Genomic DNA, 64,857 nt, shown 5'->3' with positions numbered 1-64,857 from the left:
TGTAAAATACCGAATCCAATTAATAATAAAAGCCCATTTACAAGGCCCAATTAATTGATTTAATGGGTTAAAGGGTTAAGCTAATGGTTAAATGGATAATGGGCTAAGGCATAGGATCTGAACCCGTTAAGGACAGATCCGGTAAGAAAACCTTTAAGCCTCGCGACTTCTTCCCGATTCCGCGATTCCTCTCCTCTGTTTCTCCGCGATCAGCCTCTGTTCCTCTCCTTCTTCGTCTTGTGTAGAAATAGAATTTCATACTTATAATTGTGTAGGATGTGTATGTGGCCGTGTGGGTCACCTTTTATTTCTGTTTAGCATATAAATCCATATTTTGTAGTATGGATAGGCCGTGTTGGCCTTTATATATGTATGTATACAGGGAATTGTCAGGGATACTGGGGAGGTGCTGCCGAAATTTTTCGGACGTCTATCTTCCTGGTCGTGACAACAGTGACCATGCATGTTGCATTTGATGTGTGTTGCATTGGTGTATGCAGTTGCTGGTGGATTATTTTACCACACTGTTATTTACATCATCATTGCGTGTGGTTGTTGCATTTGCTTGATATAGTATTGTTGTATTGTATGACCTGACATGCATCGTTGAATACATATGACTTCTATTCACATGATTATTATTACCATGATATCTGTTCCCATGATACCTTTTACCAAGATTCCTGTTAGATTAGTATTTACCTTTTCTTTATATATCTATTGCAGAGGTTGTATACCTTCTCTTTACCTCAGTTGATATATCCTGTTATCTGTTGCTTAGTAGTGTAGAGACTGTATACCTTTCTCTTTATCTCAGTTGATATATTTACATGTTGTGCACTTATATTCTGTACTCCACTGAGTATTTTATACTCACTACCCCAGACCCTGGGGTTTCCTTGTTCCTCCCCAAGTAGAAGATAGGATTTTACTTGGAGCACATGGAGATTCTGCCAGGCTTATTCCATTTCACATCCGGAGGTTATTATGTAGTGGTTGGTATGGATTATGATTGTATTCGTATTATGCTTTGTATTTGTGGATCGGTGGACTTATAGAGTTTATGTGCGTATCCGTGTTTTGGATTTACGTTCGTAGTTGTGTGGACTCGGTTTTTATTGTATTATGTTACGGATTTCTAGTATCGTTCTGTAGTGGTTGTATAGTGGATGCATGAGTTGTATTTGTGATGTGTGTATTGTGGCCGTGTAGGCCTTATTTCATATCTATCATGTATATCTGTGTTGTTTGTTGGACGTGTTGTCCTATTTCCAGCCGCCTGTGGCTGAGTATTTTTGTATGTATTAGGGAATTGTCATAGTTACTGGGGAGATGCTGTCGAAATTTTTTGGACGGCCTTCTCGGGGCGTACACTTGTAGATTTCTGCAGTTCTTCTCCGTACCATAAGTTCTTAGTTTTAAGCCCTTCTTAGTTTTGCATAGTCTATTTTTCATAATTCTTCATGCATGCCAATTGGCGCAGCCCATAACTTCATGTAGCAAACTCAAAACAAGGGTTGCACCATATTTCTTATCTTCTCTACACTCCCCTATTCTACTATATGTTTAGGTTTCAGAATTCTAAATCATTTGAGTCCATCAATAAGTTTCAATAAAAAAATCATTGATGGTCTTAGCCAGCTTTGATCGGACACAATCTAAGTCATGTAAGTTTCTACAGTGCTCCTTAGTCATATCTAAATCCATCTCAGGGATAGGACTCAACTTAGAACTGTTGGAACGAGGTGGACCGGCAAGAGGGGGGGGGTGAATTGCTCCTGAAAATAAAACACGAATCTCTTGTGTTTCTTTACAAGGATAAAAGTTAGTAGCAATCAATTAAATAAATAAACATTAATTAAATTAAATAAATAGTAAAAGGTAAATACACAGAGATGTACTTGGTTACAACCTAGGTAGTTGTAAGCCAAGGCGATTGAAGCTTGACTATGAAAATCTCCTTCTGGCGGAGAAACCTTTTACAGAACTTTGAAGCACAAGAGAAGCTAGAAGAGAATACAATTTCAATATTATCTTTTCTTCTAACTTCTAAGCGTATTTATAGCATAAGAGAATATATCTGGATCGTTGATCGTAGATAAATTTTCTCTTGGCCGTTGATCCGTTGATATGATCTTAACTGTTGATCGGAGATAGACTTTGATCGTAGCCGTTGATTAAATAAGGATAAACTTTATCTTTAATAAAAGATAAAGAGATTTATCCTTAATAAAAACTAAGTATTTATCTTTTGTATAATAAAAGATAAATCTTATTTTTTTCTTTTTTTTTTTGCAACCGCCACATCCAAAAAGTCCAAGTCTTCTTTGTTGGTCAAAGTCAACAGTCAAGGTCAATGGTCAAGTCAATAGTTTGACTTTGTTGACTTTTTGTAAAATCTTCGGTTGGGTGATTTCTGACCAACCGGAGTTAGGCTCACCCAAATCCGACTCCGACCTTTTGCCCTCGAGCGTGCTTCCTCCCGGCTTCTCATCCCTCGGACTTCGCGCACGTCCTTCTCGCTCCACCGGCGTACTCTTCCGTAGCTTCCACATCCCTCGGATTGCACCGAGCTCGTCGGCTCACTTCCCCGCGCAACCCTTCTCGTCCGCTACGTCTTACGCTCGACTTCCTCCGTACCTAAGTTCCTGCACACTTAGCAGAGGAATTAGAACAACACAGGACCTAACCTAACTTGGTTGATCACATCAAAACTAACCAGGGCACCAACAAGAACACCCAAGTGGGTCTAAGTTGGACCGCGCCTAAAGTCCAAAATTGGACTCGTCCTCACTGGTTCGCTCCTCTAGTGACTTACCTCACTTACCTCGTGCAGCTCTACTTGACTTCTTAACCCATCAGGACTTCCTGCCAAGGCTCAACCACCTTGGTCTTTCTGCCAAGTCTCAACCAACTTGGTCTTCGGCCAGTTGTCAAGCTCCGCGGACCCAACTGGACTTCCTGTCAGGGCTCAACCACCCTGGACTTCAGCCTAGTGTCTGGTTGTTAGTCTTTCGACCCTGCACACTTAGTAAAGAGGTTAAACCCACAATAAACCCAACTTTAACTTATTTGTCATTCATCAAAACTTGAGTTTGACCGTTAGTGAAAACTATACCAACAGATATTTCTGAGTCGACTTCGACCACCTGAGATGCCATCCAAGGAGGTGAAGAATTTTAAAGAAGCAACTCAGCATAGTCATGGCTATATTATAAAGTTTCTTACCTCTCCCCGATCCATTCCATTATCGGCGTGGATTTTATTGCTGAATCGTCTACATTCGCCAGGACTCAGGGGAGTTAGTTTCAACTTTTTTTTCATTGTTAATACCATGTTTAGTCTTTATTTTGCATTTTTAGTTTAAATCAGTAATAAATTCCATTTTCATGAGCATTTTTGGTTAGTCAACTCATTGTGAATACCTTTGCATGCATGGTTTAGGGTAGGGAATAAATGTATCCCCCCTAAGACTTCTTCACATCTTGTTAGAAACTCTTGAAAGAAAATTAAATTTGATTGATTACTCAGGGGAGTTAGTTTCAACTTTTTTTTCATTGTTAATACCATGTTTAGTCTTTATTTTGCATTTTTAGTTTAAATCAGTAATAAATTCCATTTTCATGAGCATTTTTGGTTAGTCAACTCATTGTGAATACCTTTGCATGCATGGTTTAGGGTAGGGAATAAATGTATCCCCCCTAAGACTTCTTCACATCTTGTTAGAAACTCTTGAAAGAGAATTAAATTTGATTGATTATTCTAGGAATTAAGTCCATGGATGAACACTTTTGAATGCTTTCATGACCCTTAGTAATGGAACCTAGATTGATGAACTTGAGATAGCATGATTTTTATACCTAGTGAGGGTAGCCATTTTGTGTGATGCACTTAGGTGATTGCCACACTAGAACTTGCTTGTAATCTTTCAAGGCTACAATATCTATGATGGGTCCACATTTATCTAGGTTTTTAAAATTTTTCCATTACCCATACAATTCCATGTTTCATTCATACTTCACCACTTATTTTTAACCCTTTTTCACCCCCATTTTTAGCTTAACTTTTATACTCTCTTGGACATGGGTATTTTTGATTGTTATTAATGATCCTTTGCCCGAGACGGTCAAAGATTTAAGTGTGAGGGAGGAGGTGTGAAATTTTGAAGAAAATTTTTTTTTTGAAGAAAAGAATGAGAAGTGTGCCAAAAGTTGGATGTTTTGTGCCAATTTTGACTAAAAGCAATGTGAAAAGGAGGATTTCGAGTATAGTACTTGAAAGTTTCATTGTTATGATGTTATAATGATTTTTGTAATGATATACGAAGTTGAGAATGTCTTGCAAGAAAATGAGAAGATCAAGTGCCAACTTTCCTTAACAAAGGTTCACATGAGTTGTTTTAACCTCTCATTGATCTCTTTGATTTTGAATTACTGAATTGAGTGGAAATGAGTTGATATCAGAGTGCATTGAGTCATGCTTGCAATGTAATGCATTGAGGAGTCATTTGGAGGGTTTTCTATTGATGAGAGATTATGAAGATGAAAAACAAGAAGTAAATTGCTTAGTGGCCGGATTTGGGCACTAATAATTTGGTTTCATGGCTAGATTTTGGCACAAGAAGGATGTTAAAGAAATGTTCAGAAATGATGGTGAAGAAGGATGATTCAAAATGTGGGAATTGAGTTTGTAAACCAAGATAAGTACCCAATGTGTCAAGTGTGCAAGTTTTGAGCTTCAACAAACCAATTGCAAAGCTTATTTGAAGAATTAGGATTTAAGTGCAAGAACTAATGATACAAAATCAGATCAGATCCTAATCAGATCAGAGAAAATAGAATAAAAGTCAGAAAATCAGAAAGAAGAAAAAAAACTTGTAAAGAGATGTTGAAGTTGAATAAGTCTTGCCTAGATTACTTTCAACAAATCAATGGAGATTCATGTGAAGAATTAGGATTGAAGTGTAGCAAACTAAGGGCACAAATCAGATTCGAAATGCATTACATCAGAAAAAAAAAATTCAGAGAAAACAGAAAAAAAAAGAAAAAAAGAGATGAAGAGATGTATCAAGGAGTGTATCAAGATTTCGATCAGTGAATGGACCAAAGTAAAACCTACTCCATTTCAGTAGCTTTATAAACAACCAATTCAAATTTCAAACCTTTAAGATGCTGCTCCAACAGAAAAGAAGAAGCAAAAACAAAACAGAAAAAATTCAGAAACCAGAAAAAAAATAGTTTAGTTTTTCAGCCCATTCTTACAATTTTTATGGGACTAATCTGAGCTCGAATTGAACAAAACTTTGCATGGTTATTAGCATTATCAATCAAGCTTCATTATGGAAAAAGAAAGGAGGCAAAACAGAAAGAAACAAGAGAGAACAAACCAAATTTCAGATTGAATTTGATTAATTTTTGGAATTAAGCGTGCCAATGATATATTAAAATTTCAGATTCGTGTGAATTGAATTTTGGTTTTTGATGATTGGATGCTATTTCTTATCTCTTGTGAAACCTAAATGTGAAGAAATTGGTTTAAATTTCAAAGGGGAAACAAAAGTGGCACATTTGGTGAGTTTTGAGGTGATAAAGATAGAAGAAAAGCAAAAGGAAGAGAACTTTGTATCAAGAAGGAGAATTTTAGAGATTTAGATCAGAATTGCTTCATGGATTCGAAGAACACACTTAAACAAATGGAATACAAGAGAAAGAAATCAGAAAAGGGCAAGGTTCATTGATTAACATTTAACTATACCCATGTTTACCACTTGCATTTATTCTTTTTTCTTGAATTTCTTTTCTCTTGAAATTTTACTTCTAAATTCCTATTTCATTTGTCTCAGTTCATGATCTTTTTATGTCTTAAATAAGCCTAGTATATGTGGATTCTAGATTATGAATGGTGGTGGAGAGTAGAAAACAAGCAAGTCTATGGTAATGCATGAACTTGAGTTGCTTGAGTTAGCTCCATTTTCTTTTGATCATGAATTAGAATTTAGGATGAGAGCTACTGATATTATCTATTGAAAACAACCTCGAGAGATTTAGTGTGATACATTTATCTCAATTAATCATGAAGGGTGAAACTTGCAATGTGGTTAACCAAATACAAGGGCATGTCCATGGGTTTAAGCTTTTGAGACTCTACAACTTAGATAATTCTCTTTTAATTGTTTTAATCATGATTGAGAATGATCTAGTGGGGGGTACGATCTTAGTTTATTTTTTTTGGCTTGAGCGAGACGCTCAAGGATAAGTGTGGGGGAATTTGATGAGCTAGGGTTTCTTGTATTTTAATCGATTCAATTTTAGATTGTTTTTCATGAAAATAAATTGCTTAATGATTTAATTTGATTATATTTGTGATATATTGCAAAATTTGAGGCTTGATTTTAATTTTCATGATTTAATGGCAATTTTTGCATTAATTGGATTTTAATTGATTTTAGGGCTCAAATCGAATCAAACTCGAGGTCAATCGCGATCGAATCGAGCCAATTTTATAAAATACCAGAATTTGTCTTAATAGGATTTAAGGTTAAATGGGTTAAAGGGTTATTGGATCTTCATTAACCTGACTCGTTAACTAAAACCACCCTTTAAGAAAGCTACAGTAGCATTCCAAATCGCGTCAAATCCCGATCGCGAGCCCTTCTTTCTCCTCTGCTCCATCGCGAGTTCCCTATTCTCCTCCGATCGCGGCGAGCAACGGTGGAGCAGCAGCGGATCCATCTTTCCGCGAGTAGCTGAGGCCGTCAGTGAGTGGTGGGCGGTCCGAGCCAGGGTCGGCAGTGTCGGTGATCGCTTGGTGGCAACGAGCAATTGGGCGATTTCATCGGCGAATCAGAGAGGAAGAGGCCGATCGGTAAGGGTTTTGGGTTGAGTCCTTTGTGATTTTTCCGGTTCTTCTTAGATCTGATCAGTTCTTCTGTAGCTTGTGGTTGCAACTCGATTTCGGTGGGGGTTCGTTGAGTTGCGGCAGCAAGGGAGGAGGAGGACCGAAGCTGGGATCTAGGGTAAGGTTTGATTCGAGGGGAAGTTGTTTTTCTTGAATCTGATTGGTTTTAAGTTGATGAACCGTTCCTTCTCCTCAGATCTTGGCTGTACTCTTGGTGTTAGTCAAGAACGAAGAAGGAAGCTAATCCGATTTGAGTTCTTGGTTTCAGTTGTTGTAGAAGAGGAATCAATCTGAGGTGAGATTCATTCTTTGCTGTTGATGTATTCTTGTTGTGGGTTGGGTGATCTTGGCTACGGATTGGGTAAGCTTTAGTGTAAAGCTGAATTTTATAGATTGATGATACTTTGTTGGGATTAGTAGTTTAGCGTATTGTTAGTTAGTTTTGAGATTTGTTATTGATTAGTGCTTGAATCTTTGTCTACTATTGAAGTAGAGTTGTTCTGTTCTTGAGTTCCCTGTTGGATCTTAATAGAAATGAGATGGATTAGGATTGAGTGTGTAGTGAGATTTATAACCTAGAATCGGTTACTGTTGATTGGGTTGTTGGGGGACTATTAGAATAAGCTGAATGAATTCATTAAGCTTAGTTGGATGGATTGGGTTAAACTATAGAGTTTAATTCCTGTAAGTTTGATACGATGTCATTTCAGTGAATGATATATTGTTGTATAATTACAGGACTGTGATTTGATCTGTCCGGTTATCTTGGAGTTTATTTTCTGGGGGTTCTTGGTTGGCAGACTTCTGATCAGGTGGGTACCCTGTACTTGGTCAATACAGGTTTTCTACAGTGCATGTTTCTTTCTGTTGTTTCCTACCACGTTGAAACTGTTGTTGCTTAGTTTATTTACTCCGTTGACATCTGTTGATACTCGATGCTTGATACTTTTTGTTGACCTTCATGATGATCAGTATTTATACTATCTTGTTCACATGTTAGAGACATAGTTGATATCTTATACCATTGATACTTGACACATGTTGATTGACCTTAGGATTATCTACCTATTGTTAGAATAAATCCTATCTGTTGTAACCCTGACCGATGATGTCCTTTAGAGATTCATGTTGAACATGCTAAATGATTGTAGCTATTACATGTTGGGATGATCACCATTCATTCATAATAGTTGTAGTTGTTGTTGTTGGTGGATCTTACCTGCACTGTGTTGAGGTGCCACATAGGTAAGAGGATTGCACTATAGTTGGGTGCATCCAGGACTGGCTCTATAGCCCTCCTGCCACACTGCCACTCCCCACTTATTCTAGTGGTCAGTTGTTGGAGGTTGCGCAGTATGTCCTGTCGTGCGCCCCACTTCACTGCCGTGAGAGGAGTGACTGGGGACGACGAGTGCAGACAGTGACGGATATTTTGGTTGCTATGGCTGCTACGTATTTACATGCACCGTTGGTAGGTTGATATATATATTTAGTTTACTTGCATCATATGCTTACGATTGTTGCACTTGCTTGCTATGACTGTTGCACTTGTATGACATTACATACATGATACATGTAGATTTCTTTATTTGTTGCATAGTATGACCTATTCTTGATTACTATACTGATATACCCTGTTGTATAGTAGGATTTATTCCTATTCTGTTCTGTTGATATACCATTATTACTACCATGATCTATGCTGATACTTGTTAGCTGTAGTTTATTTCTTACTCAGTCTATTCTTGCTCCCTCCAGTTGATTCTTATATTATTCCTGCTGTTGTACTTTACATGCACTTCTTCCTGTACCCACTGAGTATTTAATGCTCACTACCCATACCCTGGGGTTGCATTGATTTCTCCCCAGGTAGCAGATAGGTACTTGGAGCTTGGAGAGGTTGCCTGGTCGTATCCATCTCACCTCCGGAGGTTTTCTGTTGGTTTGTGTTCAGAGTTCTCGTTATTTCGATATGATTTATAATGTATTTGGTTATGGACTTGTAGTATGGACATGGACTATATTGTGTTGGTTGGTATTCGTGGTATTCATAGTTCGGATTTACGATATTTTTCCGTTTCGTCGATTTTGCTTATCGTGGACATTTTGCATGTGATGTTAGTGGTTACGGCCGTGTAGGCCTTATTTTGCATGGATATGTGTATGTGTGATGTGTTAAGGATGTGTAGTCCTTATTCCAGCCGCCTGTGGCTGTGTATGCATATTTGTACTAGGGAATTGTCACAGTTACTGGGGAGATGCCATCGAAATTTTTCGGACGGCCTTCCCAGGGCATGACAAATTTGCCCAAATTGATCAAGCCAACATGGAGGACATGACCTAGCCCAAGCCCGATCAAGATCCATAAAATTTTTACAAGCCCTAGACTGCCCTAAAGCCCTAGATCAAGCCTTGACCATCAGATTCAAAATGGACGGTCCAGATCATCAGATTAATCAGCCGGTATATAAGCTGGGATTTAATCGATGAACAGTGGCTTCGCCACTATTCATTGTCCCCGACGCCAAACCTCTGTTCGGGAGCTTAGCAGCCCAGCAATCCCCATCCACCCAAATCTTTTCCACCGCAATCCTTGATCCTTGGAAAGGTTGAAGCCGGTTCGTTGGGTGACAATCGGCGATCGGACGGCGCGTGACAGCGGGGGTTCTTCCGGCGGCGTCGAGCTCTGTTCTTGTTTGTTACGGCGAGGTGCTGAGAAATTCAAAGCCGCAAGCTGAAGAGGGGTTCTCTGAAGGTTGCGCAACACATCCAAGGGGTCAGCAACTTCACCGGCGCAAGGAGGAGGAGCGATTTCCGGTTTTGCAGCTGAAATCAGTGCCGTGCCAAGCCCTATCTATGCAGAAGAGGGTTTCTTCGGTTTTTCATGGCTCGGGCAGCAAGTAAACCACTCCAACAACCAGATTCAAGCTTCCAAGGGATTATCAGAGCCAGCATTGGTTATCCGGCGGCTGATTGACGACCAGATGAGGAAAAACGAAGGAGAAGAAGAAGGCTGGATGAGTTTTACTTGTTTTCTGCATTTCAGTTTCTGCATTGTTTCTGAACCTTGTTTTTAAACCTTGTCAATCAGTTCTAGAATACTAAATTCAATTCGTGTGTTTAGTTCTCCTTGTTAGTTAACTTTGTTTGGATTTAATCTAGTTTCTTAGCTTCAATTCCTTGCTTGATTTTTGTTTCTGATAACTTAGTTACTGTTCGTGCCATTCTTCAGCTCCGTGCCAAATTCCAAGTATCATTTTTTGTGTTTGATAGGTCTAAGCTTAGGTTTTAGTTGTTTCTTAAGCAAATTTGGATAGATGAAGTGCAAGTTAGGCTAGCAAACTGAAACTCTGATTTCCCTCAGCACTGTTCCGTATCAGCAAATGTGTTTGATTAGTTACAATCTGTCAAAAACCTTTGAATGCAATTTTTGTTTAATGCACAATGTTAGTGTAGTGAGTTTAGTTCTGTACCAAGTTTTAGCCATTTGCCAATTTTACAATCCCGTGCCAAGTTTTGGTCATTTGCCATAAACACTGTTCCGTGTCATTTTAGCTTCAACGTATCGGTTTGCTAGGGTAGGTTAGTTTGAGTAGGGATTTCATTGCTAGCTAAGTGGAAGTGGATAGTTAAATTGCATCATAGCTTTGAGTTTTGCAAGCTAGATTAGTTTCATTAAACTCAATTTCTAGTCTTAGTTTAGCTTTTGAATTCTATTGCATTGCTAGATTAGGAGTTGATTTGATTTCAATTGCATTTCATTTTTCTTGATTCATTGCATTCTTTATTTTAATTTCATTCCAAAAATACCAAAACCCCCATTTTCATAGAAAACCCAAAAAGAACGACACGAAAGCTCAGTTTAAACAACTTTTCTACTAGCCCTTGGAAAAATATGACTCGAGGCCCCTATACTTCGTTTGCTTGAATTAATTATGGGTTTTCGATAAAAATATAAATTCTAATTTGCAATCCTACTCGTGACACATTGCAAATCTAGGGTTGTCAAAAGGACATTTCAAATCTGAGTGCTCAAATCAGAAAAAGGAACGAAGACCCAAAAAGAAAGCACTTAAGGCTACATGGGATGAATCGTTATTGGAGGATTCAGATGAAGAGCCAACGACAAGCTTCCTCGCACTTCCGGCAGGGGACGAACCAACGGAGACCGATAGCAAGTTAGACAACGACTGAAGCTCAAGCCATGAATTCGCATTCATTTTCGAAGGTTCCAACACCGCAGTAAGCACTGAAAAGTTGTATATCATTATTGTTAGTTTAATGAAGAAATTGGCTAAATCTAATACCTTAGTTGAATCGCTCCAAGAGGAGGTAGCTCTCCTCAAGGAGAAAGTCAACTCCGGATCGTCAATCGAAGTCACTCAAGTTGAGGATTCGACTCGAGTTCAACTTGAGAAAGAGAATTCTCAATTGAAGCTTCAAGTTGACGATTTAAAAAGATCTCTTGAGAAATTCACCTCGGGATCTAAATATCTTGATATAATACTTGGAAACCAAAGGGCTAGATATAATAGATCTGGTATTGGACACAAAGTAAAAAATAAAGCATTCATGACATTACTGCACAGACCCAAGAAACCCAGAGTCCAAGCATGAGTTTCAAAATCTAAATAGACAAATCCAATTGGATCGAACCAATTCTGGATCCCCAAGGATCAAATATACTATTTGATCAGATCCAACAGGGGTCGTGATCTAGGGGATCCAAAGCCTTGCCTAATTGATTGTCTACTTTCTATTTTTTATTTATTTATTTTATTTCTACATTAGATCAACCTAGGCTAGATAAGGATAAATATTTGATTAATTCTTGTCCAACATAGTATTAGGGTGAGGCGAGATGATAGTACTGTTAGGAAAATCCAGTTTAAGTAGTCAAGTGGGGTAAGGAGTACCTTACTTGGTCTGCTTAGCTAGGTTGAACTATAGCCAAAGCTAACTCGCCACATCCTAGACTAGTTAGACCAAAGTTTTTCTCTAGATTAGCTAAGCATATAATTTCCTGAATCAACTTTGTCTTAGAATGTGGTCGTTGTTCCGATACCCAAGAAGACCCCTGTACCTCACCACGGTCTAGAAGCTGATCCTTGAAATGTATGTTTAGAGAGTCGAACGGTTAAACTTGAATCTAACTGAAGGTTAATCAAATAATAAATACTTGAAAATTAATTAACTAAGATAAAACTGAAAAATCATCTCACACAACCATAGGGTTAACTGTGTGATCATCTAGACATGGGTGAGATGAATTAGGGTTTAATTAAAAGATAAGTTAATTAATTAATGTTTTAGAAATCAATTTAATTAGTAAATTTAACTTTAATTAAATGTTAAATAATTAACGTTAATTAAAACATAAATAATTTTAATTAATCTTTAACGTAAAAATGTTAATTAATTTCAATTAAATTTTAATTAGTTTTTAAGTTAATATTAATTTAATTAACTTTAATTAACGTTAACTTAAAACGTAATTTATTTTAACTATCTAACTAATTTTATTAACTTAATTTTTAAACACATTTATTTTAACTTAATTTTAAACAAATTTATCTTTAATTAATTATCAATTTTAATTAAATTAATTTTTAATTTAATATAATGTTAATTATAAATTTTTCTTAAAAATTAATTTATTTACGTTAATTAAAAGTTAATTAACCTTAATTAAATCTATAAATCAATTAAAACCTAAATTTTATCTTAATCAAATTAAACCCAACCGAAAAATAAATTAAAAGTCCGGCCCAATTTTCCATATGGAAACAAAATCTAACGCCCCAAATTAAAAACCAATTTTTTCGCAGCACCCCCGGGTTTCTGAAATTGGAATTACGCCCCGCAATTCTTAACTGCCCAAAACTTTAACTAAAATAATTTTTACCTTAATTTTTACCACACGAAAAGCCCTTCCTACCCCAATTCCCCCATCTCGCGGCGCTGACAACGCTCTAGGTCGTCAGTTCTAAAATATTTCTGCTAAAATACTTAGGTAATCCCCTAAAAACACCCTCAATTTAATTATTTTTATTTTTAATAGTTAAAATCCTTATTTTTATGCTTTAGGATTAAGAAAAGGGGTAATGAGGCTGGCCCCTCTAGGACACCCAGTTCTGACCCCAGGTTCCCTATAGAGGAACATAGGATTAGGTTTAATTCATTATCTTTCATACTATTGCATTCTAGGTATATCTGTAGGACATTTTTTGCACGCTCATGCATACCCTCGGTGGAGGTCATAGACCATTATGGCCTTCAACGACTAGTTTATTGTACTAGCCTGGTTAACATGAGTCTGTGTGCCGATCTGTACAATAACCTAGTTCAGGTCGATGACCTGACCTACTCCACCCGCGTTAGAGGGAGGGACATTTCCATTTCACCCGCCATCATTAGAGATTTTCTAGGACTCCGCCCATCACAGTGTCCATTTGCATGCTACCCACCTAGGGATGTACCTTTTGGGGATCCCTATTCTCATGTCACTTTAGATCTCATGCATATGTATTTTTTTGAGGAGGAGCGGGTTTCTACTGTGACCCAGTTCTCCTCTATCAGACTTAGAGTACAGGACTATGTCCTGTATCTGTATAGGATGTTAGTGACATGCATTTTACCCTTGACTACTAGGGACGTCGCTATAATGCTACATTTCATACATTTTTACTTTATGCATTGATCCATAGGTTTGATGTAGACATTAGTCTACACATGTATCATGCCATCATTTTTTCATCCACAGTTACCACTAGCAGGAGGGTTCACATGTCCTACTGTCATATTTTGACTTCATTATTAGCATCACTAGGATTTGATGTCACCGATGGTGATATCAAACCACCTAGTGAGTTTGACATGCTAGGAGTTAGAAATTTTTCATTAGCTGGGGTCAGTGTAGATGAGGATGGGGTGTTGTCCTGGAGACGAGGGCCCCAGCCCCAGCCACCACCACCACCAGCAGTCGTCGACGTGGATGACGACGACTTAGACTTAGAGGATCTACTCTAGCTTCCTCCACCTCCACTTACTACTGATCAGCGACTGACCAGACTTGAGGAGACTGTTCAGGGTCTGCAGCAGACTGTGCTCAGTCGACTTGATACTCAGGAGGAGAGGATGCTAGCCCGACATGCCGATTTGATGGATAGACAGACCTAGTTGATGGATATGTTTAGGGCTTGGAGCATGAGTCATCCACCACCACCACCCCCTCAGTAGACATACCTTTGATTAGACATGTTTTGACTTATTGACAGTTTATGCACATTTTATGCACATTTTAGTATTATTATCTTAGTTTGCATTTTACATTTTAGTCCTTAAATGTTTTGGCTATGCTTGGTAGAATAAGGAAAAATTTTGAAAAAATTTTTTTTTCAAAAACTCATGTTTTACAATCTACTATTATTTAGTTTTTCAAAATATTTTAAAAAGTTTATTTTTTATTTTTAAAAAACTTATTTTTAAATTTTGATTTCAAAGCAAAAGAAAGGAATGATTTAGCCTTAGACTAGAATCTTCCCCCTAGAAAGCATGTACCTATAGATCTAGGTTAAGCATCTCACAAAGCACACTAGCTAACTTGTTTGTGATTGTGAAACTTAGAACGGTGTGAGATGCATAGGATTCTAGCCTGAGTCTCAGATGCTTATATCAGTGCATCGAACCTAACTTGGGCTTTAAACAAAAATGATGAATCAAGTTAAGTGTTCCTAAGCATAAGCTAAATGGAATGATACACTTAAACTTGACTAACTGGGTCAAGCTACTACTGTTTAGTAGTTAGCTAAAACCTAAGTTGGACACTCGCCCCTCGGATAAATTTTTTTTATCTAAGTATTTTATTTATTTATAACATGCTTGGACTCAAACCCATTTTATTTATTTTGATTATGTCAAAGGGGGAGAGTAATATGAGATTTTAAGTCTTCAAGTTTAAAAGAATTTTTTTTAAGTTCAAAATTTTTTAAAAGTTTAAATTTTTTTGAAAAATTAACTATGATTTTGAACTTATGTTTTCAAAATTCAGATATTTTTTGAAAAAGTTCAAAATTATTTCAAAGGTTATCAAAAATAATTTTCAAAATATTTTTTAAGGACTTGAATGGTTTTGTATCAATCTGATCAAAACTAAACCATGTCAAGTTCAGGGGGAGTGAACAAAAAGTTTTTTCAAACTTTGTTTATTTTAACAAGTATGAATTCAGGGGGAGTCCTGAAAGCAGGGGGAGATAGGTCATTGCACATTCATGCTATTGCACATTACATGAACTCTTATTTTTCAAGCATGAGTTAAATGTTTATCATAAATCATGAGTTAAACTTCTTATATATCATAAATTTTTTTCTTAACTTGAAACTTAGGTTGCCATAATCAAAAAGGGGGAGATTGTTGGTGCAGGGAAGCACCAGATGATCGAACCTTGATTTTGATGATGACACGAGGTTCAAGTTAAGTGTGTGTTGTGTACTGATATGTTTATCTAAGTGTGCAGGGAGCACAGGAAAGTCCTAGTTGAGGCTAGGCAAAGCAAGTCCTAGTTGAGGCTAGGCAAAGTAAGTCCTAGTTGAGGCTAGGCAAAGGCAAGTCCTGGTTTGGAGGACCAGGCAGAAGTCTTAGCAGGATCAAGTGCACCAGGTGCAAGTCCAGGCAGGTCAGGAGGACCAGATGCATGGCAGAAATCTAGGCAGGTCAGGAGGACCAGATGCGTGGTGGAAGTCTAGGCGGTCAGGTGGACCAGTAGGCCTAGCAGCAAATCCTGGGGGCCGAGGATCAAGGCTAAGCGGGAAGTCCAACAAGTCTGGAGGACTTGTTGGCAAATCAGGTAAATTCTCTCGAGTGGAGTGGGTAAGGGCATGTTCCTCGGAGTGGAACAGTAGGCGTCGATCTAACCCAGGGTTTCACTGGAAACCTGAAGTTAAGACCACTTAACAGTTCGAAAACTGTTATTCCTTTTCTGCTACTTTAGTTTTTGCACTAACTTGTAATGCAGGATTGGAGAGGCAGAAACTTTGATTCCAGCGACCTTATCCGGAATCCAGGCGACCGGTGGTCCAGGCGCCCGGATTGTGAATCCAAGCAATCGGGCGTCAGCGAACCAGGCCAGCGAAGCAGTGAGGTGGCATTGTCCCAGTGGTCGGGACACCTCAGCTTCCAGGCGCCTCGGATTGGTTCCAGGCGCCTGGGTTCGGATAAATGCAGTGGCGGTCAAAGTTCATCCGGAACCTCCACGTCAGCACGCAGGCACCCGGAAAGGGAATACAGGCGCCTGGAAGTGTCGAGTCAACAGCGTCGATGGCGGATCGACGGACATCATGGAGGCGCCTGGAAAGGAGTTCCAGGCGCCCAGAAAGCCTTATAAAAGACCTTCGAGGGAAGGCCTCAGAAGATCACTTGAGTTCATTCCATAGCAACCCGACGGCAGTCTGCGCGCAAAGGATCACCTTGGAAGCCATCGTAACGCCGAGTTCTGCACCGCAAGTCTTCATCTCATTCTTCGGCTATTTGGTAACGATTTACTTTGTGCATTAATTTAAAAGTACGATAAGTGTTTTTATCGTATCTCTTATTTTGTAATCGTTACAACTCCTCTCCGTAAGGAAGGAGTTTATTAGTGGATTTCTTCAACCAAAATTGTAGGATTAATTGATGAAATATTTGACTTGATCTTTGAGCCTGCAATTGATCCATGCTATTTAAAAGTTGTTCAAGTTGTCTTTCAAGATTTTGAAAAGCAGATACATTTTTTTTACTTTGTTGTTGTAGCAAGATTAGTTGTTCTTGAAAGATTCCACTAGAACTCTCATAGTCTTCTTGGTTTGAATTTGAATCTTGAAAATAGGTGGGCTACTGAAAATTCTCTAAAATCTGTCCACTTTGAGAAAATAACGATTGACATTGATTTTGGGCTTGAAATGATGCATTTTGATGTTGGAAACTTGCTTGAAAGTTCAAGGGAGGTTGCTGAAAATTTGTGCCTTGAAAACCTTGATTTAGGGGCTGTTGGAAACCACCATAAGGCTGTGAAAAATTCTGGTTTGAAGGCTGGAATTGTGCTTGCTGAAAATTATTGAATTGAGGTTGTGAATGATGAAATTGGGGCTGAAAATTGTTGTATGGTTGTTGAAAACTTTGTTGTTGTTGATACGGTTGCTGAAATTGATTTGATTGTTGTTGGAAATCTTGTTGAAACTGCACTCTGAAAATTCTGATTTTGAGGTTGAAATTGATGATCCACATGTTGAAAACCTTGATATGACTCCTGCAAATAAAAATTTTGCTGTTCAGATTGTTGATAAGATGGTTGTTGATAAAAAGAATTTTCATACATTTTAGAACCCAACAATGATCCAAGTAACAGTAAAAGAGATTATTCATAAGCTCAAATCAAACAATTCCTACTAGTTATTCCCCAGCAACGGCGCCAAAATTTGACAACCCTAGATTGCAATGTGTCACGAGTAGGGTTGCAAATTAGAATTTATAAATTTATCGAAAACCCATAATAAATTCAAATAAATGAAGTATAGGGGCCTCGAGTCGTATTTTTCCAAGGACTAGTAGACAATTGTTTAATTCAAGCTTGGGTGTCGTTCTTTTTGGGTTTTTCTAATGTAAATGGGGTTTTGGTGTTTTTCGAAATGAAATGTAAATTTAAAAACCAGTAAATGAAACAAATTGCAAGTTTTTGAAATCAACAAGCCAATTCCTAAAATGCAATGAAAGTGCTTAAACCTAGCTACCCTAAATCTAATACGCGGTAAAAACTGAAACTGAACAGTACCTATGAAACAAAACAGTAACTAAAGAGATAAATTCAACCAAATGAAGAAATTCAAGAGTAATTCAAATCAGGGAATTCAACTACAAAAACTAATGAATTAATCAAGCAATTTGAATTCAAACAATGGGAAATGCATCTGTTGAACAATCAAAAGTATCAGAACAACTAAAGACAGTTTCAGAAACTAAAGAAAAACAGAAACATAAACTATCAGAAACTCAAATTCTCCCTTCCATCTCAATCTCCTCCTTGCCGTCACACAAAGCCTGATCAAGGATCAGAAATCCCAATTAGCTTCTCACGAACCACACTCGGCTTGCTCCGAATCGACCTTGAGCAACGCAGCTCAGAAACCCTCCTCCTCGCTGCGCCGAACAGAGCCAAGAACAGAGCCAATCATGTTCTGAAAATCCAGCTGAAAATCTTCAAAATTGCTTGCAATGTGACGCTCCGAAATCCTCAAGACCCCTTGGAGAACCCCTCCTCACGATCTTAATGGCTCCGATTGGTTGTATCAGAAGAACCAGCTGAAATCCCAAGCGGCGGAACCAAGCTTTGCCGAGACCCTCAACAGCCAATTCCGATCTTGATTGACGCCGAACACAGCTTGTAATAACCCTCTGGAATCTGGAGATCAATGTGGAATGAAGAAATCCGAGCTTCCCTAAAAAAAATGAAGAAAAACGAAGCAAAAACGAGGAAGACGGCGCTGCTACAGTACCCGTGCTACAATAACCGTGATTTTCAGCACTGTAGCTTTCTCTTTAAAGCTAGGTTACTGTAGCAAACGGTTTGGTTGACTTGAGTTTGACCCAGGTTAGCCTGTTTTGATCAATTTCACTCAATTTAGCTCTAAATTGGCTTCAATCTGCATGAGTTTCATCCTAATCGCACTTGAGTCTTGATTCATGAAGTTGGATCGATCAATTGGGTCAATCTTGGCTCGATTCGATCATGGTTGAGCTCGATCTTGGTTCAATTTGAGCCCTACAACCAATTAAATTCAATTAATGTAAAATTCACCATTAAATCATGAAAATTATAATCAAGCCTCAAATTATGCAATATATCACAAATATAATCAAATTAAATCATTAAGCAATTTATTTTCATGAAAGAACCCAAAATTGAATCGATAAAGTGCATAAAAATCCTAACTCATCAAGACACACGGGGGAGTTTGCTTTGTGGTTAACAAAGGGCCCTGAGGACGTGTCTAGTTAAGGGAGAGATTCTAATTTAAAAAGGATAATAAATACTTTTTCAAAAACTATCTATTTTAACAATACTTACTTTCAATGAAAATTATTTCAAAAATTATTATCCCATTATTATTTTAATTTGAGTCAAACCCTTAGACACACAGGGAGATTGCTTTGTGGTCAACAAAGAGCCCTGAGAATGTGTCGAGTTAAGGGGGAGATTTTAACTTAAAAGAATAATAACTAGTTTTTCAAAAATATCTATTTTGCAAAACACTTTTGAAAACTAACTTGAAAAATACCTTCAAAATCTATTTTAAAAATAAAAAAATATCATATTGTTTAAAATTTATATATTTTCTAAAAACTACTATGGTCTTTCAAGAAGTGTCAAGACTTAATTGTGACCATAGGGATACCATTATTGTTGGTGCAAGAGAGAATGAGCTAAAACTTAAATATCTTTTTGATGTGTGAAAAGGAGGAGAAGGGACATTAAGTTAATCATATAGAATTCTCCCAGATAATTAAACCATGATCGATATTAACTTAAGAAATTGTCAAACATCAAAAAAGGGGAGATTGTTGGTGCAAGATGCACTAAGATCTTATCTAGAGTTTCGATGTTTGACAATACACCTAGGCCTAGTCAGTTTGACCAAGGGTTGATCCAAACAGGACTTGATGTTTGGATATGTGAAAGTGAGTGAAGTCTAGTCAGACGACTAGCGAGAAGACCTAATCGGTTAGACTAGGCAGTGTAAGTCTTAATCTAGAAGATTGGGCAAGGGAAAGTCCTAGTTGTAGGCTAGGCAAAGGGAAGTCCTGGTTTGAAGGATCAGGCGGAAGTCTTGATAGAGTCGAAGCACTAGATGAAGTCTGGGCTGGTTTGGGTGACCGAGTCACAGCAGAAGTCTGGGCTGGTCTTGGTGACTGAGTCGTAGCAGAAGTCTGGGCTAGTTTGGGTGACCGAGTCGCAGCAGAAGTCTGAGTTGGTTAGAGAGAACCGAACCGCAGCACAAATCCTAGGGGGTGAGGACAGAGCCGAGCAAAAGTCCAACAAGTCTAGAGGACTTGGTTGGCATAAATTTTCAAGAGTGGAGTGGGTTAGACTAACCTAGGATTTTGGTAGAAATCCGAAGTTAGACTCACAAAGTAAGGCTTAGGATTGTTTGTATATTTGCATGTTTGTCTTGTAGGAACCAGGAGATGGAAGCAAGATGGAGAAAACATAAGTGAAGAAAACAAAGTAAAGCCAAACCAACCAGTCCAGAGGATCCAGTCGATTGGGACTATAACAGGAACCCAGTCGACTGAAGGTCCAATCGACTGGAAAGTGGATAAATGAGTGGGAAGAAGTTCTATCTGCCACGTCGGCTGGACCCGACTCAGATGGGGAGTTGAGTCGACTCAGGACCAGTATAAAAGAAGGTGAACGTGTACAATCAAGGCATTCATTCCAAAAAGTTCCCCTCTCCACCAAGTGCTATTTCTGAACGCGAATGGGGTCAAGTTCTTGCAACCGGGGAAGATCCAGGAGGAGTGCGCAACGCTCAGGACTTCTAGATCGGCGACCAAGAGTTTGATTCTTTTTATTGTCTTACTTTCTGTTTGTTATTTTATATTATTGTTTTATCGGACTGTAAGACGGGTTTTTCCGCCTCTGAACGACATTCGGAAAGGAGACCACTAGTGGACGGGCACCTCTCGAATTAGGCTTTGGACGTACTAACCCTGGGGTGTTAGGAACCAAGTAAAAATCTGTGAGTCCTCTGCATCTTATTTCTAATTCCGTTGCAAGTGATTTTGATAGAACTGAACGAACGTGCAAAAGCGAAATGCGCTATTCACCCCCCCTTCTAGCGCGTACAAGATCCTACAGACACGAGGTTCAAGTGTGTGTTGTGTACTAATATGCTTATCTAGTGTGCAGGGAGCATAGGAAAGTCTTAGTTGAGGCTAGGCAAAGTAAGTCCTAGTTGAGGATAGGCAAAGCAAGTCCTAGTTGAGGCTAGACAAAGGCAAGTCCTGGTTTGGAGGACCAGGCAGAAGTCATAGCAAGATCAAGTACACCAGTTGCAAGTCCAGGCAAGTTAGGAGGACCAGATGCATGGTAGAAATTTAGGCAAGTCATGAGGACCAGATGTGTGGTGGATCCTTTTCTACAACTTTGATTTTCACACTAACTTGTAATGCAAGATTGGAGAGGTGAGAACTTTGATTCGGGCGACCTTATCCAGAATCCAGGCGACTTGCGGTCCAGGCACCAGGATTGTGAATCCAAGCAACCGGATGCCAGGGAACTAGGCCAGGGAAGCGATGAGGTGGCTTTGTCCCAATGGTCAGGACACCTCAGCTTCCAGGTGCTCGGATTGGTTCCAGGCGCCTAGGTTCGGATAAACACAATGGTAAACACAATGGCAGTCAAAGTTCATCCAGAACCTCCACGTCAGCACGCAGGTGTTTGGAAATGCTGAGTCAGCAACGTTGATGGTGAATCAATGGACATTGTGGAGATGCCTGGAAAGGGATTCCAGGCACTCGAAAAGCCTTATAAAAGACCTTTGACAGAAGGCCTCAGAACATAACTTGAGTTCATTCCATAGCAAGCTGACAGCAGTCTGGGCGCGAACAATTACCCTAGAAGCCATCGTAACGCCGGAGTTCTACACCGCAAGTCTTCATCTATAACTTCGGTATTTGGTAACGATTTACATTTGTACATTCAATTTAAGTACAATAAGGTTTCTATCATATTTCTGATTTTGTAATCATTACAACTCCTCTCTATAAGGAAGGAGTTTATTAGTGCATGGATTGCCTAAATGTAAACGATTAAAGATCATGGGCCTTGGAGTAGTAGTATGTGGCTGTGAACCAAGTAAAAAACTTGTGTCTCTTGTGTTCGTGTTTCTCGCAATTATTATTTTTGCTACAACGTTATCTCTGTTTCATAAACAAACGAAAGTAATTGATGATTTTACGAAAATCGAGACAATGCTATAAGATAGCGCTATTCACCTCCCCTCTTGCGCTCTCTTCGATCCTACACTATGTTGATGCAATCATGCCCATAAGTTATAGTTTTGATGGTTGACATTAATAAACTTAGAGTAAAATTATAAGAAATCTCACTTGTATATCAAGTGTGCAAGAAAGTTCTTACAGGAAAGAAGGTCAAATGTAAGGCAAAGGGAAGTCCAAGAAAGTTGAGAAGCAAACTCTTGGCGAGAGGAAGTCCTTACAAATCAGAAAGCTTGATGTGAGGCAAGTGAAGTCTAAGAAGATTGATGATCAGATTCTTAGCAAAAGAATAAAAAGCAAGCATATCATGGATCAGATGTGCAGAAGATAATAGAGACACGTAAGTAGAAACCTCTTAGACAAATTCAATCGTTAGAATAATTAAACACTTCCATTAGTCGATTAATCATGATATTCAATCGACCGATATTAGTACCAGTCGATTGGAAGTGAATCATCAATCGACTAATACTTCTGTTCAACTTCGATTCTGTGTATCAGCCAATTGATTAGCATGTTAGTCAGATTGATTTAAGGATCAATTTGATTGATAAGGGATATTAGTCGACTATTTTTGCTTTAGAAGTAAATAGAAGAGAATCAATTCAACTGATACATTATGTTAGTCGATTAATTTTATTTCAGAAGCAAGTAGAAGAGAATCGATTTGACTGATACGTTATGTTAGATAACTGATTTTGTTTTAAGAGCAAACAAAATCAATTCGACTAATTCATTATTTCAGTGGACTAATCTTGTTTCAAAAGCAAATAGAAGATGATCGATTCAACTGATTCATTATGTCAGTCGACTGATTCTGTTTCGAAAGCAAATTGAAAAGAATTGATTTGACTAATTTATTATATCAGTTGACTAATTCTGTTTCGAAAGCAAACTGAAGAGAATCTATTCGACTAGTGATTCGATTAGTCATATCAGTCGACTGGTATATGGATCAATTCGATTGATAATTTAAAATCAACAAAATTAGACACCATTTCAAAAGGATTTGAAGTCGTTATTTGGTCACTGACCAAATTAGTCAACTGATATGAAAAACCAATGGAACATATTTCAGAAAAAGCTGTGGAGGTTTAAAGGGAGAAAGTTAGCCATTGTTGGTTCACTATTCATGCTCAAAGCTCCAAGTTTTCTTGCTTAAGTGTTGAAGAAGCCATCTGGTGTTCTACTACACAACTTGGAACAATTCCTTGAAGAAGAAGAAGCAAAACTCTCAAGATCATTGTAAATTTCTCTTCTTCCTCTTTGTGTTTCTGTTATTATTTTTGCAAGCAATTGTAATCCTACAATAAGAAGGTTTCTCCACCTTCAAGATTTGTTCGAGAAGGAGAAGGTTAAGTGGAAGTGGTGAGCTAAGAGTTGATCCTTGGATTAGTTACGTCAAGGAGGCGGATACTAAGTAAAATCATCCGAGTTAGCATTATGTGTGTGGTGTGGTTGGTTTGCTGGAAAGTTTCCGCCGCGCTAGTTCATGACTAAGTGACTTGAGCTTTTCAACCTCCCCCCTTCTAACTCACAAAGTCCTAACAATCTATACTAATAATTTTCTTCAATCCATTTAACTACCATCGTTCAATAAAAGTCAACAAAAATAGAATAAACATCTATAGGCTACAATGGGAGAAGTCAAGAAGGAGAAAAAGAAGATCTGATTTCTTTTTTATTTTTCCTTTAATTGGTTATCGATAAAATGAAAGAAAAAATAATTAGTATATATATAATTTAATCAAGTATTCGAGTTAGGGTATAAGTAATTTTACTAGATCCATCTTATATCCATATCCAAAATTTTTATACCAAATTATCTAATTATTTAATCAGTCTAAACACTTCGTCCATATCCTCTTTCATCCTAGTCGGATATCAAATTTTCCATCGAATTCAGAGGAAATTATCATCCCTAACGGGTGACCTTTTAAAAATGGATATTGATACATCTCCTAGTGCTTTGTTATATTAACCCTTCTAATTCTACAGTATCATCTACAAAATTTATGATAGGATAATTTTTAGGCTCTTTTTGTTTTTATTATCACCAAAAGCATTCTACCTTATTTTTCAATTTAAAAGTACTCTCAGTTGTAGTAAAATTATTACAACTTGTAATGATTTTGATCAAAAATATTATAATATATAATGGTGTTAATTAAAACTATTTTAAATAATTTTGATAAAATTAATCTACAATATATAGTATTTTTAACAAAAAAAGCTTAAAATATTTTTAATTAATTTAAAATAATTTTAATTAAATTAGATCAATTTAAACAGATTAGATTGATTTTAAACAAATTAAAGAGGAATATTTAAATATAATTCTTATGAATAATAATTTTTATTAAGTTAGAATAATTTTATTTGCATCATAATATTTAGTCAAACCCCTTTTAAATATAGCAAATATCAGAAAGAATATTTTAAAATAAAAATAAAATAAAATCCCTTTTAAATATTATAATATAATTTAATAATAATAATAAATGTTTTTTTAGAAAGGTATTCCTTTAAGGTCTTATATATAGACTATTCAAAAATCGAAATACATGACTTTGTACTTAATTTCCTAAACAATCTCTCAATGTTTGGTACACTACTTTCATATTGAGATCTATTTCGAGTTTGCCAAAGCAAAAAAAGCATACAAGAGATACACAGATGTCAAACTTTGTTGAGCCGACTATCCTTATGGTGCCGCCGTCCTAAGTTGTACAATATCTCTGATACTATGCCAAATGAGCTGCTGATGTGTAGCCACATTCGTGTCTTGTCCCATAGAGGTTTAATTATAGAACAATCAAAGAAAAGATGATCCACGATCTTGTCCATCAGTTGGTACAACGGACATGTCTTATAAATTTCATATGACAACTTGTCTTTGGTCCGAACCTTGTCACGGTATGTCTGACACTGTGCTAAATGAGCTGCTAATGTGTAGCCACGTTCGTGCCTTGTCCCATAGAGGTTTAACTATAGAACAATCAAATAACAGATAATCCACGGTCTCCTCCATGAATTGGCATAGCAGATATGTCTTGCAAACTTCATACATTAACTTGCCTTTGGTCCGAACCTTGTTGTTCGATAGCTGCCATGTGAAGAATTGGTGCTTTGGCATGCGATACAACTTCCATACAACCGTTGCCCACTCCTTCTTTGTGCTCCATGGCTTGAAGCAATCGTATGCGGCCTTAACACCACGTCATAGCTCAGAATCGTACCAGCCAACAAGCTAGTTGTCAGTAGCTTGGGCAGAACCAATAGAGATCAAGATTTCCTATCTGATTTGCTGTAGTTTTTTGATGAGAGGGTTGTCCGATGCCTTGGTTTGCTACTCCCATAGATCGGTGTGCTATGTATTGATGATGGACACATCAGACCCAAAGTAAGTCCTTTTTCCATTGAATGTTCCATAAGGACTTAGATAGGAGGCCTAAATTCCATGTTTGTAAGTCACTTAGCCTATATCCACCTTTATTTTTTGCCAAGCACATTGCCGCCCAAGAGATGGGTGGAAGCTTGGAGGACCATACAAACGAGCGGCAAATAGCATATATATTGTTGATCACTACACATGGAATCGTAAGATGAAAAGACAAAAAGCATTTGATACCTTAAAACACCGTTTTCACCAATTCGAGTTGGCAATGTATGACAAGGTTTGCTTGGGCCAAGAAGCTAATTTGTGCATAATAGCCTCTATCAAAGGTCCATAGTTGCTGGTCCGTAGCCTCTCCATCGTGAGAGGAATGCTAACATAGAGGAACTGAAACATTCCGCACTGAAATCTCATGATCTCATGCAACCAAGCTATTGTGTGATCACTAACTCTTGCCATGTATAAGTTTGACTTGCTTAGGTTAGGGAGAAGACCAGCCCGCTGTCTGAAGTCTACCAGGCAGTCCACTATCACCTTAATTATCGACTCATCAGCCCGCATGAAGAGGAGTAGGTCATCCACATAAGCTAAGTGAGTAATCCTCAAACTAGCATACATGGGATGGAAGTGCATGAGGTGGCATTAAGCTACCTCGAGAAGACCTCCAAACATATTTCGAAGAGGAAAGGGGAGAGTGGGTCCCTTTGCTGCAAACCCCTTCTCCCTTTGAAGAATCCATACATAGTACCATTGATTTCTACTGAGTAGGAGACAGTGATGATACACTCCTTAACACATCCAACGAACTGTTGTGGAAATTTGAATCCTCGAAGAGCATCAAGTAAAAATGACCAATCCACCGAATCAAATGCCTTTTGGAGGTCCACTTTGACTATACACCTTGAGGAGGTTCTTCTCTGCACATTTTCGCAATAATTCCTATGCAAGGTGGATGTTCTCGACAATGGAATGATCTTCGACATATGCAGCCTATGCCTGATCAAGTAAATTGCTCATCACTTCGTGCAACCGTTTCACCAACACCTTGGAGATTATCTTGTACATTGATGAGTTAGAGTTTGTATGCACTTTATTGATTCATTTTTGGGTTCTTGTTTGGAAATAAATTGTATAATGAATCGATTTGATTATATTTGTGATATGTTGCATAATTGGATGTTTGACTATAATTTCTATGATTTAATGGCTAATTTTACATTAATTGAATTTGATTAGTTGTAGGGCTCAAATTGAACCAAGATTGAACTCAACCGTTATCGAATCGAGCCAAGATTGACCCAATTGATAGAGTCCACATTGAAGACAAGACCTGACTCAAGCTTGATCTAGATCAACCATACTCCACAAACCCTAATTCTCCTTAAACCCCAAAACCAAGCATTCCCAACTAGATTCATGATCAATGGCACAGATCACTGATCAACGGCTCAGATAAAAGAAAAAATCAGACGCGATGAACAGTGGTTGCGTCTACTGTTCATCGTGTTTCTCACCTTCTTCCTCTGCTTAGGACCGTAGCTCCAGGCCAAGCCCCCTCCCTCCATTTCAATTTCTTCGTGTTCCTTGGTCCTTGAGGAGGCTGGAACTGGTTCCTTGGGTGGCATTCCGCAGCTGGAAGGCGTGCGTCGGTGAGCATTTCTCCGACACCGAAACCTTTGTTTCTTGCTGTTTCGGTGAGTTGCTACACCATCAGAAGCCACGGTTCATTGAGGGGGCCTCTGAGGATCGCGGAGCACGCCCAAAGCTTCAGCAATTCCATCAGTGCAAGAAGGAGGAAATCCAGCATTGCAACATCAAATTTTGTATCGCGCCTTGCTTTGTTCCCTGGGAGAGGGTTTCTTCGGGGTTCTCAGTGTTCGGGCTGTGAGCAAACAAGACCAGCAACCACCTTGCAGCTTCCAAAGGGATTCTCGAAGCCAACATTGTTGAATTCGACGATTTGCTTGACACCAAGTTGAGTAAATGGAAAATACCAAAAATTTTTAGGGACTAATTTGTAATAATATGAATTAATCCCTAAATTTTGTAAGGGTTATTAGGGGTTAATTAGGCTTAATTAGAAATCCTAATTAAACAAACTCTATTGGTCAAACCATTTAGCCCAATTAAATGAGCCCAATTATAATCCAATTGATTAAGCCCATAGAGACCAATTAAAGCTTATAGGTTAATGGGTTATTGGATAGGTTTTATACCCATTAAACACACCCGCCCGTTAAGAAACCTTTAAGCCCGATCGCGATCTCCATTCCTCGCGATCCTTTCCTCTATTTCGCTCCTCTTCTTCTCTGCTTCGTTCTCGATCGCGAGTGGCGGCGAGGCATTCTTCCCTTCCACGAGTGCGGTGATCACCGGCGAGGGAGGGCGTTCCAAGGAGGGCGCCGACTGCAGCGGTGGCCGGCGATTTGTGGAGGAGCCGTGGTTGGCGGCGTTCGACGGGGAATAGGAGAGGATCGGCCGGGAGAGGAAGAAGAAGGTAAGCTCGACTTGGATTTTTGGTTTTTAGGGTTTATCGAGCTTAGATCTATGGTTTTTGTCGATTTCCATAGGTTTCTTGAGTTTGATCTTGATTTGGTGAGGCTTCTTTGGTTTCCACCGCGAGGGGATTGGATCTGGATCCGGCCGACAGCTGTGTTTTGGTTGTCTAGGGTTTCAGAACCAAGGAGCTAGGGCAAGGATTTAACCCAGGTAAGGGTGAGACTGCTTGGTTCATGGGCTAATGATCTTGGTACTTAGCTTGTTTCGGTTAACAGATTTGATGTTGATTGGGATGTCGGTTCTTGTTTGGCAGTAAGGTGATTTCGGAGTTGAGTGAAGGAGAACCTACGGCAAAGGCAATTGAATCCATCTAAGGTAAGTTCTATGATCTAATGTGAGAATTCTTGGATCTTTGGTTGCTTAGTTCATGTTGGTTAGATGGTGAGATTAAATTCTTGTGTATATAGATCTGTTGAGAATTTATTGGTGAATGAAAACCTTGTATTAATCTGTTAGTAGGTTAATCTGATCTGATGTTGAATTGGTTAGAGTTTAATCTAAATACATGGATTTGGTTGGGTCATGTTATTGTTTGATCGAGCTCTATAGATTAGGTTGCTACGATCTGTTCCCTAACTATTCATTTCATCCTTGTTTGGTTGGAACTAAACCTATTACAATGGGATTAGGTTTGATTAAGCTAATACTAATTAATCCAAGGTTAATTTGTTAACCTAATGTGGGTTAGTCTAGGGTTGATCAAATAGAGATTAATTATATTAATTGATTAAGGATATTAATTAATTAATTAGTTAATCCCTATTAGTATCAACCTAAAGATTGGATTAGTCTAACCTAAGGTTGTTGATTAGCATAGGTTTGATTAAACATGAGGTTAGTTGTATTGATCGATTCGATTAATACAACTAATTGATTGATTAGTTAAACCATGTTAATATCAACCTAAAGGTTAGATTAATTTAACCCGAGTTAGGTTAACAAGATTGAGTTAAACTAACCCTTAAAATATAACTTAGGGTTTATCTGATACATTCTGATATTTAGGATGTGATACTGTGTTTGCAGGTCCTTGATTGATTTTGGGACTTCGATATTATACGGGAGTATATTTTTCTGGAGGTTCTTATTTGATCTACGGTTATCAGGTGGATAGTCTACTGTATTTAGTCAATACAGTTCTCTTCCTATTTACAGTGCATGCTTTCTTTCATTTCTAGTGATTAGGTTACTTATCATGCTCTTATACTTGTTATAGATTAGATGCTTTCGATACTCATGTTTATCACATGCTTGATCGTATTTCTTTGACCTTATTATCAGTTCTGTTTATACCTCTGATGCTTGAGATCATTGTTATCCATGTTTATGATTACTGTCTCTATTTCAGTTATGTTATCATCATGTTGATACCTGTGATCAGTAGGACTTTTCATTAGTACCTACACATGTTAATTAACACGGTGTTAATTAACATGGTAGAGGATGATTATTCGGACTTGATCATGTCATCATGACGCATGAGCTCGATTGTAAATCCCAATAGGGTGTATCGTGCCGGTAGTTGGCCTATAGTGATATAGGTGGTTATTACCATATTTCACCAGGTACGGTGATGAGCTGTATGGCTTTCACGCTGCAGCTGAGTCAGTGGCTTGATCTCGACACCTTGACGGTGATACTCGGTCTGGCTATAGGAGCTGTATGGCTTTCACGCTGCAGCCGTAGCCCGGTTGTATGGCTTTCACGCTGCAGCCGAGAGTGTTTACTCTGGACGAGCAGTGAGGACAGCACTGGCCATAGGTATTGTACGTAGCTCTTGACGGGGTTACCTACTGAGGGTGCTACCAGGCTACTTTATTGTAGTGCTGGATTCATAGACCCGCTATTGTCTTACACCTCCGACTCATTAGACATGAGGCGCTGGAGCCAGTGTAGACTGATGCATTACATGCACATGTTTGCATGATGAGATTTATATACATGCATTGGACCGTATGTGTGTGCATTACATTATGAAGTGATTGTGTACTTGTATTGATACTTGGTTGACACATTGCATATATGATCATGCATATGGATTACTGTGTGTATCTGAGATATGACATTGCTTATATGATACCTGTAGGAGTTACGATACCTTACATTGTTCTCCTGTTACTTACTGTTATGCTTCTTTCATATCTGCTCTATTATATTTTACCTTATTGAGCATGTACTTCTTTCTGATTATCCACTGAGTATATTTATACTCACCATTTGGACTCTGGGATTTTTCTGTCTTCCCAGATATCAGGTAGGAGTCTACAGCTGATGCCGAGGAGATTCTGCCAGACGTGCCATCTCACAGCTATTTGTGATTCTTTTGTATTGTGGACTTGTGTTGGCTTATACATTGGTGTAGTAGTTTCCTATTGTCGTGGATTTGCTTACTTACAGTTCGAGTTTATGCATCGTATTGCTACTTTGGACTTTTATTGCATTGTTTTCATCGTATATGTGATTACGGATTTTATTCTCTGTTCGAGACATTGGTATATTGTGTTTCCGCTGCATTATTATCTCTTTTGCGAAGAATTGACGAGTTTTATTCGTTAATACTTTTATGGATGCATTTCATATATAGTAGGATGTGTTGAGTGGCCGTGTGGGTCACATTTACTTTTATTTTACTTGTATAAATCCATAGCCTGTTATGGATTGGCCGTGTGGGCCTTATATATGTGTATGTATCCAGGGAATTGTCATAGATACAGGGGAGATGCTGCCGAAATTTTTCGGACGGCCGTCTCCCGGGTCGTGACAGTTTTACATTTCTTTGTTTCTATTTTTCTTGATTTGATTGCATATTTGATTTTTTCTTCTTCCTTGGTTAAGTTTATGACCAGGAGCGTAGGTGGTGATTTAGCTAAATTCGATCCAGAATTAGAGAGAACTTTGAGAGCCCTGAGATCTTTGAAAATTCAAGAAAGAGCATCAAACGTGGCTGAGAGCAGTTCTTCACATTTGAGCAGTCCTATGGCAGAGAACAACAAGACTATGAAGGAGTGTGCAGCTCCTGATGATGGTTATCAGTACTCCTGCATTGCTTATCTAGAGTTAGCTGGGGATTTCGAGCTCAGATTGGGCCTAATTCATCTTCTACCCAAGCATCAGGGATTATCTAGAGAAGATCCAAATAGACACTGACGAGTTTCATATAGTGTGCTCCACCATGAAGCCACAAGGGATTTCTGAAGAAGATATCAAGCTGAGAGCATTTCCATTTTCACTGACTGGAGTTGCAAAGGATTAACTCTATTATTTGCCTACTGGACATGTCACTAGTTGGATTGAAATGAAGAAGGCATTTTTGGAGAAAGTTTTTTCAGCATCCAGGACCATAATTATAAGGAAAAATATCTGTGGCATTCAGCAAGTGGTGGGGGAGTCCCTTTATGATTATTGGGAACAGGTTCAAGAAGTTATGGTCTAGCTGTCCTCAACACCAAATTAGTGAGCAACTTCTTGTTCAGTATTTTTATGAGGGTTTGCTACCCATGGATAGAAGCATGATAGATGCTGCAGCTGGAGGAGCCTTAGTGAACAAAACCCCTGAGCAAGCCAGAGAATTGATTTCTAACATGGCAGAGAATTCACAACAATTTGGGAGTAGAGCACTTTCTACTAGAGGGGTTAGTGAAGTTCAAATAGTTTCAAATGAACAAAAGGAGATAAAGAACTCACTATTGGAATTGGCATCGTTGGTGAAGCAAATGGCTTTGAATAACATGAGCAAGGAGCAAAATTTTCCTATAGCTTCATCCACAAATCAAACCATGAGAGTATGTGGTATTTGTTCAAGTCAAGAGCATAATTCGAATTTGTGTCCTAATCTCCAACAAGATGAATCATTAGCCGCCTTGACTAGAGCTCAGTTTCAACAAAAGAATGATCCATTTTCATCCACATACAATCCGGGGTGGAAGAATCATCCTAATTTGAAGTATGGGAACTCATTTTATCAACAACAATCTTCCCAACCATCTCAACCTCAAAATCAGCCCCAATTTCAAAATTTTCAGCAAGCATTTCAACCCCAACAACCCCAATTTCCAAGTGGACAGCTTCAACAAGGTTTTCAACAGCCCTCACAACAATTTCAACCAATGAACAACACATTTCATCCCCAAAATCAAGTATTTCAGCCTCCTTATCATCAACCACAAAATTTTCAGCAACCCTACAATAATTTCCAGCCAAGTTTTCATCATTCACAGCCCCAATTTCAAAATTTTCAGCATCCACAATTTCAGCCTTCAAACCAGAATTTTCAGTAATTTTCCAACAATTTTCAACAACAATTTTCAGCAGCCTTACATGAACTTCCAAGCAAATTTTCAGCATCAAAATCAACCCAATCAACCCCCAAATCAGTTCCAACAACAAGTGATTCAAAGTGGACAGAATTCAAGTGGTTTTCAGCAGCCCAATCAATTTCAAACTCAACAAAAATCCAATGCACATCAAGGGAATTATGGGAGTTCTAGTGGGATTTTACAACAACAACAAAGGCTTGAAGAGATGATGCAACAAATCCTACAACAACAACAACTCTTGCAACAACAACAAAGTCAACAAAAAAATGATTCCACTCTTCAAAATATTGAAAAACAAATTGGACAACTTGCAAGTGGAATGAATCAAATGCAAGCTCAAGGATCAAGTCAATTACCTTCTCAAACAATTCCAAATCCAAGAGGAAATGTTAGTGCAATAACTTTGAGGAGTGGGAAGTCAATTGCAAACCCAAACACCCAAAAATCTGATTTTAATAAGAAAATTACAGCAACTCAAAAATCAGCACAAAACAGCCCCAAAATTGATTTTTCAGCATCTATTGGTGGTCAAAATTCAATGTCCAAGCTCTTCCTCAAGTGATCCTATTAATTTGGTTGAAGAACAAGAGGAAAACAACTGATTTAAGGGATGCTACAGCAGCTACACAACTCAAAAATCAGCCCCTACTTCAACACCAAAAAATTCAGCTCAAGGGATGGAACCAAGGGTGCCTTTGCCTTTTCCATAGCGTAAAATTCAAGGAAAAAGGAATGTAGAGGAGGAGAAAGCCAAAGAATATCAGGAGCTTGTAAATTTATTTAGCAAGGTGGAAATTAATGTGCCATTATTGACTATGATCAAGCAAATCCCAAAATATGCTAAGTTTCTTAAGGACTTGTGTGTGCATAAAAAGAAACTCAAGGGAAATGAATTGATTAACCTGGGGAAAAATGTTTCAGCTCTTTTTCATCTATTCCTCAGAAATGTGAAGATCCAGGAGTTTTTACGGTATCTTGTGAAATTGGGAGGAATATTTTTCAAGATGCTATGTTGGATTTGGGAGCTTCAATTAATGTGATGCCTAGATCAATTTTTCAGATGCTTGGGATAGGTCCTATGCAGCCTACAGGAGTGGTTATTCAGCTAGCAGATAGGAGCCAGACTCACCCAGCCGGTATGATTGAAGATGTACTTGTAAAGGTGAAAGAATTGATTTTTCCTGCAGATTTTTATATCCTTGACATGGAGGGTGATTATCTGACACATAGATCTCCACTTATTCTTGGGAGACCATTCTTGAAGACTGCGAGGATGAAAATTGATGTATATGCAGGCACACTTGTCTATGGAGATAGGAGATACAGTGGTCCAGTTCAGTTTGTTTGATGCTATGAAGCACTCGAGAGAGGATCACTCGATTATGAGCATGGATATTTTAGATGATTTGTTGGATGTTGATTTATGTGCTGATCACATTTTATTCAATGATTTCAGGGATACTTTGACCCTTGAGGCAGCTATTGTGGAGCTTGATGCTGATTTATTTTCAGAAGAAGATGACCAAGTGAATGTAGGGGATGGTGTTGGGATCGTCCCGGTGCAATGCACGTGTTTATACGTTTCCGAAACATGCGCAGCGAAAATATACAAATAATTAAACTAATTATTATCACAACACACACATGCATAATAGGAAATAACAGCGTACAAAGCATGGTAGGAAATTAAAATTTATAGAATAAAAATTATTCTACGTGCACAATTAAAATTTACAGAAAAATTAAATAATTTTGCACGTACCTTTCCGATGACGTTTGAGCGGGATTGGTATCAATCGAGCGGTCCTCGTCGGAATCCCGCCTCTACTGGTGATCCACGCCAAGCCCTCGTCTGAGCTGCTTCAGAAGCCACGAGTCGCGTCATCATCTTCGGTACTAGCCGATAATCAATGACGATCAAATCGAGAGAAGCCTTATTCCAAAAATCACGCAACAATATTTGTCGTGATCGTTTCGGAGCTTTCTAACTATTATCAAGAATCGTATTCTTGATGTAGTTTATTGGTGGTCAACCATTGACCACCAATAACGGACAAATAGGTTGGAACTATTCCGATAATGATGGAAAATTCTCTGGAAGCTTCGTAAGCTTCCGCGAGAATGAAAAGCAAAAGAACTGCCCTTTCTTCTTTAATTTTCGCTGTTTACAAGTACAAATAATTTATTTTCGACAATCAGCAATCCACGGGTGCACCCATTGCTGGCAACCAGTAGAATTTCCCTCTCAAGGTCACCCTTAATGCCCTATTCCAAAATAGGGCAACTTTCTCACAGTCAACCACCGAAGCAGAGGTGGTCGGCCACCGGAGCAGAAGCAAGCAACCACCGAAACATAGGCAGGCAACCGACCAGAGCAAAGATGCGACTGGCTGAAATAGCGTGACGGGTGGAAGCAAAATCATGACTGGGTGGCTGCAGGATCGCGGCTGGCGGGGAGACTTAGATCATGGTCGGATGGAGGAGTGATCACGGCTTGACGGAGGCAACTCGATCATGGTCGGCAAAGGCGGTGCTCGTTGGTTCCACCTCCTTCTCGCGGGTGAAGAGGAAAATAGAGGCTCAAGATGGGAGGCTCAGCATTGTGCGGTCGGCCACGGTAGAAATCTTCTCGTGCGGGGAATGCCGGCAGCAGAATCTCGATCAAAAACCTCGAGTGGTGCCGCGTAGTGTTGTACTCGCGGGGAAGAAGAACAGTAGCTTTGGCATTGGGGATCGACGTGGCTAGCTTCTTCTCCTGGACGGAAGGGCGCATCACACGGGGAAGCCTGCAGCCGGACATCGCCACGCATAGGAGGAAGAAGACCTGGAAAAAGGGTGGCACCGCGTGATTAAAACCCTCAAGAACAGAGGCTAAACCTCTATTTTATCGTGCACCTAACCTTTGAGAAGCTACAGTTCGGCTTCTTTAGGGTTTAGCGGCGCGGGCTGGGCTGAACCAGAAAGCCGAAACCCTAAACTCGGGTTCAACACAGTAGGAAACTAAACCGGGCCGGGTTCAAAACTAACTTGCTTGGTTCACTAACCAAACGAACTCCGATTTGACCCAAACTAGTTTTGTTCATTTCGTCTTCACAAGATGAAGCTTCTCATCACATCCGTTTTGCCAAAATCTCTTCCATCACGAACCAAACTAAGTTGATTCAATTCGGTTTAAAATTGAATTATTTGGTTCACTAACCAAACGACCTCTGAATTGAACGAAATCAATTTCGTTCACTTCATCTTTGTAAAATGAATTCCATCATATTGTCTGTTGTCTGGTCCAACCGGACTTTATTTCTCTCATTCTGAGAATCCAATTCTCAAACTTGTTTTAAGTCCTTCAAGAACTTGTAATGCGTGTGACCCAATAGGCTCAAGAACACTTGGTACTAGGATTCATAAACTTTAGTACTTAGCCTGGAGGTCTAGAGTTCAAATCCTGGGGAAGGCAAAAATCCACTTCCAGGAGTGGGAAGTCCAGATGAGTAACGACACGGTCGACGGGCCAACGGTCGACGGTCGATGACCACCAGGGTCGCCAAATGGGCCGCCGAATGGACCGCCAAATGGGCTGGGCCGGGTCGTTACAATAAAAAGGCGCCTTTTTATTGTAACGACCCGGCCCAGCCCATTTGGCGGTCCATTCGGCGGCCCATTTGGCGACCCTGATGGTCGTCGACCGTCGGCCCGTCGACCGTGTCGTTACTCATCTGGACTTCCCACCCCTGGAAGTGGATTTTTGCCTTCCCCAAGATTCGAACTCTAGACCTCCAGGCTAAGTACTAAAGTTTATGAATCCTGGTACCAAGTGTTCTTATGTTGGTCATCCGTAATTAACTATTAATTACGGAATGATCATGAGTGACACCTAGTAGTACATCATGATCCCCAATTGATCGTAAAATCAACGATTGATTCCAGAACAATTCTAAACCCTTCAGAAGCTATATATACTGAATTGTACCTCATTCTTGTCACCGTCTTATACCCGCTTGATTCAGGACATAGTCTATGTGTCGGTCCCCACTAGGCTGAGTACGTCACACCTAGCCCAAGCTGCTTTCTTATCCTGTGGATTCAAGTTACTTGTACATGTGTCCAAGAGTACCATACTCTTACATGTGATGCTTTGGCCAAAGACTTTTAGTAACAATCCTGACAAGCGGTCATAAGGTTTATATCTCCTTTTTCAAGGAGCGGTGAATCCTCTGTGGGCTATTCAAACACCTTTGGGCACTTCGACTTATACCCAATCATCCCAGGTTTACACCTCCTCAGAGATGCTTGCTTAAAATGTCAAAGTATAAGTCTCCATGACCAAGGTAACTTGAATACCGTAAGGTAAAGGAAACTCGCACTTAAGCTGCACTGAGATCTTCATTGACATATGTATCAAACCATATGAAGTCTCAAGATAGGTCACTCCAATGAACTGGTTACCTCTAACCAGCATCCACGTTTTAACTCTCAACATCCAATGTCTCTAGCAGTGAGATCAGCTGCTTGGCTAAACAAGGAGTCTAAACATGCTAGCCTTGATAGAATTGATGATGTTCGTGCTCATCAATTCCTCGACTAGGGATAATTTTAATACATTCATAATTGTACATATAGAGATACTCACGAGTTGTGATCCAATCACAAATTCTCTCATGCTATGAATTATATTACGGATATTCAGTATTCAAGTTTAAGATCCAATCAAATACATGTGGAATGTGCACTCAAATAGTGAATTATTTGAAGTATGCTTATTTGGTGAGAAAATCAGCTAAGCAGTCTACCCTTGCTAGACAATTTAAAGTATGCATTGCCCAGAATTTAGAGTCAGAGCAAGAGGAAAGACTATTGCAAGTTCTGAGGCAGTACAGGAAAGCTATAGGGTGGACTTTGGATGACATACCTGGGATTAGTCCTACCACATGCATGCACAGAATTTATTTGGAGGAGAATATGAAGCCAGTGAGACAATCACAGAGGAGACTCAACCCATTGATGCTGGACGTTGTGAAGAAAGAGGTAACTCAGCTTTTATAGGTAGGTATCATTTATCCTATCTCTTATTCTAATGGGTTAGTCCTATTCATGTTGTCCTAAAAAAATTCGGAGTGACAGTGGAGGCAAATGAAAATAATGAGTTGGTCCCTACACGAGTGAAAAATGCTTGAAGAGTTTGTATTGATTATAGGAAATTGAACCAAGCCACCAGGAAGGACCATTATCTATTGCCTTTCATTGATCAGATGTTAGAGAGACTGGCAGGGAAATCTCACTATTATTTTTTAGATGGTTATACAGGCTATTTTTAGATTTGCATCTATCTGGAAGACCAAGAGAAGACTACCTTCACTTGCCCTTTCGGTACATTTGCCTACAGACGGATGTCATTTGGATTGTGCAACGCTCCAGGGACCTTCTAGAGGTGCATGGTGAATATATTTGGTGAGATTTTAGAGCACTGCATGGAGGTATTTATGGATGACTTTTCTGTATTTGGCACTTCATTTGATTTATATTTGGAAAATTTATCTAGAGTTTTACACAGATGCACTAAGACTAATCTTGTGTTGAATTTTGAAAAATGTCATTTTGTGGTAGAGCATGGAATTATGTTGGGTCACATTGTCTCTAGAAAAGGTATTGAGGTAGATCCTGCAAAAGTTAGTGTTATATCTTCTTTATCTTACCCCATATGCGTACGGGATGTTCGAGCTTTTCTTGGTCATGCAGGATTTTACAAGAGATTTATTAGAGACTTCAGTAAAATTGCTCTTCCACTCTCGAGACTTTTGCAAAAGGATGTGGAGTTTTGCTTCGACAATAAATGCAAGGAAGCTTTTCATAAATTAAGGGAGTACCTTATCTCAGCTCCTATTATTAGATCACCTTATTGGACTTCACCTTTTGAATTAATGTGTGATGGCTCGAAATTTACAGTAGGAGTTGTACTGGGACAGAGAGTAGATGGAGCCTCACATGTGATCTGTTATGCTTCAAAGATATTGGATGCTGCACAAGCTAATTACACCACCACAGAAAAGGAGCTTCTTTCTATTATTTTTGCAATGGATAGATTTAGATCATATTTACTGTGCTCTCATGTTATTGTGTTTTCCGATCATGCAGCATTGACATATCTCCTGAAGAAACCTGATGCGAAGCCCAGATTGATTCGATGGATGTTCCCACTTCAAGAGTTTGATTTGGAGATACGTGATAGGAGTGGCAAGGAGAACTTAGTGGCGGATCATTTGAGCAGGATAGAGGGAGATGGACACCCCATGGCTCTTGATGATGATTTTAGAGATGAGCAGCTTTTAGAGGTGTAATGGTGAGTTTCCATGGTATGCAGACCTAGTTAACTTTTTAGCAGCTAAGGTTTTTCCCGCACAACTGTCTAAAGCTCAAAAAGATAAATTCAAGAGTGATGGAAAGTATTATGTGTGGGATAATCCTTATTTGTGGAAATTTTGTAATGACCAAATAATTAAGAGATACGTAGTTGACAACCCTAGATTAGATATGTCACGATTAGGGTTGCAAATTGATTTAAATTTTTGAAAACCCACAATTAATTCAAACAAATGAAGTATAGGGGCCTAGAGTCATATTTTTCCAAAGGGCTAATAGAGAATTGTTTAATTCAAGCTCGTGTGTCGTTCTTTTTGGATTTTTCGAATATAAATGGGTTTTTGGGGTTTTGCAAGGAAAATATAATTAAAAATTGGCAAATAAACGAAAAATGCAAGTCACTAACCTAAAGATGAGACTATGAAACCAAGGTATCAAGGTAAACCTAAAATGCAATTCGATGCAAAGTATAAGAATGAAACCTAAAATGCAAATCAAACCCTAGGGCAAACTAACTGAATTAAAAGCTCAATGTTGTAGGCAAAATGGGTTTCACAGTTCAATAGGTGTAAGCAAGAAACCAAACTACTAAAATCAATTAAACCTAGTTAACTAATCCTAAAGCGTAATCAAATTGCTTAATCTAAGCTAACCAACCTATGATTTATCAAAGACCATTCAGCACAGAACAGTGCCACAACCTCAGTTATCAGAAATTTAGACTCGGATTGCAAGAGGGAATCAAGCTGGGATAAGCAAATTCTATGGTAATTCTGAATCCAAACCAAGACTAAACATTCACCAAATAACCAAATCAACAAGATTGCTACGAAATGAGATTAACAGAAATATTCAGAAATAAATTTTAAAAACAGTAAACGGAAATCAGAAACAAATTCATCCAGCCTTCCCATCTCCATTGCTTCATCTCAACTCGGTGTCAATCAAGCTGGTAAATCCATAATGCGGCTTCACTAATCCATCTAGAGTCTTCAACTAGGTCATCGGGTGGTTTGCTCACTGCCAGCACCATGAATTGCCCAGAAAAACCCTTTCTGAACAAGAACAGACGCTACCCGAAGCTATTTTGAGCTGCAAAACCGGATTCCTCAGCTTCTTCTTGCTCCGATGGTGTTGCTGCTGATGCAAGAGTGCTCCGTGATCCTCAGAGAACCCCTCCATGAACCGCGGCTTCGTATTGTGCAGCAAGTGGCTGGAATAAGCAAAAACAGAGTTAAATGTCGTCGGTGAAACCCTCACCATCGTGCGCCTTCTAGCTGTCGGATTTCACACAATCACCCGACTTCGAACTCCTCATGGATTAAGGAACGCAATGGAAGTGGTTTAGGTGGACGGGACTTTGCCTACGCGTACGTTGCTCAGCAGAGGAGTCGCGCACGAGAAGATGAACAATGGCGCAGTCACTGCTCACTTCTCTAATTTTGGGTTTTATATGTTGATTAATCAAAGAATCTGGGTTATCCGTTTTTAATCCTATGATGGAGCTTGGTCTGAGGCTTTAGGGCAGTCTATGATTTAGAAAAATTAATGGATCTTGATCAGACTTGAGTTGGGTCATGTCCTTCATGTGGCTTGATCAATTTGGGTGAACTTAGCTCGATTCGATCGCGATTGAGCTCAATCTTGATCCAAATTGAGCCCTACAATAAATTAACATCAATTAATGTAAAATTCACCATTAAATCATGAAAATTATAATCAAGCCTCAAATTATTTAATATGAAACAAATTCGGTCAAATCGATTAATTACATAATTTATTTTCATGCAAAAACTAAAAAATGAATCGATTAAAAATGCATAAAATCCTAACTCATCAAATTCCCCCGCACTTACCCTTGTGTGTCTCGCTCAAGTCAACCTAATAAACTAAGATTATATGCCCCCGTAGATCATTCTTAATCATGATTAGAAATAATTAAAAGAGAATTATCTAAGTTGTAGAGTCTCAAAAGCTTAAACTCATGGACTAGACTCTTGTACTCGGTTATCAACATAGTAAGTTTCACCCTTCATGATTAATTGAGATAAATGTATCACACTAAATTTCATGAGTGTTGGTGCAAGATGCACTAAGATCTTGCCTAGAGTTTCGATGTTTGACAATATGTCGAAGTCTGGTTAATTTGACTAAGGGTTGATCCAAACAGGACTTGATGTTTAGATGTGTGGAAGTGAGCGAGAAGACCTAGTCGCGGTTAGACTAGGCAGTGGAAGTCCTGATCTGGGCGATCGGGCAAGGGAAGTCCTGGTGAGTGAAGCTGGGCAAGGGAAAGTCCTAGTTGTAGGCTAGGCAAAGGGAAGTCCTGATTTGGAGGATCAGGCGGAAGTCTTGGCATGGTCAAGTGCACCAGGTGAAGTCTGGGCTGGTCTAGATGACCGAGTCGCAGCAGAAGTCTGGGCTGGTCTAGGTGACCGAGTCGCAGCAGAAGTCTGGGCTGGTCTGGGTGACTGAGTCGCAGCAAAAGTCTGGGTTGGTTAGAGAGAACCAAACCACAGTAAAAATCCTGGAGGCGAGGATAAAGCCGAGCACAAGTCCAACAAGTCTAGAGGACTTGGTTGGCACGAATTCTCCTGAGAGGAGTGGGTTAGACTAACCCAAGATTTCAATAGAAATCTGAAGTTAGACCCACTAGGTAAGACTTTAGGTTGTTTTGTTTGCTTGCTTGTATGCTTGTCTTGCAAGAACCAGGAGCTGGAAGCAAGAGGAAAAAGCAGAGGTGAAGCAAGCAAAGTCAACTCAAAGTCAAGCTCAAAGTCAACTCAGGTCAAACCTGAGTTGAGTCGACTCAATCGGAGACTTGAGTCGACTCGGCAATGGAGTCGACTCAGATAAGGTTTTGAGTCGACTGTGGACGGTTGTTTTCAAACCCTAAATAAATCAGTGGCTCTCACCCTCCTAAATTCTAATTCATGATCAAAGTAAATGGAGCTCACTCAAGCAACTTAAGTTCATGCACTACCATAAGCTTGCTTGTTCTCTACTCTCCACCACCATTCTTGATTTGGAATCCACACCTATTAGGCTTATTGAAAATGCAAGGAAGCAATAACTGAAACAAAGGAATTAGAAAATGTAGAAAGAAAAATTCAAGAGAAAAGAAATTTTCAAGGATAGAAAGTAAATGAAGTGGTAGACATGGGCATAAGTAAATGTTATCAATGAACCTTGCCATCCTTCCTAATTTCTTTTGTATTCCATTTGTTTCAGTGTGTTTTTCAGATCCATGAACCAAGGATGAGTTAAACTCATGAGGTTCCTCTCCTTGATACAAACCCTTTCCTTCATTTCTTTTCTTTTCTTCTCTTCATCACCACCAATGTGCCATTTTGTGTTTTCCCTTTGAATCAAGCCCAATTCTTTCACATCTAGATTTTACAAGAGCTAACAAATAGCATCCAATCATCAGAAACCAAAATTCACTTCACATGAATCTGAAATTTCAATGTATCATTGGCACATTTAATTCTAAAAATTATTGAAATTGAATCTGAAACTTTGCTTGTTCTCTCTTGTTTCTTGCTGTTTTTCCTCCATTCTTTTTCCATCATGAAGCTTGATTACTAATGCTAATAACCATGCAAATTTCTGTGAAATTCCATTTCATTTCAGTCCCTCAAAAATGGCAAAACTTGGCTGAAAAATAAAACTGCAAAAACTGTTTTTCTCCTTTTTTTTTTTGTTTTGTTTTTGATTTTTTTTTTCTGATGCTGCCTTCAACACTTTGAAAATCTTGACATCTGAATTTGTTGTTTAGAAAGTAACTGAAATGAAGTAGGTTTCCATGTGGCATCAATCATTGATCAGATTTTTGAAACTCTATTTGAAACATTCAACATCTTTCTTTTTTTTTTCTTTTTTCTGCTTTTTCTGATTTTGTTTTTTTCTGATCTGAATGATGCCATCTGAGTTGTATCCATAGTCTCTTGTATTCCAATCCTACTTCTTTCAATTGATTTGCAACTGAATTTTTGAAACAATCCAAACTAATTCATTACACCCTTTTTTTTCTCTTTTCATTTTTTTCACCTTTTTTATTTTCTTTTGTTTTCTCAACTCAATTTTTTTTAGCTCAATCAATTTCCTTTGAAATCGATCCATAAGAAGCTTCAAAAATCAAAATTGGCACATCTTGTTTTGGCACACTATGAATTGATTTTCAAGTGCTTTCTCAACTCAACACTTTTGAATCCTCCATTTTCTCTATATAAATCATTCAATTTCCATGTGCCAAACTCCGATCCATATGAGGCAATTCCCTTTAATCAAAATTGGCACATGCAAGTAAACTTGGACATTGTTTTGGCACACCTTGAAAACATACTCATTTCATCATCTTCCTCTCAAAAATCTCAATTCAGCATCAAATAACAATGAAAGCTCTTTTTTTTCTTCATTCTCAAATGAATCAAATGAATCTGATCAACTTATCTCAGCTTGAAACATTTCAATTTCAGTCCAAACAGTAGGTCAATCACAAAAATTGAAACATCCAAAATCTTGTAGCATTAATTCCATGAAAACTAGCTCCAATTTTTTTTGTTCTTTTCATCAATAAAGAACACACCTCCTCCCCCACACTTAAATCTTTGACCGTCTCGGGCAAAGGAACATTAATAACAATAAAAAATACCCATGTCCAAGAGAGCATAAAAATTGAACCGAAAATGGGGGTGAAAAATATTAAAGAAAAATGGTTAAACATGGATGAAGCATGAAGTTGTATGGTTTATGGGAAAAATTTTTAAACCTAAATAAATGTGGACCCATCATAGATATTGTAGCCTTGAAAGAATACAAGCAAGTTCTAGAGTGGCAATCACCTAAGTGCATCACATAAAATGGTTAACCTCACTAGGTAGAAAAATCACATTATCTCAATTTCATCATTCTAGGTTCCATCACTAAGGGTAATCCAAGTGTTCAAAAATGTTCATCCATGGACTTAAATTCCTAGAATAATCAATCAAATTTAACTCACTTTCAAGTGCTTCTAACATGATGTAAAGAAGTCCTAGGGGGGATACACTTATTCCTTACCCTAAACCATGCATGCAATGGTATTCACAATGAGTTATCTAACCAAAAATGCTCATGAAAATGATTTTTATTACTGATTTAAACTGAAAATGCAAAATAAAAACTAAACATGGTATTAACAATGAAAAGAAAGTGTAAAGTTGGAACAAACTCCCCTTTAAGTTGGGTAGATAGCATCTATAATGTCCACACCATCCACCTCTAGCTCCTTTAGTTCTTCAAAGTATTTCTTGAGCCGGTGGCCATTCACTTTCCATGAGGTGCCCGTGGCTTCATCCCTAATCTCAATTGCACCATAGGGAAAAATGTTAGTAACAAAAAATGGACCCTCCCATCTTGACCTCAACTTACCTTTGATTAGTTTTAGCCTTGATTTGTACAAAAGGACTTTGTCACCCACTTGAAATCTTTTGTCACTTAATGTTCTTATCATGAAAATTCTTTGTCTTTTCCTTGTAAATCCTTGAGTTTTCATATGCCTTCCAACCTTATTTCCTCAAGCTCTTGAATTTGCAATTTCCTTTCCTCTCCTCCTTTCTTTGCATCAAAATTACAAGCTTTCACCGCCCAATATGCTTTGTGCTCTATCTCCACGGGCAAGTGGCAAGCTTTCCCATAAACAAGTCGATATGGAGACATTCCAATGGGTGTCTTATATGCAGTCCGATAAGCCCACAATGCATCTTCAATCTTTTGCTCCAATCCTTTCTATTAGGCCCCACGGTCTTTTCCAAAATTCCCTTGATTTCTCTATTTGAAACTTCGGCTTGTCCATTTGTTTGGGGGTGATAAGCGGTAGAAACTTTATGTACAACCCCATACTTGTTAAGCAAAGCCTTCATGTGCTTGTTGCAAAAATGGGAACCTTGGTCACTTATGATGGCTCTTGGAATTCCAAACCTGCAAAATATGTGTGACCTAACAAAACTCACAACAACAGAGGAATCATCAGTCCTGGTGGGAATGGCCTCCACCCACTTAGAAACATAATCAACAGCTAAAAGAATATATAAAAATCCAAAAGAAGCAGGAAATGGTCCCATAAAGTCAATACCCCACACATCAAAAATCTCACAATATAACATGGTTTGTTGAGGCATTTCATTCCTAGAACCTATATTCCCAGTTCTTTGGCATCTATCACAGTTTTTATGAAATCTATAGGCATCATGAAATAAGCTAGGCCAATATAAACCACACTCTAAAACTTTCCTAGCAGTTCTTTGTGGTCCAAAATGCCCACCACAAGCTGATGAATGACAAAAAGTAAGCACAGACTGAAACTCATGGTTAGGTACGCATCTCCTAATTATTTGATCATTACAAAATTTTCATAAATAAGGATCATCCCACACATAAAACTTTGCATCACTCTTGAATTTATCTTTTTGAGCTTTAGATAGTTGTGTAGGAAAAACCTTAGCTGCTAGAAAGTTAACTAGGTCTGCATACCATGGAAACTCACCATGCACCTCTAGAAGCTGCTCATCTCTGAAATAGTCATCAATAGCTGTCGAGTGTCCCTCTCCCTCTATCCTGCTCAAATGATCCGCCACTAAGTTCTCCTTGCCACTCCTATCCCGTATCTCCAAATCAAATTCTTGAAGTAGCAACATCCATCGGATCAATCTGGGCTTTGCATCAGGTTTCTTCAGGAGGTATTTCAATGCTGCATGATCAGAAAATACAATAACGTGAGAACACAATAAATATGATCTAAATCTATCCAAAGCAAAAACAATAGAAAGAAGCTCCTTTTCTGTAGTGGTGTAATTAGCCTGTGCAGCATCCAATGTTTTTGAAGCATAACAAATCACATGTGAGGCTCCATCTACTCTCTGTCCCAGCACAGCTCCTACAGCAAAATTCGAAGCATCACACATTAGTTCAAAAGGTAAAGTCCAATCAGGTGGTCTAATAATAGGAGCTGAGATAAGGGCCTCCCTTAATTTATGAAAAGCTTCCTTGCATTTATTGTCGAAGCAAAACTCCACATCCTTTTGCAACAGTCTAGAGAGTGGAAGAGCAATTTTACTGAAGTCTCTAATAAATCTCCTGTAAAATCCTGCATGACCAAGAAAAGCTCGAACATCCCGTACGCATACGGGGTAAGATAAAGACGATATAGCACTAACTTTTGCAGGATCTACCTCAATACCTTTCCTAGAGACGATGTGGCCCAATACAATTCCATGCTCTACCATAAAATGACATTTTTCAAAATTCAACACAAGGTTAGTCTCAGTGCATCTATGTAAAACTCTAGATAAATTTTCCAAACATGAATCAAATGAAGTGCCAAATACAGAAAAGTCATCCATGAATACCTCCATGCAGTGCTCTAAAAGCTCACCAAATATACTCACCATGCACCTCTGGAAGGTCCCTGGAGCGTTGCACAACCCGAAATGACATCCGTCTGTAGGCAAATGTACCGAAAGGACAAGTGAAGGTGGTCTTCTCCTGGTCTTCCGGATCGATGCAAATCTGAAAATAGCCTGTATAACCATCTAAAAAATAATAGTGAGATTTTCCTGCCAATCTTTCTAACATTTGATCAATAAAGGGCAATGGATAATGGTCCTTCCTTGTTGCTTGGTTCAATTTCCTATAATCAATACAAACTCTCCATGCATTTTTCACTCGTGTAGGGACCAACTCATTATTTTCATTTGCCTCCACTGTCACTCCTGATTTTTTTGGGACAACATGAATAGGACTAACCCATTTAGAATCAGAGATAGGATAAATGATACCTGCCTGTAGAAGCTTAGTTACCTCTTTCTTCACAACATCCAGCATCAATGGGTTGAGTCTCCTCTGTGGTTGTCTCACTGGCTTCATGTTCTCCTCCAAATAAATCCTGTGCATGCATGTGGCAGGACTAATCCCAGGTATGTCATCAAAGTCCACCCTATAGCTTTCCTGTGCTGCCTCAGAACTTGCAATAATCTTTCCTCCTGCTCTGGCTCTAAATTCTGGGCAATGATGACTGGTAGACTCTGATTCTCTCCCAAATAAGCATACTTCAGATGTTCTGGCAAGGGCTTCAAATCCAACTGTGACTGCTCTGTAGATATGGGTGATACTTGGGGCTCAGTGCAATCCCCTACACTCACATATCTCTCCTCTGAATCCTCTGATAAATCAATCAATAGTGGTGATCCTTGGGGTTCAATGTCATCCCCTACACTCACTTGGTCATCTCCATCTGAAGATAAATCAGAATCAAGCTCCATAATAGCTGCCTCAAGGGTCAAAGTATCCCTGAAATCATCAAATAAAATGTGATCAGCAAATAAATCAACATCCAACAAATCATCTAAAATATCCATGCTCATAATCGAGTGATCCTCTCTAGGGTGCTTCATAGCATCAAACAGGCTGAACTGGACCACTGTATCTCCGATCTCCATGGATAGTGTGCCTGCATATACATCAATCTTCGTCCTCGCAGTCTTCAAAAATGGTCTCCCAAGAATAAGTGGCGATCTATGTGCCAAGTAATCACCCTCCATGTCCAGGATATAAAAATCTGCAGGAAAAATCAATTCTTTCACCTTTACAAGTACATCTTCAATCATACCGGCTGGGTGAGTCTGGCTCCTATCTGCTAGCTGAATAACCACTCCTGTAGGCTGCATAGGACCTATCCCAAGCATCTGAAAAACTGATCTAGGCATCACATTAATTGAGGCTCCCAAATCCAACATGGCATCTTGAAAAGTATTCCTCCCTATCTCACAAGGGACTGTAAAAACTCCTGGGTCTTCACATTTCTGAGGAATAGACTGAAAAAGAGCTGAAACATTTTCCCCAGGTTAATCAATTCATTTCCCTTGAGTTTCTTTTTGTGCACACACAAGTCCTTAAGAAACTTGGCATATTTTGGGATTTGCTTGATCATGGTCAACAATGGCACATTAATTTCCACCTTGCTAAATAAGTTGACAAGCTCTTGATATTCCTTGGCTTTCTCCTCCTCTACATTCCTTTTTGCTTGAGTTTTACGCTGTGGAAAAGGCAAAGGCACCCTTGGTTCCATCCTCTTGAGCTGAATTTTGTTGTGTTGAACTAGGGGCTGAATTTTGAGTTGTGTAGCTGCTGTAGCATCCCTTAAAAATTTGTTTTCTTCATGTTCTTCCACCAAAATTGGATGATCAATTGAAGAAGAGCTTGGTTGTGAACTTTGGCCACCAATAGATGCTGAAAAAATCAATTTCGGGGCTGTTTTGAGCTGAAATTTGAGGTTGCTGGAATTTTCTGATTAATTTCAGATTTTTGGGTGTTTGGATTTGCAATTGACTTCCCACTCCTCAAAGTTATGGCACTAACATTCCCCTTAGGGTTAGGAGTTGTTTGTGATGGTAGTTGACTTGATCCTTGAGCTTGTAATTGATTCATTCCACTTGCCAATTGTCCAATTTGTTTCTCAAGATTTTGAAGGTGGTATCATTCCTTTGTTGACTTTGTTGTTGCAAGAAATTGTTTGTTGTTGTAGACATTTGTTGCATCATCTCCTCCAGCCTTTGTTGTTGTACATTGAAAGAACTAGAGTTTCCATAGCTCGTATATGGATTTTTGTTGAGCTTGAAACATAGGGGGCTGTCCACTTTGAAATTGCTTGCTGTGAATTCGATAAAGAAGGTTGGAATTGCTGAAAATTTGGCTCGGTTCAAAAGGCTGAAAAACTTGCTTGGGAATTCTGTATAGGGGCTGGAATTGCTGTGAAACTTGGAAAATTGAGGTTGAAATGGTTGATTTAATTGCTGGAATTGATGTTGTGGCTGCTGGAATTGATTTGTAGGTTGCTGAAATTGTTGGAATTGATTTGCTGAAATTGTTGTGAGGGCTGTTGGAAACCTTGTTGAAGCTGTCCACTTTGATATTGCTGCTGTTGGGGTTGAAATGATTGCTGAAATTGTTGAAATTGGGGCTGATTTTGAGGTTGAGATGGTTGGGAAGGTTGTTGTTGATAGAAAGAGTTCCCATACTTCAAATTTGGATGATTCTTCCACCCCGGTTGTATGTGGATGAAAATGGATCATTCCTTTGTTGAAATTGTGCTCTAGTCAAGGCGGCTAATGATTCATCTTGTTGAAGATTAGGACAAAATCCGAATTATGCTCTTGACTTGAACAAATGCTACAAACTCTCATGGCTTGATTTGTTGATGAAGCTATAGGAAAATTTTGCTCCTTGCCCATGTTGCTTAAAGTCATTTGCTTAACCAATGATGTCAATTCCAACAAGTGAGTTCTTTATCTCTTTTTGTTCATTTGAAACCATCTGAACTTCACTAACCCCTCTAGTAGAAGTGCTCTACTACCAAATTGTTGTGAATTTTCTGCCATGTTGGAAATCAATTCTCTGGCTTGCTCAGGGGTTTTGTTCACCAATGCTCCACCAGCTGCAGCATCAATCATGCTTCTATCCATGGGAAGTAAACCCTCATAAAAATACTGAACAAGAAGTTGCTCACTAATTTGGTGTTGAGGACAGCTAGAGCATAACTTCTTGAACCTCTCCCAATAATCATAAAGGGACTCCCCCACCACTTGCTGAATGCCACAGATGTTCTTTCTTATGATTGCTGTCCTGGATGCTGGAAAAAAATTTTCTAAGAATGCCTTCTTCATTTCAATCCAGCTAGAGACATGTCCAGTAGGCAAGTAATAGAGCCAATCCTTTGCTACTCCAGTCAGTGAAAAGGGAAAAGCTCTTAGCTTGATGTCTTCTTCAGAAATTCCTTGTGGCTTCATGGTGGAGCACACTATATGAAACTCGTGCAGGTGTCTGTTTGGATCTTCTCCAGATAATCCCTGAAACTTGGGCAGAAGGTGAATGAGGCCCGATCTGAGCTCGAAATCCCCAGCTAACTCTGGATAGGCAATGCATGAGTACTGATAACCATCATCAGGAGCTGCAAGCTCCTTCATAGTCTTGTTACTGTTCTCTGCCATGGGACTGCTCAAATCTGAATTACTGCTTTCTGTCACGTTAGAAGCTCTTTCTTGAATTTTCAAGGACCTCAGTGCTCTCAAAGTTCGTTCTAACTCTGGATCAAACTCAGCTAAATCATCACCTGCACTCCTGGTCATAAACTCAACAAAAACAAAGGAAAAAGATCAGATATGCAATTAATTCAAGAAAAATAGAAACAAAAAATGTAAAACTGTACTAAAGCTCAAATTAAACAATTTCTACTAGATTTCCCGGCAACGGCGCCAAAATTTGACAACCCTAGATTTGATATGTCACGATTAGGGTTGCAAATTGATTTAAATTTTTCGAAAACCCACAATTAATTCAAACAAACGAAGTATAGGGGCCTCGAGTCATATTTTTCCAAGGGCTAATAGAAAATTATTTAATTTGAGCTTTCGTGTCGTTCTTTTTGGGTTTTTCGAATATAAATGGGTTTTTGGGGTTTTGCAAATGAAATGTAATTAAAAATTGGCAAATAAATGAAAAATGCAAGTTACTAACCTAAAGATGAAACTATTGAAACCAAGGTATCAAGGTAAACCTAAAATGCAATTCAGTAAACGAATGAAACCTAAAATGCAAATCAAACCCTAGGGCAAACTAACTGAATTAAAAGCACAATGTTGTAGGCAAAATGGGTTTCACAGTTCAATAGGTGTAAGCAAGAAACCAAACAACTAAAATCAATTAAACCTAGTTAACTAATCCTAAAATGCAATCAAATTGCTTAATCTAAGCTAACCAACCTATGATTTATCAAAGACCATTTGGCACAGAACAGTGCCACAACCTCAGTTATCAGAAATTTAGACTCGAATTGCAAGAGGGAATCAAGCTGGGATAAGCAAATTCTATGGTAATTCTGAATCCAAACCAAGACTAAACATTCACCAAATAACCAAATCAACAAGATTGCTACGAAATGAGATTAACAGAAATATTCAGAAATAAATTTTAAAAACAGTAAACGGAAATCAGAAACAAATTCATCCAGCCTTCCCATCTCCATTGCTTCATCTCAACTCGGTGTCAATCAAGCTGGTAAATCCATAATGCGGCTTCACTGATCCATCTAGAGTCTTCAACTAGGTCATCGGGTGGTTTGCTCACTGCCAGCACCATGAATTGCCCAGAAAAACCCTTTCTGAACAAGAACAGACTGCTGCCCGAAGCTATTTTGAGCTGCAAAACCGGATTCCTCAGCTTCTTCTTGCTCCGATGGTGTTGCTGTTGATGCAAGAGTGCTCCACGATCCTCAGAGAACCCCTCCATGAACCGCGGCTTCGTATTGTGCAGCAAGTGGCCGGAATAAGCAAAAACAGAGTTAAATGTCGTCGGTGAAACCCTCACCGTCGTGCGCCTTCCAGCTGCCGGATTTCACCCAATCGACCGACTTCAGACTCCTCATGGATTAAGGAACGCAATGGAAGTGGTTTAGGTGGACGGGACTTTGCCTACGTGTACGTTGCTTAGCAGAGGAGTCGCGCACGAGAAGATGAACAGTGGCACAGCCACTATTCACTTCTCTAATTTTGGGTTTTATATGCTGATTAATCAAAGAATCTGGGTCGTCCATTTCTAATCCTGTGATAGAGCTTGATATGAGCTTTTAGGGCAGCCTAGGGTTTGGAAAAATTAATGGATCTTGATCAGACTTGACTTGGATCATGTCCTTCATGTGGCTTGATCAATTTGGGCGAACTTGGCTCGATTCGATCGCGATTGAGCTTGATCTTGGTTCAAATTTGAGCCCTAAAATCAATTAACATCAATTAATGCAAAATTTGCCATTAAATCATGAAAATTATAATCAAGACTCAGATTATGCAATATGAAACAAATTTGATCAAATCGATTCATTACACAATTTATTTTCATGCAAAAACTAAAAAATGAATCAATTAAAAATGCATAAAACTCTAATTCATCAGTATTTCATAAAAACTGTGATAGATGCCAAAGAACTGGGAATATAGGTTCTAGGAATGAAATATCTCAACAAACCATGTTATATTGTGAGATTTTTGATGTGTAGGGTATTGACTTTATGGGACCATTTTCTGTTTCTTTTGGATTTTCATACATACTTTTAGCTGTTGATTATGTTTCTAAGTGGGTGGAGGTCATTCCTACCAAGACTGACGATTCCTCTTTTGTTGGGATTCCAAGAGCTACCATAAGTGACCAAGGTTTCCATTTTTGCAACAAGCACATGAAGGCTTTACTCAACAAGTATGGGTTGTACATAAAGTTTCTACTCCCTATCACCCCCAAACTAATGGACAAGCCAAAATTTCAAATAGAGAAATCAAGGGAATTTTAGAGAAGATCGTGGGGCTGATAACACTCATTTTCATAGTTTATTTTGACTCTAAAACATGATATTTTGACCCCTCTCGTTGTATAACTATTGAATATTAACACATATTGCCCTGATAGCACTCCGCAAGTATACGGATTGTCGTCAAGTAATAAAAAGATCGAATCCACAGGGATCGTGGAATTACTTACTAAATCTAGCACAAAAAGGTGGAGAGAAAACTGAGCATGAGTTGTGTGGGGGAGATGGGAGTGTTCTAAAGTACTTTATCCTAGAGTTCAGAGAAAGGAATCGACTGTGACACTGGGTTGTGAAACGATCCTAGGACTTCGGACTCCTCAGAGTATGGATTGATTGACTTGGATCCTCTACCTTTCCTCAATAATTGTTCAATTGTAGGGATGTTAACCAATTTATCCAATTCGACCTCGTCAGGTATCCTCGGAATAAAGCATTGGTGTTCTTACGTCACTCGTTGTCGGTTTGAGATGGTTCTAGAAGCCCGGTTCAAGGCATTCCCGTGTCACTCAGGCGCCCCGGAGTACTAAAAGAACCCTATCCCCTGTCACAGGATATCTTTTTACGGACCTCTCCCCAACAACGAATGACCGCTAACTATCCCTCATAAGAATTAACTATGAATTAAGAAACCCCTCGGAAACTCGCCCGGTTCAAGGCATTCTTCCTGTCACGAAGCGCCCCGGTGTACGGCCTAATGATTCCTCAATCCACAATCAATCCCTACCCTCATGGATTCATACACACACATTTTATCATTCAACACACAAGCATAAATCCATAAAGCAATAGACAATCATATCATTGAAAGCGGTAGATTAACAAATCCAAAATACAATCATCCAATACATCCGATTCATCCTACATCCTAGAATCTAGGGACACTACTCCATATCGTGGAGTTTACAATACAAAGGAAGGAAGGAATACATCTTAATCCGGAGATACAACAATGAAATGCAGGAAATAAGACTTATCTTCTTCCTCGGACTGCAAACTCTGCGTAGATGGGATGAGGATGGAATGGAGCAGTCGGATCGGTGGATGGATCGTCGAATCTCGCTCCGAAACAGGCGTCGGTGGCTCTAGAACAGCTCCGGTGGCTCTCCAAGGTCTCCCCCCTTTCTTAGGTCACTAAGAGGACCTATTTATATGCAGGTCACGAGTCAGCACGCCCCCGCTCACACGGCCGTGCCTGGGAGGCACGGCCTCGTGTGGGCATCAGCACTGGAGGAGGCACGGCCGTGCCTTTGGGGCACGGCCTTAAGCAGTCAGGCTTCTGTTCAGGGGCACGGCCGTGCCTCTGGGGCACGGTCCAGAGACTGGGCTCGGTTCTGGTTGAAGGCACGGCCGTGCCTGTGAGGCACGACCACAGCCTGTCTCTTCTTCTTTTGCTGGACATGGCCGTGTCTTTGAGGCACGGCCAGCTGCTGGGACCCTTCTGTTTTGACACACGGCCGTGTCTGGTGGGCACGGCCAACAGCAGATGCTTCCTTCAGGTTGGAAACACGGTCGTGCCTGTGAGGCACGGCCAAGTCTCGACTGGCTTCTGTTTCAAAGCACGGCCGTGTCTGGTAGACACGGCCTCTGGCTACTGCTGATGGGGATGTTGGCACGGCCGTGCCAGTAAGGCACGACCCAGGCTTGTTGGTTGGGTGGTGAAAACTTGTAATCTTGATGCAAACAAAGAAGGAGAGGAAAGAAAATTGCAAATTCAAGAACTTGAGGAGATAAGATTAGAGGCATACGAAAACTCAAGAATCTACAAGGAAAAGACAAAGAATTTTCATGATAAGCACATTGTGAAGAAGGAGTTTCAAATGGGTGAAAAAGTTCTTTTGTACAAATCAAGGCTAATTAAAATTGATCAAAGGTAAGTTGAGGTCGAGATGGGAAGGTCCATTTTTTGTCAATAATGTTTTTTCCTATGGTGTGATTGAGATTAGGGATGAAGCTACAAGCCACTCATGGAAAGTCAATGGCCACCGGCTCAAGAAATATTTTGAAGAAACAAAAGAGCTAGAGGTGGATGGTGTGGACGTGATGGATGCTATCTACCCAACTTAAAGGGGAGTTTTTACCATCTTACACTTTCTTTTCATTGTTAATACCATGTTTAGTTTTTATTTTTTATTTTTGGTTTTAAATCAGTAATAAGATGGCATTTTCATGAGCATTTTTGTTAGATAGTTCATTGTGAATACCATTTCATGCATGGTTTTGGGTTAAGGAATAAGTGTATCCCCCTAGTACTTCTTTACATCATTTTAGAAGCTTTTGAAAGTGAGTTAAATTTGATTGATTATTTTAGGAATTTAAGTCCATGGATGAAAATTTTTGAACACTTGGATTACCCTTAGTGATGGAATCTAGAATGATGAAATTGAGATGGTGTAATTTTTCTACCTAGTGAGGTTTTACCCATTTTGTGTGATGCACTTAGGTGATTGCTACTCTAGAACTTGCTTGTATTCTTTCAAGGCTATATTTTCTATGATGGGTCCACATTTATATAGGTTTTAAATTTTTTCCCATAACCCATACAAATTCATGCTTCATTCATACTTCAACACTTATCTTTAATCCTTTTCATCTCCATTTTTTGCTCAATTTTTATTTTCTCTTGGATATGGATATTTTTTTATTATTATTAATGTGCCTTTGCCTGAGACGGTCAAAGAATTAAGTGTGGGGGAGGAGGTGTGGAAATTTTAAAAAAAAAGAGAGAAGAAAAAAATGAGAAGTGTGCCAAATTTGGGATTGTTTGTGCTAATTTTGGGTTGTAGCAATGTGCCAATGAGAATTTTATTTGAAGCAATTCATATCTTCATTATTATGTGATGTTATGATGGTTTTTGTGAGAATACATGATGATGTGAATTTTTCAAAAAGAATGCAGGTTGCAAGTGCCCAAATTGTGCAAAGCAAGGTGTGAACATGAGTTGTTTTCACTTCTCATTACTTTCTTTGTCTTGAAATGCTGAATTGAGATGGAATGATATGATATCAGAATGAAATAAGTATGTTTTACAAACAAGGGGAGTTGAGAAGTTATATTGAATGCTTTTACTTGCAAGAAGATTGAAGATGCTAAGACTAAATAGTGCCTTGTGCAATTGGATGAAGTAAAAGGGGTGAAGTGATTCAATGGCCGGAATTGGCACAAAAACAAGTCACAGATGGTTCAGAATTAATAGAGAAAATGGTGGATTCAAAAGTGGAAGAATTGAGCTCGTAAACTACTTGCAAATCAAGTATACCCATATTGTGCCAAAACAAAGAGTTGCGTGCCAATTTTGATTTTTGAAGCTTCTTATGGATCTGTTTCAAGGGAAATTGATTGAGCTAAATTGTTAGAAATGCGTTGAGTTGAGAAAGCAAAAGAATTCAGAAGCTAAGTAAGTTGGAAGAACAAAATTCGACTGGAAATCAGAGAAAAAAAGAAAAAAAACAATGAAAGAAAAAAAATGTGTGATCCTCATGAGTTGGTTTGGATTGTTTTCAAGAATTCGATTGCAAATCAATTGAAAAAGTAGGATTGGAATACTAGGAACTATTGTTGGATATTGGGGCCTTAACAAACCAATACGGTTTTGTGGGAAAATTGGGATGCCATCAATTAATGAAAGTTGTAATTGACTTCAAAATAAAAATCTACATTTCGCGTAGATAGATTTAGACTATTAATTTGCTCAAACCCAATTAAGGGTAAATAAGAAATTAATTATTTAAAGTTGGTCTAAAATAACATTAATTATTAATTAATGTTATATATAAAGAAGTGCATGGGGAATAGTCCCACATCGGAGAATTTCGATGGGCTTCCCTTCCTTATTAATGTTGTTGTGTTAATGGAGTTAACACAAAAAAAAACCCATGTGCTCTCTTCTCACGGGCGAGCAGGTGCTCGCACCTATGAGCCTGCCACGAGCGCAATGGGTACTTTGTTGGCACACTTTGCACGTACGCTTCGTCGTGAGGAGCTTAAATTTATGCTCCAACAAACATTGTCGTGCCTACGTGGCACTCGAGTGACATAGCAGTGCCTATGTGGCATCCACGTGAGCAAAGAGAGATGACCGGACTGCTGACTTGTTGATCAAAGAGGTGTCATGGATCGCATGTGATGTGATCTGGAGCGTTGGATCGCAAAGAGTCACGATCTGACCGCTGGTGATGGTGCTTGATCTGAAGCGTCAGATCAAATGGATCTTTGGATCCAGATCTAACGGTTGATGACAAAAGGGAGATCTAAGGGTCACAACCCTCCAGATCTGATGGATGGGATTAAGAGGGCAATCTGAAGGGTTACAACCCTCCAGATCGAACGGCCTAGATCGATCCTGCCCAAAGGACATAGCCACTCACCAAAGGGTTTTCTACCTCATCCCTTTGTATAAATAGATCCCTCCAGATGCTGAAAATTTCATCGAATTCATCGATTCTACTCTCATCTTGTGCATTCGGTGTCCAAAAAGTCTACAAGAAGGTTCGCCAATCTTGAAATTTGAGGTTCTACTATTCTGAGATGTTCGTCGTTATATCTTGGGAACGAGTTGCTGCTATCTGTATGCACCGTAGCGGAGCAATATAGTTTACGGAGATAGTGTTGAACATTAGCCTCGACGATCCATATCAGTTTGCATCCTCCCCGGGAAGCTACCGGAGCCAATAACTATGGATACAAATCAAATCAGATCAGATTAGCAAATCTGAAAAAATCAGATAAAAAGAAGAATGAAAAGAAAATAAGAAATGGCGTGGAATGTATCACGGAGTGTATCAAAAATCTAATCAGCTGATGAATCCAAGAAAACCTACTTCATTTTAGTCACTTCCTAAACAACAAATTCAGATGCTAAAATTTCCAAATTGTTGATGGCAGCATCAGATCAGAAAATCAAAAACAAATTAAAAAAATAGAAATTGCAGTTTGATTTTTTCCAGTCGAGTTTTGCATTTTTTGAGGGACTGAAATGAACTTGAATTTCATAGAATTGGATGCTCAACTGGTGGTGATAACAAGCTCTCTAATTGCCTAAAGGAGTGCATTTTATGTATGCAAAGAAAATAAAATATAGAAAACATTTAACGCCCGTCTTTAGTTCATCTTTAAATACAAACTTTGATCATAATGAAATTTTTAGAAATTTTTTAAGAGATTCAAAGTATTTTTAAGCGAGTCAAAGTATTGTTCCATAACATCTGATTTTATACACATTTTTGGCAAGGCTCTTCTACGTGGATCCAAAACATGTGATTTCCATCTGAGCTTGTTATCATCAATTTTACAACGAATAAAATTTTCAATTTGACGACAAAACTATTTTTGTCATAATTTGACGTCAAAATTATTTTTGTCGTAAAATTAAATAATCGTTAATCTGTAATGAAAATAAATTTTCATCGTAAAATTTACGACTACATATATTTTCATCATAAACTATGCGACGAAAATATATTTCATTGCTATGGAGGGGCAACAAATTATGCATGAAAAATGGATGAGATTTGACATATTTCTAGTGTTGTGATGAGATGTTTTTTTATTTTTTTATAAAAAATATATTTTGACCATGTATATAATTTGGATGCTCTTTTGATTTTTATCCTTTTTATAAAAAAATATTATTTTCCTAGTTCGACCCAATAAGGTATGGCCAATGGTTGTACGTTTTGCTCATCTATATCGGTTGGATCATACTAACCTAAGAACTCACTTGGACGATCTGACCCTTAAAAACATGCCCTCTTAACTTGTTTAATTGGCCTAATCAATTCTATTGACTTCGTTGGTCTGGACTTAGCAATCCCCTTACCTAATCAACCTAAAGGATCTGATATTGGATCTCTTTAGCCATGGCTAGATTGATCAAATGCCCATCGACCTTCTTGACTTACACGAGTTAAAAAATTTTAATAAAAAATAATTTTTATGAAACAAACAAAGTCTTACTACAATTCTATTTTTCTTATTTTAATAAAAAATAATTTTTATGAAACAAACAAAGTCTTACTACAATTCTATTTTTCTTTGGAGCTGAGTAAATTGGACACCGATTCTAGTGACACTTTAAATTTATTAGTTTTCCACACAATTTCATAAATAATTTAGCTAGTCATATATAATTTAACATTCACATTATTATTATTATTATTATTTTCATGAACTTTTAGTTTTTCTCCCAAGGTAATTTAACATGGTAATGTTGCACATTTCTCGATGAAAAACACCATGAAGGGCGGCTTCGATATTTTTTAGTTTGTTCAATGGAGGCTTCACTATCTAATGGTAATTTAACACCAGAGTTAACTCAAGTATGCAATAAAATTGGTAACAATATCTTTGTCTAAGCATACAAAGTTTTCACATAAATAATAAGGACACACAACTAAATAAATTAATTTTTATTTCGATTAACTCCTTTTCTAAAAATATTTAGAGATGGAGAAATCTTAAAAAGAATCTAAAAATTAAGCATGCAACAATACATAATTCTACGTCAATAAGAAAATAATAAAGTTATACTAGTGTTGTTGATTTAGGGAAATTATATTAGGCATAGTGTTACAACACGTTGCCCAAGTTGCGTCTGAAGAGCATAGCGATTAAGAGCACGAGCAAACTTATAGTGAGCTAGAAGAATTGAATCATGAAGACTTTGCCTTGAGGCTCCTTTTATTGGCCTTCCCCGATCGCACGAGCCTAGCTCCGTTCGCATTCAACAGCACCACGAAATATATATCACTTGGTGCTGGAATTGTATATGCCATATAAAGACCTTTCCAGGTGCTTGGATCCCTTTCTGGGTGCTTGGAACTAATCTGATCTGGTTTCGTCAGTTTTTATCAGGGTCAATTCCACTTGATCCGGGCGCTTGGAACACATAGGGGCGCATGGACTGTCCAAGCATTTAGATTAGATCTAGGTGCCTGGATCTGCCCAGTCTTGACGCCTAGACCTCACTGGGCTGCTTAGACTGTTTTAGGCGCCCAGATTCAATAGGAGCGCTCGGAACCAGTTAATCAATTTTGATCTGAGTTGACTTCCGAGCTTGGTTCAGCTGCTTCTGTTTGTTCTTCTTATGCTTCCTCAGTCTTGCTTCCAGCTCCTGGTTCCTGTAAGATTAGCATACAACCAAACAAGCAACCTAAGCCTACCTGTAGTCCATCTGACATACTAGGCTTATTTAAGCCTTACCCTTTAAGTCTAACCTACTAGGCTTACTCGTGTCTAACTTTCAGTTAAAACTAGTCACTACCATAGGTAGACTTTTTACCTGCCAAACATCCTATTTGAACTTTTTCTTACCTAATCTCCAATTAGGACTAGTCATTTCTATAGGTAGACTTCTCACCTACTAAACATCTGGTCACCCCTGACTTGTTTGGACTTTCTCTTGTCCAACCTCGAGTCAAGACTTCCTTACCCAATCCACCATACCAGGGCTTCATTACATAGTCCTCTAAATTAGGTCTTCCTTGCCCAATCCTCCATATCGAACTTACTCTGGCTAGTCTCCAGCTAGGACTTCCTTTGCCCAGCTTCCAACTAGGACTTTCCCTGTCTAGTCTCAACTAGGACTTCTCCTTGCTCAGTCTAACCGACTAGGACTTCTCACTAGTCTTCTGATCAAACTGACCTGACTAGACTTCACTTACATCCAAATATTAGATCTTGTGTGGATCAACCCTTGGTCAAATAGATCAGACCTAGGTATATTGTCAAACATCAAAACTCTAAGGATAGAATAGTGCTCCTTGCACCAACAACTCCCGGTTGACCGAGACCTGACTTTTCAACTACCTTAGTTAGACTTGTTTAATTATGCGTCCGGATGCTTGGAATGGATCCAAGCGACCGAGAGGTCAATACGTTGATTTTTGAAAATTTACCTAAGTTTTTCAAAAAACAACTTTTTTAGATTTATAGAAATCAACACTGTCTTATTGTGATTTCTCCAACACAATGATGTCGATCTTTAAACAACAACGCCATAGATCTTTCAAAATTAACACCACAATGTTGTGATTTCTCTAATAAATTAGTGATGATCTTTAAAAACCAACATCATAATTATTATGATTCTTCGAAACCAGCACCATTGTATCCTGATCCTTTAGTCATTGTGCCAACTAACATACATTCATAACTTTTTGTAGGAGGTTAGAATCAGAGTTGCACATCATCTCTAACTTCTCTACACTCCCCTCTTTCATTCTATGTTCAGGTTTCAAAATTTCAAATCCTCTAAATCCATCAATAAGTTTCGGTCAAAAATGAGTTTTGGTTAAAACCTATTGATGACCTTAGTCAACTCTAATTAGACCTAATCCAAGTCTTGTAGATTTCTGCAGTTCTTCTCAATCTCACTGTACCCTAAGTTCTTAGTTTTAAGCCTTCTTAGTTTTGCACAGTTTGTTTTTCACAATTCTTCATGCATGCCAATTGGCACAGACCCATAACTTCATATAGCAAACTCAAAACTAGGGTTGCACCATCTCTATCTTCTCTACACTCCCCTATTCCACTATATGTTTAGGTTTCAGAATTCTAAATCATTTGGGTCCATCAATGAGTTTCAATAAAAAATCATTGATGGTCTTAACCAGTTTTGATCGGACACAATCCAAGTCATGTAAGTTTCTACAGTGCTCCTTAGTCATATCCAAATCTATCTCAAGGATCCATTTCAAAAATGAGCTCTCTCTATTGTTGGCTCTTTCAATGGTCAGATGACTTCTTGGTATTAGAGGGCTCCAATTCACACCTTTTTCCTCTAGCTTTTTGCTCTATCGGCGATTAGTCAGATGAAGAGAAACCTTGCTCAGATACCACTTATTAGGACTTGTGCGAGCTAGAGAAGGTGAATAGCTCCTTTCTCATCAATTGAATGCACAATGGAAACTTCAAGCAAATTCGATGACACATGCACAACATCAAGATTTTACTTAGTTTACTACCTCCCAAGGTGGCTTGCTCTAAGACCTAGTCCTAGCAATACTACCACTATTAAACCTTCTCCTTTCATATATCTTTTGAAGGTGAAGAAGCCTCTTACAAGATAACACAATAAGAAACAAAGATACAAATACAAATGAAAGAAAAAATAACTTTACAATTGAGAACATTGCTATGGGAGCTTTCTTGTTGCTTGGAATTCTCTTAATGGTAAGAAATGCAACAACACCTTGTCTCCAACCTTTCAAGAATTGGCTTCTTCGATCTTCCTCAAAACTATCTTTTATAAGGTTACTATCGAATTGATTTTCACCTATCAATCAACTGATCTTACACATCAGTCAATTGATTAACTGTAAATTCGAACATTATTCTGACATGTTAGCTCAATGGCTTCATCCACCTCAATATCAGTCGACTTTTCATTTTCATCAATCGACTGTTGTTTAATCAGTCAAATCCCATCGTCGAGTTCTGTTTGCTATAGTAACAGTCGATTATGTATTGTTCATCACTTGACTAACACTGTAATTACTGTAGCAAATCCTAATCTTTGTAGAAACACTAATTACTATAGCAAACTCTATTTTCGGGGTTTATGGTCCATTAGTCGATTAATACACCCTATTAATCGACTGATACGTCCATTTCAACCTTACCAAAGTTGAATTCTCGCATTGCCTAGTATCCAATTGACTATAACTTACCAAGATTTCTTTCACACAATATCCAATCAATCTTAACCTACTGAGACCTTCTGTTGCCTAGCATCCGATTAACCTTGATCTGTCGAAACTTCTTCGTTGTCTAACATCCGATCAACTTTGACCTACTAGGACTTTCTTATTGCCTAACATCTGGTAAACTTTGACCTGTCGAGACTTCTGTCTCTTGCCAACTCCTTGTTGGATTTCTAACCACTAAGTGTCCGATCAACCGTGATCCACTTGGATTTTCCTCTTGTCAACTAACATATTGATCAAACATCAAAACTCAAACTCGAGTCACTCGAGCTTGGTCAACCAAACTTGGTCAACCTTAATCAGAGGTCAATTGCATCAACATATTCCACTATCTATCCAAGTTTCAGAATTCTAAATCATTTAAGTTCATTAATGAGTTTCAATCAAAATCTATTGATGATCTCAGTCAGCTCTAATCGGACGCAATCCAAGTCCTATAGGTTTCTACAGTGTTCCTCAGTCTCACCGTATCCTAAAATCCCAGATTCAAGACTTTCCTAGTCATGCATAATCTATTTTCAAAAATTTGGCCTGCGTGCCAATTGGCATAGGCTTATAAATTTATGTAGGAATTTATAAAGTAAGATAGCACTAAGGTAGTGATACATTTAATAAATCAGCACTAAGGTGGTAATATTTTGATAAAATTAACATCAAAATGATGATACTTTGATGAAATCAATACTAAGGTGGTGTTAAAATAACACCAAGGTGGTGATGCTTTCACCAAAGCAGCATTTCTTGATTCGATTTTGTTTGGTTCGATTACATAAAATAAAACATATTTTTTTTACTTTAATTTAGAGTTAAAAGTGGAGAAGGATGTTTTTAGAATTAAATGTACTCTTTGGGGAAAATAAAACTACGATGCATCTTTGAGAATTTCAAAATTTTAAGAATAAGATGAGTGGCAAACCTCCCTGAATACTAAATGGGTTGAGTGAAACCTTTTTATAGGTGTTCCTGTTGAGATCTGCACCCGGAAGCTTCGACCACCTTCTTCCACACCAAGACTGTAGAGGGGAAGATGGGGCGAGGGGATACCACCTACACACAAGAGGGAAGTGAGAGAGAAGGCCAGGAGGGTCCTGGCGCGACCACTCCGATGCTTAAGTCAGTGGGGGAAGAAAGGAGACCAAAACTAAGAGGAGGAAAGTAGGAAAATGTTTTATTGCATACCTCCCTTCGTTAGCCAACTGACCTTTTATATATTTCAATGAAGATGAGTCACATCAAGGATATGACTAAGGTCCCATCGTCGTTATGAATGTGTCAGAGAGTAGGGCATGGCCCATGATAACGTCCCATCATTAGTCAGCATTACAGGGGGTAGACTTTGCTATTTACCGAAGACTTACTATGATGACATACAGGAATGTCAGAGGAACATTCATAACCGTACGATAGGGGAGTGGTCTTTTCTGAGATTGGAGTATATTAATGACATAGGATGTACGTCTGAGCCGAGTGGATTGGCCGTGCCGCGACACCCGTGTCTTGATAAGATATCTGTCCTGGGGACCCCTACTGCTGACGGAGTAGGAGGGTTCGGCTCGGTCACTGGAGGGGGTGCAGCTCGGTCACTGGAGAGGGTGCGGCTCGGTCACTGGAGAGGGTGCAGCTCGGTCACTTGAGAGGGTGCGTCTCGGTCACTGGAGAGGGTGCGGCTCGATCACTGGAGAGGGTGCGGCTCGAACGAGGGGGCCCAAGGGATGTGACTCGGCCGCTGGCGAGGGTGCGGCTCGAACGAGGGGGCCCAAGGGATGTGGCTTGGCCGCTGGTGAGGGTGCGGCTCGAACGAGGGGGCCCAAGGGATGTGGCTCGGCCGCTGGCGAGGGGGACTCGAACGAGGGGGCCCACGGGATGTGGTTTGGTCCCTTTCGTCTGATTTGACTAGCCAGGTCGAACATATACATCCATAACACAAGCCTCCTCACTAGTCTAGTCGAAGGAGAGGGGATCTTGACTGACTAGATCGGTATTGCAGCGAGTTCGCGCACGGTATCCTTGATTCTTGGGGAAATGCCCGCCTAGATGGCTACGTGGTTCGTCGAATCCGCAATGGTCAAGTGCGTAAGTGATGCGGCGAATCGTTTCCTAATGGACCATTAATGGGAGCGTGCCAACGGGATGTCCGATGGGACGGACGAATCGCCATCATGGCGTTAAAGATCTATTTAGGAAATTGAGCCCATCGAACGGTAGACCTGCCTTCCCGCTCTTTCTCCGCCGCCTGATCGGACGGTCTCGCTCCATTAGGGTATCAAATATATAGCCCAACCCGTCGAACGTGCGGCGGCCACGCGACTTCATCTTTTTCATCTCTGGCCTCTGTCTGATCTTCGTCCCCATCTCCGGCGAGTTTTTCATTTTCCTCCCTTTCGATCCTACGTAAGTGTTGCTTCCCATCCTTCTTTTTAGAAATGTCATCTGATAGCGCCTCCGAAACCCCCGCAGGGCCCGCAGGGTCGTGGTATGAGTCGATGACATCTACCTTCCAGCAGACCACCATTCCCACCGTTAGGTTAACATATGAGATCCCTGCAGACCTTAGGATCTTAGCTCCCAGTCCCAACCAGAGACCAAGTTTGCCTTCTCCCGGTAGTGTAGCTTTCTTTTACCGTCAACTTGAAGGTGGTCTTAGATTCCCGATTCCGGAATTCTTTACGGCCATCTCGACCTACTTTCGCATTCCCCTCAACCAACTTGCCCCTAACTCTTTCCGACTCCTTTGTGGGGTGGCTCTGATATTCCGTTTGTATCAGATCCCTTTGCGTCCTCCTTTCTTCCATTTATTCTTTTATCCGAGAAAGAAACAGGATGGCGTATTTTACTTCAACGCCAAGCCGGGGATCAAATTCTTGGCTAACTGCCCGACCTCGCTCAAGGGCTGGAAGAAGAAGTTCTTCTTCGTCCAATTTCCCAACGCAATCCCTTTCCCAGTCGAATGGCAGGGCGAGCTCCCGTCCCCACCACAGCTCCGCCTTCTTAAGGGTGATCCGGAAGTTCAAGCCGCGACCGAGTTAGTGAAGGGCTTGCAATTTGATGCCCAGAAACTGTTGGCCGAAGAAGGCTTGCTACATCGAGGCGGTTTAAGCCCGATTGCTGCCGAGCTGACGCGGCCTTTCGGTAAGAAGCGAGAGCCTTAGTTCTTCTGTGATAACTAACTGAACATTTTTATTTGTTTGCAACCGACATTTGGATGGACGCT

The 64,857-nt window shown here is 39.1% G+C and overlaps 1 long non-coding RNA gene and 2 pseudogenes across 1 annotated transcript in view; 2 read left to right on the top strand and 1 right to left on the bottom strand.

Annotated features, from left to right (window-relative positions):
* Positions 1–1,249, top strand: part of LOC141844354 (uncharacterized) — a 3,215-nt gene extending 1,966 nt beyond the window's left edge. Inside the window, exon 6 of the long non-coding RNA XR_012603133.1 lies at positions 886–1,249. This is a non-coding gene — a long non-coding RNA (uncharacterized LOC141844354). The remainder of the gene's footprint in view (positions 1–885) is intronic.
* A 29,473-nt stretch (positions 1,250–30,722) lies between these two features.
* Positions 30,723–33,816, top strand: LOC141844489 (uncharacterized; annotated as a pseudogene).
* A 9,956-nt stretch (positions 33,817–43,772) lies between these two features.
* LOC141844488 (uncharacterized) lies at positions 43,773–49,716 on the bottom strand (annotated as a pseudogene).
* Positions 49,717–64,857: the final 15,141 nt, after the last annotated feature.

This window comes from Curcuma longa, chromosome 13 (genome assembly GCF_044706935.1).
Source record: "Curcuma longa cultivar G26 ecotype Majalengka, Jawa Barat chromosome 13, ITB_CL_G26_1.1, whole genome shotgun sequence".
In the NCBI taxonomy this organism is placed as follows: Eukaryota; Viridiplantae; Streptophyta; class Magnoliopsida; order Zingiberales; family Zingiberaceae; genus Curcuma; species Curcuma longa.
Note: the sequence above shows the minus strand (reverse complement) of the source record. Positions and strands in the feature narration are given on the sequence as shown.